Source organism: Nicotiana tomentosiformis, chromosome 5 (assembly GCF_000390325.3).
Source record: "Nicotiana tomentosiformis chromosome 5, ASM39032v3, whole genome shotgun sequence".
Lineage (NCBI taxonomy): Eukaryota > Viridiplantae > Streptophyta > Magnoliopsida > Solanales > Solanaceae > Nicotiana > Nicotiana tomentosiformis.
Genome location: NC_090816.1, coordinates 129,239,071 through 129,311,159, shown reverse-complemented (window position 1 = coordinate 129,311,159; position 72,089 = coordinate 129,239,071). Strand labels below are relative to the sequence as shown.

Sequence of the window (72,089 nt, the reverse complement as noted above, 5' to 3'; positions counted from 1 at the left end):
TTACATTCAAGTGTTGTTAAATTATATTATTGGAACGGGTTGCACGCCGCAACGGATTTTATTTTAAGTTTATATTACTGGAGCGGGTTGCACGCCGCAACGGAATTTAATTAAAAGATTATATTGTTGATCGGGTTGCACGCCGCAACGGATTTTATTTTAAGTTTCTATTATTGGAGCGGGTTGTAAGCCGCAACGAAATTTAATTGAAAGTTTATATTGTTGGATCGGGTTGCACGCCGCAACAGAAATTAATTTGAAGGATTATATTGTTGGAACGGTTTCACGCCGCAACGGAATGATAAAATAAATCGCTATTATTATTGTGACTCCAATTCTGGGATGATATTTAGAAATCGTTATTATTTTGGTTTGTTCATTTAAATTTAGATATTATTCTGGCTGTTGGTTTCTTTACTAATTAATTAAGATGAATTGTTAAAAATAGTTAAAATTATTCTAACGCTCGCTTGCCTAGCAAGTGAAATGTTAGGCGCCATCACGGTCCCGAAGGTGGAAATTTCGGGTCGTGGCAACCAACAAGTTTGAAATTATAAAACGAACTCGCTCGCATTCTCGCAACGCATAAAATAATATCAAAACTAAGAATCACACCCCAAACCAAATTGAATCAATTTATGAACTTCAAGGTCTTCCAACTTACTCCGAACGCACCGAAACATACTTAAACTCCTCGGCATGACACCAAATTTTGCGTGCAAGTCTTAAATCACCATACGGAACTATTCCTAAGCTCGGAATCCTAAACGGACCTCGATAACACCAAAACCTACTCTAAACCGAATTTAAAGAATTTTAAAACCTTCAAGGTGCCAACTATCAATATTAAGCACTGAAATGCTCACGGGTCATCCAAAACCTGATCCGAGCATACGCCCAGGTCCAAAAGCATCATACGAACCTATTGGGACCGTCAAATCCCAGTTCCGAGGTCGTTTACTCAAAACGTTGACCAAAGTCAAATTTAGTCCTTTTTGCCAACCTTAAGGAACCGAATGTTCCGATTTTAACTTGAACCGTTCCAAATCTCATACTAACCATCCCCGCAATTCATAAAACAGTTAAAGCACATACGAGAAGTCTTATTTTGGGGAACGGGGACCTAGAAAGCAAAACGATCGGTCGGATCGTTACAAAAGTACAAAAGTAAAAGTGAACGGATGGAGTACTTATTTATTTTTAAAGGGAGTACAAAATGCAAATTGGACAAATAAAAAAGGAAGAGTAATATATTTAACATTTTCTTGTTCTCGTGGAATAATGGTTTACTTGAAGAAAATGAAAATGAAAATGAAAATGAGAACTCGCAATGTTTTGTAAAGTCAATTACTCGAGCCTCTAACCTATCCTAGAAAAGGGTGACTTTTTCTATAGCAGTCTTTTCAAAAGAGGAAAAGAATAGTACTTAATTTTTACTGCTATCTATTGAAATCTTGCCCGCATCATATGCTTACATGAAATTGGATCAATTAGAAGCATTAATAGACGTTTTATAAAAAGAAAAATAAAAGAGCAGTATTAGGAGATTTAGGATCACGAGCTTAATTTATAGATCCTGCTATATTTAAATCAATAGTTCAAATATGTTGTCATTGTTTCATCATTCGAACTCACATGCTTACGTTTATGTTGTACTAAAAGCAATAAAAGAATCCAAAATTAAACAGGACAAATTCTTTCTTTTTATTTACCCCACCCCCCACAAAAAAAAAAAAAAAACTTTCTCTTTGCCCAAAGGGAGCCCTTTAATATATTTGCTTCACACTGGTCATTATATGACATGTGACAATACATACAAGAAATGAATAATCCATAATTAAACACAATATGATTTTGTGTAAGACGTGATTTATTTTTTTTGCACAAATATTCATTTGAAGAATACCATATATTAATGGACTGACGTAATATTTTTACCGTATATATATTCTCGTAATGATGGTGTGTTTCCAAAATCAAACTTTATTGTTCGGTAGTTTGTTGAAACCCAAAGTTTTTAAATGTGTAATGTATATATCACTCCGAAGTGATGTATACCAGTTCTGGAATGGTATTTAGATATCGTTATTATTTTGGTTTGTTCATTTAAATTCAGGCATTAATCCGGCTGTTGGTTTCTTTACTATTTAAGTAAGATGAATTGTTAAAAATGGTTAAAATTATTCTAAATTTGGCTTGCCTAACAAGTGAAATGTTAGGCGTCATCACGGCCCCGAAGGTGGGAATTTCGGGTCGTGACAAGTTGGTATCAGAGCACTAGGTTACTTAGGTCTCACATGTCACGAGCAAGCTTAGTAGAGTCTGAAGGATCGGTACGGAGACGTCTGTACTTATCTCTGAGAGACTATGAAGTTTAGGAACTATATCACTTCTTTCTTCTTCTGTCGTGCGATTTTATTCTATCATCGATGATTGAATCATTTTATTCTTATTCTCTCGCAGATGGCGAGAACGCATAATACATCTACCGACGGACAGGGGCCGAATCCCCCGGTGGAAACTATGACCAGGGGTAGAGGTCGAGGTCGTGCCAGAGGCAGAGGTAGAGCTTAATCTAGAGCTCGAACAGCAACACCTGTTGTAGAACCTCAGGTTGATTTAGGAGCGGAGGTTCCAGCTCAGACTGTACCTGTTGGACCAGTTCAGGTCCCAGAAGGATTCATAGCTACTCCTGTACTTCGGGATGCTCTAATCCATTTGGTGAGGGTGTGGACTATAATGGTACATTTCCAGTGGCACCAGTCGTATCACACGCTGGGGGAGGAGCACGAACTCCCACTACTCCTGCTTTGGAGCAGATGGCTCCCCAATGTCTTCTAAGGCCCTATTGGGATTGGACAAGTTTACTAAGCTCTTTCTAGTTCACTTCAATGGTACACCTACTGAGGACCCACAGGATTATCTTGACCGTTGCCATGAGGTGCTGTGGAACATGGGAATAGTTGAAAGTAACGGGGTTGATTTTGCTGTGTTTTAGATGATTGGTTCCGCCAAGAGGTGGTGGAGAGATTATGTACTTGCTAGACCAGCGAATTCACATGCACTTACCTGGGAACAGTTCGCACAGCTATTTCTGGAGAAGTTTATTCCTATTACACTGAGAGAGAATACCGCAGGCAGTTTGAGGGTCTCTGGTAGGGTAGTATGACTGTTACCCAGTATGAGACCAGATTTGTGGACTTAGCACGTCATGCCACCGTCTTGCTTCCTACTAAAAAGAAGAGAGTGAGGAAATTCATTGATGGACTCACTTATACTATCAGGCTTCAGATGGCCAAGGAGACGGGGAATGATATTTCCTTCCAGACAGCGGTGAATATTGCTAGGCGGATTGAGTTAGTTCATGATCAAGAGAGAGGGCCACTGTCAGATAAGAGGCCCCGTCATTCTGGTAATTACAGAGGCGCCTCATCTGGATGCAAGGGTACTTATGGTAGGGGCCATCCTCCCAGGCCATTTTATTCAGCACTTCAGGCATCTCACGGTGCTTCAAATAGTCACGGTCTTATTATGCCTTACTCTAGGTAGCCAACATTTAGTGCACATGCAGCTTCTATCAGTGCACCACTGCTCCAGAGTCACTACAATGGTTATCTGGTCCGTTCGGGTCAGCTTCAGCTTGAACAGCCAAAATAGCAAGATGGGTGTTATGAGTGTGGAAACATTGGTCACATCAGGAGATATTGCCCCAGGTTGTCGAGCAACAGATCTCAGCATGATTCTTGTGCCATCATACAGGCACCGGTTACTCTGCCACCCTACCAGCCAACTAGGGGTAGGGGTCAGACAGCTAGAGGTGGAGGCTAGACCATTAGAGGTGGAGACCAGCCAGTTAGAGGTCGTCCCAGAGGCGCGGTTCAGAGTAGTGAGGCCCAGCCCCGATTTTATGCTTTTCTAGCTAGGCTTGAGGCCGAGTCATCCGATGTTGTGATCACAAGTATTGTTCCAGTTTTCCTTAGAGATGATTCAGTTCTATTTGATCCAAGATCTACTTATTCTTATGTGTCCTCCTACTTTGCTTCATATTTGGTTGTGCCTCGTGATTCTCTGAGTGCTTCTGTGTATGTGTCCACACCGGTGGGAGATTTTGTTGTATTATATCATGTCTATCATTCGTGTGTGGTTACTATTGGGAGTCTTGAGACCAGCGTTGATCTCCTACTTCTTGATATAGTATATTTTGATGTTATATTAGGAATGGATTGGCTGTCACCTTATCATGCTATATTGGATTATCACACCAAAATGGTGACCTTAGCCATATTTGGTTACCTCAATTAGAGTGGAAAGGGATTCCTGGTCATTCTACCATCAGGGTTATCTCTTATATGAAGGCTCGGCGTATGGTCGAGAAGGGATGTCTAGCTTATTTGGCTTATATTCACGATTCTAGTGCGGATGTTCCTTCTATGGATTCAGTCCAGTTGTCCGTGAGTTTCCATATATATGTCCTGCAGATTTGCCGGGGATGCCACCCGGCAGAGAAATTGACTTCTGTATTGATTTGGCTATGGGCAGGCAGCCTATTTCTATTCCATCATAATGTATGGCCCCGCCGGAGCTAAAAGAATTAAAGGAGCAGTTATAAGACTTGCTTGATCAGGGATTCATTAAACCTAGTGTCTCACATTGGGGTGCACCAATGTTATTTGTAAAGAAGAAAGGTGGTTCAATGCGGATATGTATAGATTATCGGCAGATGAACAAGGCTACTATCAAGAACAAGTATTAGTTGCCAAGAATTGATGACTTATTCGATCAGCTTCAGGGTGCCAAGGTGTTTTCAAAGATAGATTTGAGGTATCGTTACCATCTTTGAAGATTAGGGCATATGATGTCCCTAAGACAGCTTTTCGGACTCGGTATGGGCATTACAAATTCCTAGTGATATCATTTGGGCTGACAAATGCCCTAGCAACATTTATGGATTTGATGAACCTGGTATTCAAGCCCTATTTGCATTTTTTTGTGGTAGTATTCATTGATGATATCTTGATTTACTCCAGCAGTTGAGAGGAGCATGAGCAGCATCTTCGGATTGTGCTTCAGACTTTGAAGAATAATCAGTTATATGCCAAATTTTCGAAATGTGAATTTTGGTTAGACTCAGTTGCCTTTTTGGGGCATGTAATATCGGCAGAAGGCAAAAAATATAGATCCTAAGAAGATTGAGGCAGTTCAGAATTAGCCTGGACCTATGTAACGACCCGGCCGATCGTTTTGAGTATTACAACCCTGTTTCCCTATTTACTTCTCAAATCGTACTTTACAGTTGTTGTGTGAATTGTCGGGGTAATTGGTTCGGATCTAGTGAGGTTTTGAAGGAATTGGAACACTTAGTTGAAAGGTTTAAAGCTTAAGTTAAAATAGTGACCGGATGCAGACTTATGTATAAACGACCTCGGATTCAAATTTTGATGATTCCAATAGCTCCGTATGGTGATTTTAGACTTAGGAGCGTGTCCGTAAAATTATTTGGAGGTCCATAGTAAAATTCGGCTTGAAATGCCGAAAGATGAATTTTTGGGAAGTTTGACCGGGGGGTTGACTTTTTGATATCGAAGTCAGAATCTAATTCTGGAAATTGAAATAGGTCTGTAATGTGAAATATGACTTGTGCTCAAAATTTGAAGTCATTCCGGATTGATTTGATGTGTTTCGGCACAAGATGTAGAATTTGAAGATTTAAAGTTCATTGATTTTGAATTGAGGAGTAATTCGTCGTTTTGATGTTGTTAGGTGTGATTTGAGGCCTCGAGTAGATCCGTATTATGTTATAGGACTTGTTGATACAATTGGTTGAGATCCCGGGGTCCTCGGGTGAGTTTCGGTCGGTTAACGGATCAAATTTGGACTTAAGGAAATGCTGGAACTGCTGCCTACTAGTGTGATCGCACCTGCGAAGATTTTGGTCGCAGGTGCGAAGCAGCATGTGCGCGAAATCAATCGCAGAAGCAGCCAAGTGTTGAACTGGGCAGTGCTTGCAGATGCGAAGAATTTGCCCGCATGTGCGAGCCCACATGTGCTAAGGGTTAGCACAGAAGCAGAAAAAGGGTGAGGAAGACGGGCAGCGCAGGTGCAGGATTTTATCCACAGGTGCGGAATCGCATCCACCCTTGGCTCTCTGCAGAAGCGGCCTGGCTCGCAAATGCGCCCATTTGTCCGCAGAAGCGAGGGTTGCAGATGCGGAAATCGACTCGGTAGAACCTTAAAATTCGAGGGTTCAACATTTTTACCCATTTTTAAGATTTTGGAGCTCGGGTTGGGCGATTTTGGAGAGAAAAGTTTCCACACAACTTGGGGTAAGTGTTCTTAACTCCCTTGTGATTATATTCCATGAATTAATCTTCATTTTTGGTGTAAGATTATTAAATCTTCAAGAGAAATAGAAGGAAATTTCTATAATGTCACAAAACGAATATTTCAAGTTTGAATAGCGATTTGGAGTCAGATTTGAGTGAAATCGGTATGGTTGAACTTGTAATTGGATGGAATTTTGTGAGTTTCGTCATATTTCGATATGTGGGCCCCACGGGTGATTTTTGGGGCATAATTTCAGATTTTATGGAAAATATTAGCATTTTGATATGGAATTAATTCCTATAAATTGTGTGGACTGAATCAAATTAATTGTGGTAGATTCAAGTCATTCGGGAGTTGATACGTGCATAATGGGATTTTTGGAGCATTGTTTAGCTTGCTCGACTTTGGATTCGGCTTGTTCGAGGTAAGTAACTCTTCTAATCTTGGAGTTGAGGGTATGTACCCTGAATATATGTATTTCGTGAATTGTTGGGAGGTGACACACATGCTAGGTGACGGGCGTGTGGACGTGCACTATAGAAATTGTGACATAATTGTTTCTGTGGGATTTTTTAGTTAAATAATCTCGCATTTTCCAAACAGTTTTATGAGTTAAAGAAATTGAGCTGAAAAGCATATTAAAAATCATGTTGAGGCTATGTGCCAGTATTATTGGGACCCACAGAGGTCATATTGTTGTGAATTATTGGTTATGTTGAAAATTCATACTCAGTCATATTCATTTCATTGCATATCATATCTCAGTCTCTGTTGTTATTTATTGATACATCATATCATCATTTTTGGGTTATTCTCATGACATTGTGAGCCCATGAGAGAGAGACTGAAGAGATTGATGACTGAGGGAGGCCGAGAGACTGATTGTGAGGATATTTTTGGGATCGGGCTGCACGCCGCAGCAGGCTATGTTGGCTTTATATATATTATTACTATTATATGGATCGGGACTTCCCGCCTGCAGAAAGCCTTATTGGCTTATTATTGCACGTGAGTTGGTCGTTCGGATCCTTATATTGTTATTTTATGTGAGTTGGCCGTGCAGCACGTGAGTTGGCCGAGCGGATCCAGAATATTTATATTTGTCTGTGCATCACGTGAGTTGTCCGTGCAGCACATTAGTTGTCTGTGCTTATAGCGCTTGGGTTGTAGGAGCCCCTCATGAGTCTGTACACCCCATGTGACCGCAGTGGACTATAAACAGGGATCGGGCTGCACGCCACATCAGGTATTGAATAGCGCTGAGTGATTAAGTGTGTTGAGAACAGTGAGAGAGAATGCGAGACAATTAAATTGAGTACTCTGAGAGTGTGAGTAAACGAGTGCAACCTCTGAGATACATTGCATTGACATGCACACATGACATATATGCATAGAGATGTGTTTTCCTCATGTTGTACGGTATCATATTATTCATGATTTCTCACACATGTTGACAGATGGGCATAGTGATGCATTTGTTTTACACTGGTTATTTGGGAAAGAAAATGAGATATTTTATTTATTGTTGAAAGGATTTTGGAAAAATTAATGTTCTCAAATTATTCATATTTTTGGTAACTTCGGTATACGATTCGGGTTTTCAGAAGTCATGATTTAGCTGAGCATTTATTCTTGAGCTACTTCTGGTATTACTTGTTTAATATTCTTATGAACTATTGTTGGCTATGGAAGTTGGACTCGGACCTTGGAAGAAGCTCGTCACTGCTTTCAACCTACGGCTAGATTTGTTACTTACTCAGTACATGGGGTCGGTTGTACTGATACTACACGAATGCACATTGCGTGCAGATATTGGCTGTCGTTGTTGTTGTGCTCGATGGTCGCGGGATCTGAAGATATACTTGTGTTCCTGTTGTAGCTGCCTCTTGTTCAGGGTAGCCTTAGATTTATAAAAGCTCTGTTTATGTATTATTGAAACAAACTATATATTTATTTCATTTCCTCTGTGTACATTCTATTCTTAGAAGCTCATGATTTGTACTACCAGTTCTTGGGGATTGTATAAGATCAAGATCTTTATTCACTTAAATTGCTTTAATAATATTTATTGAAATTGGTTAGTTATAAATTGGCTTACCTAACGGGATGGGTTAGGTGCCATCACGACTAGTTGGATTTTGGTTCGTGACAAGGTGGTATTAGAGCTCTAGGTTCATAGGTTCTACATGTCATGAGTAAGTATCTAGTAGAGTCTTACGTATCGGTATGATGACGTCCATACTTATCTTCGAGAGGCTACAAGGCATTTAGGGTATATACTACCCATTTTTCTTTCCTTATCGTGCGAGATTGATTCAGCTTGAGACATAAACTCTTTGAATTCCTTCCACGTATTTGTATGCGCACATGAGCGCTCAGTATTAGATGTGCATCATCGGCTTATTATTCTATGAATGAGGTTCGAGGTGAGTATCCTGTGTTTTGGTGGTGGGCCAGTCTGGAGGACTTGGAGGCCATGGTTAGACCGCAGCTTAAGCTTAGTATCTTCAGTTGTAACCTGTACAATTGGACTCATATGTCCGGTAATAACCCTGCAGTGAAATTTGTGGCTCGATGAGCGGTGAAATGGCGGTATGATGGGTATGATGTGACCGCGGGATGTGTTAAGACGATTTGAACATAACGAGAAGTGTTTCCTTGAAATGTAAAGGAAGGCCATTGGGTGCTTGATTTTTCGTTTTGATTTGATGTACAATATCGAGTGTTAATGTTTTGAAGGATCTTTCACGATTGTTAAATTTTGGGACCAATTTATATTCTCATGTATGGTTAGTGAGTTTGGAATCAGATAGACTAAGTGATTGAATAGTAATTGTGTCTACGAAAAAATATAACAAGATGCCAATTTGAGGCTAAGGAGGTGGGTTATCTCCTGGAGAGTAATCTACGTAGGTATGTTCCTTGTAATATGCGTGGAGGGTTTATTTTCTGCCAGTAGGGCATATGTGTGGAGATTTGAATTCAAATTTTGCTGAGAAAGTCGACCTGAGTATCAAGAGAATGATTGCGATCTTAGCGGATGATTTGGGGTATTTTTATGGTTGGCATTACATGATCTTGAGAAGAATTTTGTGGCACTGACTACGGTATTATGACAGTAATATGGTATGGGTATTGTGAATTATGGAGTGTTTTAATCTATGGCGTTGAGCCAAGTGGGGGAGCCTGCTATCGACAAATCAATTCATGGGTATGTGTCAAATTTTGTTTGGGTCTAAAGTATACTTGGGAATTAGTGATGACTTGCAGAGGTGGAGTTTGAAAATGACTAGAATAAGGAAAATTCCTGGTTACGGATTATATTGCATGGATGAGTATATGAAAAATCGTGGGATGAGTGAGTTGTTATTGGTGAATGATGTAGTGCGCACGAAGTATGAATTTGGTATGTGGTGTTAAAGTAGAGTTACTTCTTTGAGTCTTGTGGTGCTAACGAGGCACGTGTCTTTTGGCCCATTTGGGAAGTGCAATTAGATTTGAGCAAAGTGGGTGACTCCCGATAAAATTCCAGTGGGTTTGAGCATTATATATAGCAATTGAGAATATTTCCGAACTTATGTATGGATAAAAATCTGAGATTTGAGTTTGATGCTGCCTGGACTTGTGGAAATTCTATATGACTATGGATTCTACATTTTTGTGTAAGGAAGGTAAGAAGAGCAATTTCAAATTCACATAATGTATTCTCAAAGTGAGTGTTATAGTTGTGGTATTTTTGAAGGTGCGTAAGAAGAATACAATTGCTTATGGGCCGTATGGCATTGTGGTTCTATGCTAAGGTTTGTTGGGTGAGTTGTGGTTAAAGATCATGGTATGTAAATTATTGGTGACTCAAAGTTGATAATAAGATTCTTCTGCTTTTCACATGATGGCAAGATAGATGTTATGTATTGTACGAAAGCTAGATTTTTATGTACAAGGTGGAAGTACAGTCTTGAAGAGAAGGTAACGAATGTTGGACAACATAGATGGTTTCAAATAACGATATGAATACTATTACTACTTGGTGTTGTATAAGAAAGGGGCGAACTTCAGAAGACGTATTGTATTTTAACTTACGGATGTATAAATTAGTATTGCGGTACTCACATGGTTGATAGACTGCTGATATTCAAATTTTGTCAAGTGGTACGGAAGAAATTTCAAAGTATTTCTCGTGGGATGATCGTGTATGAGAGGGGTGTTAGGCATTCGGGCGGTGGAGATGGAATCAAATATGCTGATTCGCGTGTTCAATGGATTTTTACATTAGGAGTTCCCATAAGCAAATTGTTTATGGTTGTGGACTGTGAAGTTGTGGCCGAAGCTAGCCGGATGATGAAATGTGTTATGATTCAGTCATTATGGATTTTCGGAGGGATTTTTTTATCTATTTGTGGGTAACCCGAGTTGATTTGGGGGTCCATAGGTAGGCCCAATTAAGATGTGTATTCTACACCGAGCCGAAATGGTTGGCTCCATAATGCTATTATTGAGGGATGTGTCATTCGGTTGATGTTGAAAATATTCGTGTTCTCAAATGATCTGTGAGTTACTCCTTTATGCCACAAAGAGTTGTGATTCATTGGTTATGTGCACAGATGGTGCAGTTCTATTTGAGCTTTATAGCAGAATTTAAGTGTAGTGAGTACTTGGGTATTGCATGATCGATAGCGTAATGGTTATGTCCTTTAAGGTTTTATGTGGTATTTTTGTCATTTGCCTCTTTGTCGTTATTAATTTGGAGCAGGGTGGCTCGGAGTATATAACATGAACCTCATGTTAAAATCGGGTGATGGTTCTACGGTGTATGATTAATTTTTCAGCATTTCGTTATGGAGGTACTTGTTAATCTGGCGGGGCAGTTCTCTCATTTGAGTCATTTTCCATGACTGGGTACATTTGAATTGTTGCGTATTAGTGCACGAATGGCACGAGTTGTGGCTCTGAGTTATATTGGTGAGGCATGTCTATGGAACAGTTGTGTTTAGTAATATAAGGTCATTGGACCTAGAATGGGTACTATCAGGTTTGATTTCGGTATATTCGGGAGTATAATATTGAAAGTCGGCTCAGAAATGGATTATGGTTCTGGTTGGGGCGAGAGGGCTCCTTGACTTGTTGATCTGGTAAGTGGTCATGAAATTTCGCGTGTTTCTTTTATCATCAACAATGTACGAAGGTTTTGGGATGAGGTTTGGTTCGATATGGGTTTAGTACTTGTATGTGGTTGGTTTGAAAGTAGTCACTGCGATCAGGAATGGTGCTACAAGCATGCGAGTTGTGTAATATGTTGGTTGATTATATCCGTGGTTATAGTTATATCTCAATACAACTTGTTCAGACTTATACGGTGTGTAAATGTAAGATTTGTGTCTTGAAAGAAATTCTAAAGGTTGGAAATTAAACTCCAAGGTTTATGGGCTAAGGTTAAATTAATGATTTTCAGTTGTATTGTGTAGTCAAGCCTATATGGAAATAGGGTGACGTGGGTTCACCCCCGGGTACGTGTGTGATAAGATGGAACAGTGATTTGATGGCTTGAAAACAACTCTTGGCACGTTCGAGGACAAATGTATGTTAAGTGGGGGAGAATGTAACGACCCGGCCGGTCGTTTTGAGTATTACAACCCTGTTTCCCCATTTACTTATCAAATCGTACTTTACAACAGTTATGTGAATTGCCGGGGTAATTGGTTCGAGTCTAGTGAGGTTTTTGAAGTAATTGGAATACTTAGTTCCAAGGTTTAAAGCTTAAGTTAAAATAGTGACCAGATGCGAATTTATGTGTAAACGACCTCGGATTCAAATTTTGATGATTCCAATAGCTCCGTATGGTGCTTTTGGACTTAGGAGCGTGTCCGGAAAATTATTTGGAGGTCCGTAGTGGAATTTGGCTTGAAATGCCGAAAGATGAAATTTTGGGAAGTTTGACCGGGGAGTTGACTTTTTGATATCGAGGTCGGAATCTGATTCTGGAAATTGGAATAGGTCCGTAATGTGAAATGTTACTTGTGCGCAAAATTTGAAGTCATTACGGATTGATTTGAAGTGTTTCGGCACAAGATGTAGAATTTGAAAGTTCAAAGTTTGTTGATTTTGAATTAAGGAGTAATTCGTCGTTTCGATGTTGTTAGGTGTGATTTGAGGCCTCGAGTAGGTCCGTGTTATGTTATGGGACTTTTTGATACAATTAGTTGAGGTCTCGGGGGTCTCGGGTGAGTTTCGGACGGTTAACGGATCAAATTTGGACTTAAGGAAATGCTGGAACTTCTGCCTACTGATGTGATCGCACCTGCGAAGATTTTGATCGCAGGTGCGAAGCCGCATGTGAGCTAAATCAGTCGCAGAAGCGGACAAGTATGGAACTAGGCAGTGCTCGCAGGTGCGAAGAATTTCCTGCATCTGCGAGGCCGCATCTACGAAGGGTTGGCGCAGAAGCGAAAAAAGGGTGAGGAAGTCGGGCAGCACAGGTGCGGAATTTTATCCCCAGGTGCAGAGTCGCATCCGCGCTTGTCTCTCCACAGAAGTGTCCTGGCTCGCAAATACGCCCATTTGTCCGCAGAAGCGAGGGTCGCAGGTGCGACCCCTTGTCCGCAGATGCAGAAATCGACTTGGCAGAACCTTAAAATTCGAGGGTTCAAAATTTTTACCTATTATTCAGATTTTGGAGCTCGGGTTGGATGATTTTGGAGAGGAAATTTTCAACACAACTTGGAGTAAGTGTTCTTAACTCCCTTGTGATTATATTCCATGAATTAATCTTCATTTTTGGTGTAAGATTATTGAATCTTCAAGAGAAATAGAAGGAAATTTCTATAATGTCACAAAACGAATATTTCAAGTTTGAATACTGATTTGGAGTCGAATTTGAGTGAAATTAGTATGGTTGAACTTGTAATTGGATGGGTTGTCATATTTTGTGAGTTTCGTCAGATTTTGAGACGTGGGCCCCATGGGTAATTTTTGGGGAGTAATTTTGGACTTTATGGAAAAATATTAGCATTTTGATATGGAATTAATTCCTATATATTGTGTGGACTGAATCAAATTAATTGTGGTAGATTCGAGCCGTTCGGGAGTTGATACGCACATAATGGGATTTCTGGAGCATTGTTAAGCTTGCTCGACTTTGGATTCGGCTTGTTCGAGGTAAGTAACTCTTCTTATCTTGGAGTTGTGGGTATGAACCCTGAATATATGTATTTCATGAATTGTTGGGAGGTGACGCACATGCTAGGTGACGGGCGTGTGGGCGTGCACTATAGAAATTGTGACATAATTATTTCTGTGGAATTTTGTAGTTAAATAATCTTGGCATTTTCCATGCGGTTTTATGAGTTAAAGAAATTGAGCTGAAAAGCATATTAAAAATTATGTTGAGGCTATGTGCTAGTATTATTGGGACCTACAGAGCTCATATTGTTGTGAATTTTTGGTTATGTTGAAAATTCATACTCAGTCATATTCATTTCATTGCATATCATATCTCAGTCTCTGTTGTTATTTATTGATACATCATATCATCATTTGTGGGCTATGCTCATGACATTGTGAGCCCATGAGAGAGAGACTGAAGAGATTGATGACTGAGGGAGGCCGAGAGCCTGATTGTGAGGATATTTTTGGGATCGGGATGCACGCCACAACAGACCATGTTGGCTTTATATATATTATTAATATTATATGGATTGGGGCTGCCCGCCTGCAAAAAGCCTTATTGGCTTATTATTGCACGTGAGTTGGCCGTACAGCACGTGAGTTGGTCGTGCGGATCCTTATATTATTATTGCACGTGAGTTGGCCGTGCGCATCCAGATATTTATATTATGGAACGTGAGTTGTTCGTGCTTATAGCGCTTGGGCTGTAGGATCCCCTCATGAGTCTGTATACCCTCAGTGAGCGCAGTCAACTATAAACAGGGATCAGGCTACACGTCGCACCAGGTATTGTATAGGGCTCAGTGATTGAGTATGCTGAGCACAGTGATATAGAATGTGAGACAATGAAATTGAGTACTCTGAGAGTGTGAGTACATGAGTGCAATCTCTGAGATACATTGCATTGATATGCACACATGACATATATGCATAGATATGTGTTTTCCTCATGTTGTACGGTATCACATTATTCATGATTTCTCACACATGTTGACAGATGGGTATAGTGATGCATTTGTTTTACACTGGTTACCTCGGAAAGAAAATGAGATATTTTATTTATTATTGAAAGGATTTGGGAAAAATTAATGTTCTCAAATTATTCATATTTTTGGTAACTTCGATATACGATTCGGGTTTTCATTGATGTACTTGAAAGGCAGAACTATTTTCAGAAGTCATGATTTAGCTGAGCATTTATTCTTGAGATACTTCTGGTATTACTTGTTTTATGATCAGGGCTTCCCGCCTGCAAAAAACCTTATTGGCTTATTATTGTACGTGAGTTGGCCGAGCGGATCTAGATATTTATATTTGTCCGTGCAAAACGTAAGTTGTCCGTGCAGCACATGAGTTATCCGTGCTTATAGCGCTTGGGCTGTAGGAGCCCCTCATAAGTCTGTACACCCCATGTGACCGCAGTCGACTATAAACAGGGATCGGGCTGCACACCGCATCAGGTATTATATAGCGCTGAGTGTTTAAGTGTGCTGAGCACAGTGAGAGAGAATGAGAGACAATTAAATTGAGTACTCTGAGAGTGTGGGTACACGAGTGCAATCTCTGAGATACATTGCATTGACAAACACACATGACATATATGCATAGAGATGTGTTTTCCTCATGTTGTACGGTATCATATTATTCATGATTTCTCACACATGTTGACAGATGGGCATAGTGATGCATTTGTTTTACACTAGTTATCTGGGAAAGAAAATGAGATATTTTATTTATTGTTGAAAGGATTTTGGAAAAATTAATGTTCTCAAATTATTCATATTTTTGGTAACTTCGGTATACGATTCGGGTTTTCATTGATGTACTTGAAAGGCAAAACTATTTTCAGAAGTCATGATTTAGCTGAGAATTTATTCTTGAGTTACTTCTGGTATTACTTGTTTAATATTGTTATGAACTATTGTTTGTATGGAAGTTGGACTCGGACCTTGGTAGAAGCTCGTCACTGCTTTCAACCTACGGCTAGGTTTGTTACTTACTCAGTACATGGGGTCGGTTGTACTGATACTACACTTCTGTACATTGCATACAGATATTGGTTGTCGTTGTTGTTGTTCTCAATGGTTGCGGGATCTGAAGATGTACCTGCGTTCCTGTTGTAGTTGTCTCTTGTTCATGGTAGCCTTAGATTTATAAAAGCTATGTTTATGTATTATTCAAATAGACTGTGTATTTATTTCATTTTCTCTTTGTACACTCTATTCTTAGAAGCACATGATTTATACTACCAGTTCTTGGGGACTGTATAAGATCAGGATCTTTATTCACTTAAATTGCTTTAATAATTATTATTAAAATTGGTTAGTTGGAAATTGGCTTACCTAACGGGATGGGTTAGGTACCATCACGACTAGTTGGATTTTGGGTCGTGAAAACCTACTTCAGCTACAGAGATATGGAGTTTCCTAGGTTTGGCAGGTTATTATCGCCGGTTTATGGAGGGGTTTTCATCCATAGCATCCCTACTGACGAAATTGACCCAGAAGGGTACCCCATTTAGATGGTCAGATGAGTGTGAGTAGGGCTTTCATAATCTCAAAACTACTTTGACTACGGCACCAGTGTTGGTATTGCCCACAAGTTCAGGATCTTATACGATGTACTGTGATTCATCTCGCATTGGGCTTGGTGCACTATTAATGCAAGATGGCAGAGTGATTACATATGCGTCACGGCAGTTGAAAGTTCATGAGAAAAATTACCTTGTTCATAACTTAGAATTGGCACCCATTGTTCATACGCTGAAGATTTGGAGACATTACTTTTACGGTGTCTCGTGTGAGGTATTCACTGATCATCGTAGTCTACAATATCTGTTCAAACAAAAAGATCTAAATTAGAGGCGGAGAAGGTGGTTGGAGATATTGAAAGACTATGATATCACCATTGTGTATCATCGTGGAAAGGCCAATGTGGTAGCCGATGCTTTGAGTAGAAAGGTTGTGAGTATGGGCAGCCTTGCGTATATTCAGGCTGGTGAGAGACCGTTAGTTGCAGATGTTCAGACTTTGGCAAATCAGTTTGAGAGGTTTGATTTTTCAGAGTCTAGTCGGATTCTAGCTTGCACAGACGCTCGGTCTTCCTTGTATGAGCATATCAGAGAGCGACAGTATGACAATCCTCATTTGCATGTCCTTAAGGATACGATGCGGCACGGTGGTGCCAAGCAGGGTGTTGTGGGAGATGATGAAGTTTTGCGGATGTGAGCTATTGAAATCGTCAAAACCTTATTCCGGAGTTGTCTACATAAAAGTCAAACTACGGTCAACGCTTTCAACTTAAGGCTCCAACTTAGAGACCATGTGTCCCATTTCATTTTGAAACTCACCCGAACCAAAACCAAATACCCCCGGTAAATCGCATAATCATAATACAACATAGATGAGGCAATAAATAGGGGATCAGAGCTAACATACTCAAAACCCCCGGCCGGGTCATTACAAATAATAATATGACTCATATCTTCATCATATTTAAAATCAATAATACATTTGTGCATACAAAAATTATCATCTATCCGATAATATGTAATTGTCAAATAATCATCTTTATTAACAACATGGCTAATATCAAAAGTTAGAGAAATTCTACAAGGAAGGTGGTCAAACAAATAACGTATGTATGCCTGATATTGTCAATGAAGCCTAAAGATATCATATCTACAAGTACTTCTAGGGATACATTTAAATAAAGGATTATAAATCCTTTGAATATGCATAATAAAATATGATAAAGAAGCAAAAGAAAAGGGAAGGCAACCCAAAGCAATCATTTTTGTTAACTCATCACGCTCCTTCATTTTATCATATTCAAAAGTCCTCAATACTAGGGTTTAGAATTCCATGATTTTTATCTAAATGAGTGCCACATTCTATAGGATGAGTAATTCTCATATATCTACTAAGTGTCTTAGTCCCCTCTAAATTTCCTCTTGTCTCATATTTAAAATCATCTTTACAAATTTGTATCTAACTCTATCAGAATTCTCTATTTCCTCAAAAACTAATTCCAAACTTTGCTTCTTCTTCTCCGATGACTAGTAGTCGGGACTATAGGTTGTCTACTACTAGTGCCATGACAACCATCCTTGTTACCAACTCCAACACTGATTTCTAATTCATTATCTTCTATAGCGTAATCTTTCTGTAATTGTTCATAATCTATATAATTATCAGATAATATTTCAGAAACATGTGTAAAGTCATTTATATTACTACGAGAAGTTAAAGTAGCACCTCTTTTTCTATTTTTTCTATTACCCCGATTAGCAACTTATTACAAACTCGTTTTGCAACATTAAACTATTGTGAAAATTTAATTACCAATAAACATTAAATATGCAAAAATTAAATATACAAATAAAATATTAAATAAGAGAAAGAGTTGGAACGAGTGAACCAAATTTCGCAATAAATTGAACACTTGATGATTTTTGAAGTCTTAAATTGAATTTCTCAACTCTGATGTTACCAAGAATAAACTTCAATTGTTCAAACTTTAAATAATACCATAAATAAAATTCCAAAAAAATGAGAGCCAAATAATTGATAGCAATTTAGTTGAAGAATGAAAGAATGACAATTAAGAATTTGGGTTTGAGAATTGAGAGATGAGTGGAGAAATGAAGAAGAGGAAAGGGGTCTATTTATAGTTTTTCAAAGTGTTAAATTAATAAATAATAAAAGTGTTATTTAAAAAAAGAAAAAACCAAAGTTAGTTATTCTTGCAATTAAGGCCGTTGGGCAACAATCAAAATTGGAGTTGACCGTTGCCAATAGTCAAACGTCATTAAAAAAAAATTAGTGGTTGAACCGGTGCGGTTAACCGATATCCAAAACGCCATCGGCACATGCCAGTTCAATGGTCAGTTTACCTATGTCCGGCCCATTTACCATCGGACTGGTCCAGTCCGGTCGGAAACTGGTCCGGTACGGTCCGGAATCGGGTAAGCCCGCCCTGATAGACGCCCTTACTTAAAACTCATAAATGTCTAAATTCTGAATGTGTTACTGTATCTTCGGATGTTAATTAAGTGAGGGGTAGCGGGCCATCGCAGGGGTGGGGTGAGGAAGAGGTTCATCAATCTCCCTCCAATAGCTAGCTCGAATCTCAAGTACTAGAGAAAATAGTGCTATAGTATATCAAAAGTAAAAGCAGAACAGAGTTGGGACCACTATTGACCAAGTCTTTGGCCATGCATGGCACGTAATGTTGCAAGATTGAACCATTTATAAAAAAAAAAATCGTAAGCACGTTAAGAGATTACTCCTTTTAAATGTAAAAGTAGTACTAAGTTTTGAGTTTTGAAATCATTTTATTTAGTACTAACTTATCATTTTAGAAGACAAAGGCTTCACATAACTAAACTATAAGTCTATAACGTTCTCCTTTTACTTCCACAAACGAAAAGTAAAAGGCTGCAAATTAAACTAAGTTTGAATGCACCACTACACGTGATATGCTATGGCTTTGATTCTTGTACTAAATGTTATGGAGGGTTAGAAAGTTAGTTTAGCAAATACAAAATGGTGAATGGAATAGAGAAAAAGGCTGATACTGCAGAGTATCTTTATATGCTTGGAGAGGAAAACTAAAGGGTTTAGAATTTTGTTTTTGTATAAAGTCTATAGGAGAAAAGAAATAAGCATTCATGCTATATTCTATCTCCTTTACATCTATTATTGTTTGTATAAACATATGTCAAAGAGGTTTGCCCGATTAATTTAGATTCGCTCCGTGTAGGCCATTAAGGAGGAAGCCCGACTACTTCATATTCGTTTCATGTAGGAACATTAAGGAGGAAGTGCTTCCCACCATGAGTTTTTTTATTTTTCTAGTTCGAATCTTATATCTTTTTGAGTCAAAAGTCTATTAAAAACAGTCTTTCTATCCTACATAAAACAAGGATAAAGTCTGTGTATAACCCACTCTTTCCAAACTTTTACCCGTGAGATTGATTATGATGTTGTTATTGTTGAACTCGATATCTTTAATTAAAAGTGGAGGGTTCCATTAAATTACATTTTTCTTATGTTTTTAACATATGGCACATAAGGTGAAAGTTGTTATGTCTTTTGGGATTCTAATTCCTATAAGAGATATCTTGCACTCGGTACGTTTGTTTTATTCTACTTGAATTCAATTCTCTCCCCCCCCCCCCCCCCCCCAAAAAAAAAGAAAATAGTGAAAAAGAATTTGCTACGTCACTATTTGGTATAGTTATCATAATTTTCACTCCGTTTTGTCTAGTCCGGTAAACTACTAATGATAAAGATTTTTAAAAAAATATAAAGATATACTCTATACACAAATAGAGAAACATTATACACTCTATTGTAACTTTGGTATTGTTTTCAGTGTGGCGTTTTAGTTATTTCCATGTATATCATTTTCTGAAACCCAATGTTATTTTTAGCATTTGTGTAACAATCGAAAAATAAACAGAAAAAAGGATATGACGATGGAATATATTAAAATATTTAATGTTTATCACTACTTCGTCATTTCTTTGACAACTTGAGAAGAATATATCGTCCACCTACTTCTATTTGCACCAAAAAAGACATTACCAAATTTACCAAAGTTATCATAGGAAACACATTGATTTTTTGAGTCATTGTACGAGATGTATTTAAAAGATTGCAATAACATTAACTATAAGTTTGCTTATTTGATTAGATACTCTCAGTTATTCTAAATTAAATGCAATATAACCTCATTGAACGGTAATCGTAGTAGTTACATTCATGTGTCAATCTAATTAATCACAGGAACAACTGTGGGTAGACGATTAGTACTACGTAATGTAGTCTCGGTCGTCCATTCAACATAGCGTTCAGACTCATGTACCTTCTAGAACTAGGGGTATTCGAGCCTCTACTGATTATACGTGATCGTTAGAAATGAGTATTTTATAGCATGAAACTAAAGCAAAGATAAGCATGACAAGAGGTAGAGCCATGCTTTTAACCTTATCAGTTTTGTGTTTTAGAACAAGTGCTAATGACTGAGTTCTAAATGTAATATTGATACATATTTAATAATTTTTTTAATATAAATATATTATTTGAATAAAAGATACTGAGTTCGGCCAACTTCGTAGTTCGACTTCTGACTTCGCCCCTATTGACGAGTTTAAAGTTGTTAGAATGTAAAATATTTATTATATTTTCAAAGAAAAAATTGGGAAAAAAAATCGACCCAACCTATGAATGTAAGTCATATGTGTTTAAGGTTAAATTAATTATTTTGATTTAAGTACCCAATGTTGATAAATTTTTTAGGATAAGACGATATATTCCAGAGAAATTTCAGTACAAGTTTTTCCTCTAGTTTCTAGGATTTAGGATAAAATCTCTACCTAGGTCGTTATAACCATAACTACACACACAAATATATATAAAGGGAGTTCATACACTTTCTTATTTCTTTTTCCAAGTTCTAATATCGTTCAAGTTAAAGAAATGATATCAAATGAATATCCAGTAAGGAAAATGTTTCATATTTCTCGAAGAGCTCCCTAATTCCGAAAGAAATTTCAATAGCTTTTCAAGGAAAAATAAAAGAAAAAGAATAAACACGATTTCAAGTAATTTTCATCCTTCCTATGCTGATATTTATATTTTTGTTTTGTTCGTCATGATTAATAGCATATTTGGTCAAACTTCTAAAATCAGCTTATTTGAAAAGAGTTTTTTTTAAAGTGATTTTCTCAAAAGTATTTTTGGTGAGGAACAGTTCATGTTTGACTAATTAATTTGAAAAACACTTCTGAACAACAATTAGTGTTTGGTTAAACTTTTAAAAAGTACTTCTAAGTCTATTTTTCTCAAAAGTGCTTTTTAAAAAAAGTATTTCTAGGAAGACGCTACTTTTTTCTGATCTCCAGCTTATACTTCTACTCAAAAACACATTTACCTTATTCTAAAAACTTGGCTAAACATTTCAACTTTGAAAAAAAAATATTTTTTTTTACCTTGAAAAAGTTTGGCTAAACGGACTCTAAAGATTAGTATTAATACAAGCATTGCTTTGCAATTATGGATAAAAGAATATAAGATGCAAGGGTTACATATATAAAAAATTAGAAAATAAGTTACCCTATCCATTAATACTGTAGATTATAATATTGGAGACGGATTTAAACAGAGTAGGACAAAGAATATTCATATAGTCAATTTGAGTTTTCCTTGAAACTGAACCATAATTGGTGTTACAACTATTATTTAATAGATTCAAAATCAATATACTTTACCTTAAACTGAAAACAGAAAAACTGAAAACAGAAAATAAATTCAAAAGGACATACTATATTATTCCATATAGAATTTATTTATTACATCATTACTTGCTCATTCAACTCTAGTCAATTACCCTATGACTCACTATTTTGACTGCCCCACCTAAAGATGTGTTAGGAGCCCTTTATCAATTCCCTCATTTCTTTTCTTTTTAAAACAATAATAATCTATTTTAATTTTGATGACATATTTTTCTTATTAGTCCATTTTAAAAAAATGCCATATTTTTATAATTGAAAATAATTAAACTTTAAACTTTTCATTTTACTCATTCCTTAACAAAAAACTTTTATAACAATACAAATATCATAACTCTACAAAGCTTTTATCCATTCCGCTTTTAAGATCACAAATTTCAAAAGTCTTCCTCTTTTCTCCTAAATTCCGTGCCGAGTCAAACTATATCATCAAAATTGGAATGGTAGTACATCTCAGTCACAAATAAATTGAGAATTCCTTCATAAAAACCAAAATATTAATTTGTGCTCTTATAGAAATTTGAAAAATACAACCTTCATTCTATAAATTCATTTTTTGTATAAATTTAAGTTCTATGCACCATTACAATTAAATCATTTATTAAATTATTATAAGTAAATCCCTGCATAAGTTGAAAAATAAATAAATTTTGCAGAAGCGCTAAGTAATATGATACAAAATATAAACTAAATATGCTATCATTGATTAGAATTAAAATTGTTTTCACACTACTCCTATATTATAATAGCCCCACCCGCTATTAATAGTGTCTGCTTTGAGGTTGTGACCGTACGGTTTTAAAACGCGTCACTAGATTTTAAGACATGTTTACTTATATAACCAACATTGCTCCCGTATTTGTTGATATGAGATTCACCAAGGTGTCACATTATAGCTAAAATCCTTGACATATATATATATATATATATATATATATATATATATATATATATATATATATATATATATATATATATATTGCATACATTTTCTTTCCTTTTTGTGTTTATTTATGTTTATTGGTATAGAATCCACAATTCCATAGGTTTCTCTCCCCAAAATCTCTCCTTTACCCTAAACACAAATGTCCATTTCCTACATAAAACCTTCTTCTTCTCTTCTTCTGAATAGTCTCCAAACCCCACATTACTCTCTACACTCCCCTTCTTCCCCTTTTCTCTCTGTTTCTATTAAAGCCCCAAAATGAGAAAAATGCTAATGTTTACATGCAAAAAACTCTAGAAATCTTTTTCTCTTGAAAAAAATTCAATCTTGTAAAGATGGGATTTTGATTAAAGGGTTTTAATAGCAGAGGCTGTTATTGTTATTTTTTGCTTTATTTTCAATTAATGGCTGAAAACAGCAATAATGACTGTGTAGCCTCAAACCTACTTGTTTGTGCAGAAACTAAGACTAGTCTTTACTTTGATAATCTTGATTTTGACCAAAAAAGAGTTCAAGAAAACAATAAAGTTTTGAGCTTTAATAACTATGGCAAATCAGAGGCATTAATGATTGATTTATTGCCAAGTTTAAGTGATGAAAGCTTTGGTTTTATGTTGAAAAGGGAAAAAGATTTTTGTCCTAAAGATGATTATCTTAAGAGATTGAGAACTGGTGACTTGGATTTGAATGTTAGAAGAGAAGCTCTTAATTGGATTTGGAAGGTTATTATTGGCAATTGCTTTTTTTTTTTTCCCTTCTTTTTGTTGATCATAATTTTATGTTAATTCATGATTGCTCATTAGGAAAAAGTTTGAAAAATTTAGGACTTTATTCCATTTTAATCAACTCTATGTTTGCATTAATGCCATCTTATTGTTTTACCCTTTTTGGTTAAATGCTAGTTTTCTCATTGAGTTTCTAGTTCTTTACTGAAAATGGAGTTTTTTTCCTTATATCTGATGTCATTTTCTTCGTTTTTGTATTTTTTTAGGATTTTACTTGAAAATGACATTGATTAGTGGGACATAATTAGGCATACATTGAAAGATTTTAACAGAAAAGAGTAAAATGAAAGCATTTTGATGTTTATGTACACCTTTTATTGTGATTTTTCTGAATTATTATTATTAATTTTGTTTTTTGTTTGTGTGTTGCAGGCTCATGTGCATTATGGATTTGGAGAGCTGAGTTTTTGTTTGTCAATAAATTACCTTGATAGGTTTCTGTCTTTGTATGAATTGCCAGTAAGTTCACTTTATATAATTTGTCTTACACTTTGTTTCCTTATGTTTGAACTTTTCACTATTGGTTGGTTTTCTACATTCTGCTAAATTGCCTTTTTTTTTTTTTTTTTTTTTACCTTGGATTTACAGAGAGGTAAAACTTGGACAATTCAATTGTTAGCTGTTGCTTGTTTATCCATTGCAGTTAAAATGGAAGAGATTAATGTTCCCTTTACTGTTGATTTACAGGTGAATAAAAATATACAATCAAGAACTTGTTTTGTTAATATTTATTTGAGTAGACATTCTTGAATTGGAGTGTTTGTAGTAAATCTTGAGTTTTTTTATTGGAATAGGTTGAGGAGCCTAAGTTTTTATTTGAAGGTAAAACAATACAAAGAATGGAACTTTTGGTATTGAGCACATTGAAATGGAGAATGCAGGCCTATACACCTTGCAAATTCATTGATTATTTTATGAGAAAGATGAATGCTGATGAAATCCAATCAAGGCAATTGATTTCTAGATCAATGCAACTAATATTAAGTACAATAAAAGGTTTTTATTCTCACTACTCTTTTGAGTCTTTTTGGATATGGATGGAATTGAATTCAAATTGTGCCATTTTTTGGTCCTTAAAATCATTTAAGTGTTTGATCCAGTCCTTGGTTGGGAAAATTGAATGCAGGTATTGACTTCTTGGAATTCAGGCCTTCTGAAATTGCTGCAGCAGTAGCAATGTCTGTTTCTTTAGGGGAAAGGCCACAAGCAAAAGACATTGATAAGGCAATGCCTTGCTTCTCCAAACAAGTAGAAAAGGTGAAAGATTTTGTGCGGTGCCCCCATGATATAAAATTTTTGATTCTTGTCCCCTACCCCGGCTTTGGTCTAGTAGGAAAAGCGCAACCCCCGGCTTTCGTCTAGTAGGAAAAGCACAACGCACGATGCATAGGCTAGGACGTCAAAGATTCACGGTTTCGAACTGTGCACCTTAGGTCCCTCGGGATTTCTTAATTAAAAAAAGACCAGCTTGGTGCACTAAGCTCCTGCTATGCGCGGAGTTCGAGGAGGGCCGGACCGCAGGGTTTATTGTACGCATCCTCTTTATTTCTGCAAAAGGTTGTTCACAGGCTCGAACCCGTGACTCGAACCCGTGACCTCGTGCTTACATGTCAACAACTTCCCGGGATTTCTTGATTATCACAACAAATAAAATAAAAAAGCCTCTTGATTCTTGATGCATTAAAAATCATCAACTTGTTTTTATTTATTTATTTTAAGTGGGGTTTCATTTTTTAAATTTTCTGTGATTTTACAGGACAGAGTGATGAAGTGTCTTGAGTTGATTCAAGATTTGACATTGGTTAGTGGGACTAGTGCTACCACTACTGCAGCAGGTACATCAGTACCTCAAAGTCCCAATGGGGTGTTAGAAGCTGCATGTTTGAGCTATAGAAGTGGTGAAGGAACAGTTGGCTCATGTCCAAATTCATCACACAGTAATAGTCCAGATGCTAAAAGGAGGAAACTTGACACAACATCATCTCTTTGAAGTCATGAAACCTTAATTTTTTAATCTTTCTTTTAGTTTTTACAGCTTCACACCCCTTAAGTCCAATCAGTTTTGGCTAAATGGAAGATTTATTGTGGCTTTTAAAAGTCACTTGCAGACAAAAGCAATTGAGAAAAAGAGAGGAAAGGGTGAAAAAATGGGAGGGAGTTGGGAGTGAGGAGAAAGAAGAGGCCCCATGCTTTTAGCATGAAAAGAATTGTCACCAGCTTTTAATAATAATCCTGAGTTGTCAACAACCATAGTAATAGGGGTTGAGGAGAAGGGTTGAGTTTTATTTTACTTGACGACGAGGTCAAGGTTTCGAGTGTTGGAAATAGCTTCTTCCAGAATTATAGGGTAAAGTTGCGTACAATAGACCCTTGTGGTTCGGCTTTTTCGGATCCCGCGCATAGCGGTAGCTTAGTGAACCAGACTTTTCTTTATTTTATTTTACCATTTTTTGGGTTATTATTTTAATTTCAAATGAAAATTTAATATAGAATTAAAAAGGTTTGGGAGGAGGGAGGGAGGCAGGAAAAAAAAGGATAGAGGATTAAGTGGTATAATTAATAGAGGATATTAGATGGTGGTATTGTTTTATTATTTCTATTTTGTAGTGAAATTAAGATGTATCTTCATAGCACTCCATATGCTTATTTCTTGGAGTAACCATGTAGATGAGGTGTTATGGAATAAAACTTCCAAAAAAAGGCTTTGTGCTCTTCATATTTGTTAATAATGGTGCATTGTGTTAGTGCAAAATGGATCTCCATTACTACTTGTTTATTTCGCTTCGGTCATCTTATTATTTAATTTTATTATTGCTTCTTTTTTCATTGTTTTTACACTACCGTATATCGTTTTTATTACTGCTATGCTTATGCTTTTTTTGAGCCGAGAGTTTATTGAAAATAGTCTCTATGTCTCCATAAGTTAGGAGAAGGTCTGTGTATACACTTTTTTCAATCATAACTTCTAAGCTAATCGTATTTACCTAAGGTTCATTTGATAATTAATCCAGCATGATATACTGCTTAAGATAATATGATATTTGGTTGATCGTATAAGAAAAATTATCGTCATAGACTAGTGTAGCATTTGGGTTAGTAGCTGTATTAATTTATGCATGAATTATATATTAATTTATGCGTTATAGTACAGAATGAATATATGTATTGGCAATGTAGCAATTAAACTATTTAAAGATATAATGTTCTTTTAGAGTAAGTAATTCATGTATAACAATATCTTCATTATTAATTATTAGATAACAATCACTTAGTTATTAATCAAATGATAAACAAACTCTACATTATAAAAACTATGCAGTGAATCAAACGATCCTTTATTGTAAATAATAGGGGGGGGGATAAGGAAAGAACAAAATTGGATAAACTTGATATCTTATTCATTTAGTATTTGCAATTTGCTGGCTTGATTAATTTTTATTTGTGTTCGATGGGGTAAAACACTCCCCACTAAAGGATTTATTATTGGCAAACTCAAATTCGAAATCTCCGATTAATAGAGGAAGAATCTCAATCATCCCACATATATCTCTCGATTAATTTTCTATCAAATGTCAATCAAACACATCATAAATTATTACCAAATTTTGTAATAAAAAAGTATATTTTATTTCAAGGACGCATAAACGACGCCGTAACACCGATTTCGTAGAAGAAAATGCGACGTCGTTCACCTGTTTTCTGGTAATGATTACCTTTTTTGTACTTTTTGGGATCTGAATTGGCAATATTGGGCCATGAGCTCTGGCCCCCATCCGTTTAGTTTGACCATATAGCTACGTGTCATCATTGTAACTCACAATCAATAAAATATTATTTTCATTTTTTCTACTTTTCTTTTGGCCAATTACTCTTTACTACTACTTTAATTTTCTTCCACTTTTAAAATCATAAGGCGTTCTAGAAAATTTTCTTATACCCCTTTGAGTTTAAAGAAGAACAAAAATAAAGCAGAGAATTTTACATCCTATCTCACATAACCGACAAATGACATGATCGGTAAAAACTTACCCGTATTATAAATTTATACAAATTTAATAAATTTTCTTATTTGATAATAGATTACGAGTCTTAATCACCTATGCGTTAAATAGAAGAAAACGGAATAAAGGAAATATTAATATTTTCTTTGTGTTTTTTGTTTTGACTTAATCCGGTTCGTAATTTCTTTCTGTTTGTAAATAACACAAGTAATCGATCTGAAAATTATTGATAAATCAAATCAAAGCATTATCAACTTACCACTATTAAGAATTAAGAACATAAAGGGTGTGTTTGGTATAACGAAAAATATTTTTCAAGAAAATATTTTTTTGAAAAATAAGTAGTAATTTTACTCATTTTTTGGTATTTGGTACGTAAATTAAGGAAAATAACTTGTCAACAATATTCATAAATAGTTTAGATACAATAAACATAAAGCCATAAACTTTCGAACCAACAACCTTCCTAACCCATAAATTTGATAAACTTCTAAACCGCTAAACTTTCAAACCTGCAAACTTTCGAATTCGTAAATTCTATAATTTTTAAACCCGCAAACTTCAAAACACATAAACCTCTGAATTCATAACTTAGAAACTCGTAAAAATTTTGAACCCGTAAACCGAAAAAATGAAAAAACCAGCACCGAAAATATTTGTGGGGTGGGGATGGGTGAATGGTGCAGAAAAACAAAAAAATAGAAAACAAAAAATTGAAAATACAATTTTTTATTTGCAGGGTGGGGTGGGGCAAAAAAACGAAAAAAAAAGAAAATTGAAAAATACTGAAAAAAGGTTTTAAAAAATTGGGGGGGGGGGGGGGGGGGGGGGATAACAAGCAAAATAAAGACTGAAATCTAAAAAAAAAAAACTTTTTGGAGAAGGGAGCGGGGTAGGCGAGAGAAGGGAGAGGAGGTTGGGGTTAGATGTGAGAATATGTGGAGTTTTTGGAAAATGTTTTCCTACCTTTTTTTAGGGAAGTCATTTTTTTTTAATTTAAGAAAAATATAATATCTAGGAAAATATTTTTCAAACTATTTTGTACAGCCAAACAGTAAAAAATGAGAAAATATTTTCCGCCGTCGTACCAAACACACCCAAAATGTATTATTGTTTCTTCATAATTTTTAATTTTCAAATTAAAGGTCATAACTTGAACATTGTTTCATTCCCCCTATATATCCCCTTTGGTTACCCCAGATTTGTTGGGGGAAGAGAGAACACTACAACTGAGATCAATGTAATCTATTTTTGTTTAAGGTTTTATTTTATCTTTAGATTGTCGGTTGTGTCATAAACTAATAAGAGAATAAATATTAAAAATAATAGGAATTTGGTAATCGCTCATGATATATGTGCATTGATAATGTAAAATATATTCACATTATCGAACTAAGTTGATTACTCTAACAAATAACTCACCATATTAAACCAGATTAAATCCGTGTGATACACCTTTTGACCACAAAAATTATTGTACACATTGAATTTTTTCGGATTGTATCTAACTCACAACCACTTTTATAGTAATTTGGAAAGTGATGCAATAACATTTTAATTATAATCAGTTCAATTATAATAACTTAAACTCATTGATTATTTATAAACTATTAAAATGTCTAAGAGTAATGTTTAAAAAGGATAGTTCGGTGCATAAAGTATTTCGCGTTCAAGTAAAATTTGGAAAATGGGGTGTGATGTAGACAGTCTAATCTAATACAAGCATTAGTGACTGCTTTTACGACTTAGAACCTGTAATTTATATGTTACACATAGATAACTTTACATAGAATAATGCTTATTTTATAAAAAAATAAAAAAATATGTAATAAATATTATGGAAAATAGGAGATGGAAGAGAGTGAGTATGATGACTGGTCAACATCTTGGTTTGCTCATTTACAACACTGACGAGTGTATATAATATAATATAATATAATAAAGAAAAGGAAAGGATATCTGAAGTATTAGAAACCTTGGGAATGTAATGTGAATGAAATTTTTATAGGTGTTATTGGCAAGTGGCATTATAATGCCTTGGATTGTTCCTTTCCTTCTGTTCATGTTCTCAGATCAATGTATTCATCACACGTGTTGCCTTATACCAAAAACTTTAGTATTGACACAAAATTCATCGAATTTAAATCTATAGATATTTGGCTCGAGAATTTATGGTCAAACCTAAATCCTCCCCTCTTGATTTTGCAGACTTTACTTAGGCTAAACAAACATAAAAGAATTAAGGAGAAATTGGAGAAAATGATAAAGAATTTGTTTTCTTTGATTGAGTTTCAATTCTCACTCCACCTATCCAACTTGTTTGAGATTAAAATATAATTATTGTTAGTGTTATTAATTAAGTCTTGGATCTACAGTCTCTTGCTATATGTTTTCAAGGGGCTGATAAAAACTAATACGTTGCATATCTAATTTGGTGTCCATGGATCTAATACGATCACACTTATTCTGAATGCACTACCCCTAGCCCCTGAAGTCGCAATTTAGCAAAGATAACAAAATTTGAGAGGTGATATGTAATACCTTAACATAGTTCATATACATGACAATTAGACTAGTTCAAGTAGACATTTTACAAAGCGTTTAATATGAACCAATATCCATTAGATTAAATGGAAAACATCTCGTAAACGTAAAAGATTGACGACCTGTCCATCTAAAATAATCTAACAAAGAAGGTATTACTACTTTATTATCCCGGCATATTATTTGTCTTTTAAATCTTTGTACTTTTTAAAAAAACATTTAACTATTTAAATTATAAGAGTATTTATCTAATTTATTTTTTATCTTTCTTAAATGATTTAATTAATTAACATTCCATTAATTGAAACATTTAAAATGAATCATTAGAACTCCTAATGTATGACCGAAAGCATCGTATTGTCAGATTGCACACTCACTCAGAAAGACCACAGGTGAGATAATGTTATCTATAAGTAAACAAAACATAGGAATACCTTTAGCATAGATAAAGACAAAGATGAGTAAAATTAATTAATACTATAGTAGAATGCAAGAGTTTTGACTGAGCAAAAACAGCTAAGCATGGTCAAGATACTCAAAATGGATTATTTAACAAAAAAGAAACACTTTTGTACACAATGATGAGTTTTAACCACTTCTGCTGTAGGATCACGTAAATATTTAGCAAACAAATATTTATATGACAATGGTCATCCAAAACTGTGGTCGGAAACTCGAGAAGTATAAGGTCTCATGTACAGATTTTACCAACAACAATAATAACATATTCATTGTATTTTAATAAATGAGTTCTGAGAAAAATAATGTGTACGCAATGTTATCCCAGTGGCGAAATCAGAATTTTCATAAAGGAATGTCAAAATATAAATAATTAGATATATCGAAAAGTCAAAGAGAATCAACATATAATTAGATATATCAAAATAGTGTAATTTTTCAGCGAAGGAGTTTCGCTTGACATCCCTTGCTTCAATGCGGCTCCGTCACTTACCCCTACCTCGAACAGATAAAGAGACTGTTTCTGATAGGCCCTCAACTCAAGTTCAGATTTTATTAGAGTAAAAATATTACTCTTAGGTGATCTCTTCTTATTTATTTAAATTTTGATGGACAAAGATTTCCGATACGTATGTTGGTTGAAAATATTAGGTATTTACATAATTAGTCGAGATGTGCGTAAGTTGGCCGAGATAACATAATTATTAAAGGGGTTCCTAGGAAGAACCCAAAGACAAGTACCTTGAAATCGCAAATATCCCCTTCTTTCCATATGCCTCCCATCTTGTTGAGTGTTGAAAGGAGAAAAATACTTCTTGTTGAATGGTCAGTTTGAATGTCAAACTAACTTCAATCTTGTTATGATTACTACAAGCTTAGAATTGCTAACTTTTTGTATTTCGTTGAAGGAAATAGTTTTTAAATGGATATATTCATTAATGTGAAGAATATAATATCAAAAAAATGCCATGTCAACTTCATGGATTGGTAATGGAGTTGATCAACTAATTAGTAAGAAATTATAACTTTGAATCTCGGTTTCATTTATGGTCGGTACATAAAATGTGAGTTGAGGTTATAATTTAAAGCATAAGTAACGAATTGACTAAGTATTTATTATATAACAGTTTGAAGATGGATAAAATCAATGTTAATTGTGAAAATATTGCAGATGAGAAAATAATATGTGGAAATATAGGTAAATTTAGTGATTTTGGGTAATTTACTAACGATTAAATAATGAACATAAGGCAAACTCTGTAGGAAAATTTGATCAATCAATGAGACCTTGCCTATAACAACAACTATGCTTGATTTCTGAATATTAAGTTAAGGTCGACTATATGAATCTATATTAAGCAACTGTTTTAATTAGGGCAAATATTACTTTTAATTCGCAACCGAAACTATTTAGTAGCCGCAAAAGTGTATATAAAATTTATATATTTTTTATATATAACATACAGAAATATATATATATATATATATATATATATATATATATATATATTTCGACTATTAGTTTTAGAACGGCTATATAATGTCATTTCCCTTTTCAATTAAACCATCTTAGGCAAATTACGATACTATGTGTTTTGACTTTTGAGGATTCATCATATATCGAGTAATTTTATTATATACGTCAATCTACTGCAATCATTTTTCTTTATCTGAACTTGAAATCGGAATCTTGACATTGTCTAGCAGATAAAAGAAAAAATACAGTCGGATTTCGTTATAAAAATATCGATATATGACAATCATTCACTAAAAAAGTTAATTTTTTTATGGAATCGATTTTATTTTATGTTATAAAATATGTTCTCTATAATAATCTAATATTTTGCTATAACAACAAAAAAAAATTTGTTATAAAGGAGACGGTTATAAAAAGGTTTGATTGTATTTTGTCGTTCTATTGGTGGTCCCTCTCTCATTTATTGGATCAAAAATCTCAACAACAAATTCCATCACTGCAAAGTCTTGGTTAGGTTGTTGGAAAATTTAACAACTGCTATACATACAGATATAGATAGGACATAGTCCTTAGTCCTTTTTCTCTTCGCTGTAGCAACTCAGCCATCACCTCAATTTTGTACTATCAATATGATTTTTTGATGACAATTATCACTTTTTTAACACATTATCCAAGAACAAGGACTTTTCTATGAGATGGGTTAAAGGTTTTGTTCAGATATTCAGAAGCTCTTTTAGTATTATTTTGGATTTATTTGTGTATATGCATATTCTGAGTCTAATAAAAGATGGTTTTTTTTGTTTAAATGTATGGATTTGAGGACAGAGTTTTAAAAAGAAAGTAAGTACTTATATGTTTAATAATATAACTGCACAAGAAGTTTAACTTTATGTTAGTGGGAATATGGCAGGATTTGTAACAATTGGGAATTTAGTTTGGTTTTCTATTATGGAAAGTTTTAAGTGCCTTGTAACAAAAGTACAAATGAGTATCTAAAAAATATATTAATTAGTTGTCAGGGTAACATATGCTGGTTTTTGACCAGTCCTATTATTTATTTATTTATTTATTTATTTTTAAACCTTGGTTGCTAAATGGGGGGAGACTTAGGACCAGTAAAAAGTAACATCTCGGGGACTTGACGAATGTCCATCTCCATGGTGATGTTTGTGAATTTAAAATTTAGTTCCTTCGGGAACATTCGATAAAAAAAATTATTTAAAATTTGAATTCCGTTGAATTATTGTGTGTTTAATTAGTAATTTTTACGTACAATAATAATTATGTCTTAATCCCAAACAAATTGAGGTAGATTATATGGATCTTCACTTTTTTCTTTAGATTGATGATTGATACATAATATTAAACGAGATCAAATACATAATTTATATCAACGTTACTAGATTCGGTCGAATTTATAATTGACACCGGTAACAAGAACTTCACTCTTCTACGGCTTATTAGGACCAGTACAAAGTAACATCTTGAGACTTGAATGCCCATCTCAATCGCAAGAACAATTGTACTCTCTTCTTGTCCTTCAACTACCCTATTTCTTTCTTTTTTTCCTCCGGAGAAAGTAGCGGTTGGTATGTTGCGGGAGAACTCATATGAAAAAGTAAAAATTTATATAACCAAATTCAATTTATTTGGGACTAAAATGTAATTGTTATTTATATGTGGCGAGAGAGGGGAAGAAGGAGAAAGGAAACATAAAAACATATCCAAACATGGTGCATGCACCAAGTCATGCTAAGTTTATGTTAGTTAAGTTATAAATTGTGATCAAAGTGCATTGTTAAGTAACCAATAAAGTGGTAAAATCATATATCACATATTTATTATTTTGGTCTAAACTGGTGTATTCAACGAGCTATTATAATTTTTTAATCAATCCCCTTCAAGATTGATTTATGAGACATGAGAGAGGGCCAAAATACTTTAATCTCTTATGTTTTGCAAATGCGAAATGAGATTCTCTCTTGACGAGAATGAAACATCTCTCATATAAAAGGTAAAATTTAGGAGGTGGCAATTTGAGCTCAACCCCATTTAATCCGCCCAACCCGTTCAAGGTTGGCTCGTCATTAACTTGCCAATTTGTTAAATTTAGCCCATCTTGATGTGACGACCCGATAGGTCATTTATATTTTTAACCTTAAATTTTATATTTGAAAATCTCGATTATCTACGTTTAACCTTACTCGATTTACGTGCGCGGACCGTATCCTTTTTCCAGAAGGGTTTTATGTGAAAAATTGACGAAAATGTGAAATTGTGCCTTAAAACTCATTTGAGTTGATTTCGGTCAACATTTTGAGCAAACGAATCCGGATTAGTGTTTTGACAGTCCCGGTGGGTCCGTATTGTAATTTAGGACATGAGCGTATGCCCGAAAACGAATTCAAAAGTCCCTAACTCGAATTATCGCAATTTATTGAAAACTAGAGGTTAAAAGTTTAAAGAATTAATAAGTTTGATCGAAGTTTGACTTGTTGCTACCGGGTTTGAATTTTTTGTTCTGAAACTTGGTATACGTTCATTACTGTATTTATGACTTGTCTAAAAAATTTGGCACAAAACGAAGTTGATTTGACGTGATTCGGACGTCCAGTTGTCAAGATGAAAATTCTTAAGTTCTTTGGAAAATTAATTCGCTTTGGTATTCAATTAGTAGTTCTAGGTGTTATTTTGGTGTTTTGATCGTGCGAGCGAGATCGTATGATATTTTTGGACTTGCGTGCATGTTTGGTTTGGTGCCCCAAGGGCTCGGGTGAGTTTCAGATTGGTTTCGGAGTGGTTTGGACTTAGGAAAAATAGCTGGTGAAAATCTGATTCTGGTGCAGTCTTTGATCTCGCAATTGCGAGGTCAATGTTCGCATTTGCGAAATTTCAAATCTCTGTGAGGTTTGCATTTGCGAACCACTTCCTCGCATTTGGGAAGAATGACTAGGTCAGCAAGGGATCGCATTTGGTATCAAAAAGTCGCATTTGCGGAGGGCCAAAGTTCGCATTTGCGAACAAATCATCGCAAATGCGATGATAGCAGAGATGGAGCTCCTTCACATTTGCGAAGTATGTCTCGCATCTGCGGGGTTCGGAATTGCGAACTCTAGGTCGCAATTACGACATATGTGCATGGTAAAAAGCTGAGATAGACGGGATTTTAGCTCATTCTCTCAAATTCTCAACCCTAAACACCCTAAAGGCGATTTTTCCAAGAGATTTTCTTTCTCAATTCGTTGGTACGTGACTCTAACCTGCTTTTTTTTAATTACCCACAACATTTCATAAGATTTCAACCTTAAATCTAAGATTTTCATGTTTGAAATTGGGGATTTGGGTAGAATTAGGAATTTTTGTAAAATTAGAATTTAGACCTCGAATTAAGGTCGGATTTCGAAACAAATCGCATAATCGGGCTCGAGGGTGAATGGGTGATCGGGTTTTGGTCCGAACCTCGGGTTTTGACCAAGCGCGCCCGAGGTTGACTTTTTCAATAATGATCTAAATTGAACCTCTTTCATTAGTGAGTAGTTTCTAAAGCTTAATTTGAATCGTTTGGTTTGGAGGCTTGTTCGAAAGGCAAGGCCGTGATTAAATTTTGAGTGGATTGCGGGGCGAGGTAAGTATTGGGTTTAACCTTGATTTGAGAAAATTAAGAACCTTTGAGCTACGTGTTATGTGAATTTCATGTGTAGTGGCGTATATGCGAGGTGGCGAGTGTATATACGCCGCCAAAATACTCGTTCCATGTTTTCTGTATTTCATTAAAATTTTCATTCCATGTCTTAATTGTTACATGCTTTAAATGCTTCCCGTGCCTTTACTTGTTACTTGTCAATTATTATTCTAGTGTTAAAAATGTTAGATTCTCCCATGCTTTCATGATTGACTGTTACTTGCCTTAATTGACTTGCGCCCTTTAATTGTCATTTACTTGACTTGTCTTGCTGCTTAATATTAATTATAGTGAATTCCCAATTTGGCACGAGACTTCCTTTCTCGTTCTACTCCATATTCGTTAATCGTAGAGATTCTTGTGATTTAAGTTGTTAAATTGCTTGCATTTATTGATTTATTTATATTAATATGGTGGGATCGTATTGCGCACCGCAACATGTGAAATAAGGGTGGGTTGATATGGTAAAATAAGAGTGAATTTATATCACTACAAAAAAAACAGCGTTTAGCGACGGAATTTTGCGACAAGAGATATTCCATAGCTAAATAACGATGGATTAGCGACGAAATTTGTAGTTTGTCGCCAAATAAGCTACAAGATAATTCGTATCAAATATAGCGGCGGATTAGCGATAAAAATTTATATTTGTCGCTAAAATTGGCGCTAAATATTAGCGCCTTTATTTTACCTATAAAATTAGCGACGAAAGTTGGGCGACAAAAATTATTAAAACTTAGCGACGAATTTAACGTCAAAAAATCCGTCGCAAAATTCATTTTACTTATCAAGGCATTCGAAAGTTATCTGCGACAAAATATTATGTCGCTAATTTCCTAAAATAAAATTTTATTAATTATTATTAGCGACATAATTTCGGTCCGTCACTATTCCGTTTCTAAATTTCCGTCCCAAAAATGAAATTACCCTAGGTAAAAGACATTCCAACCATTAGGGCACAAACACCCTAATTTCTTCCGTCTTTTCTTGCTCTTTCTTCTCTTCCTCTTCTTCGAAGGCAGAAATGCTTGGTCCTTAATATTTTTCAGTCACGGTCCTCAACAAACGCTGAGGACCGTTTTTTTTATCTAGTGGCGGGCTGTTTTTTCATTTTTTTCAAAGGGGTTTTGTTTTCAGAGGTATGGGCTTGTTTTCTTCTGATCTTTGACAAATTAAGTGTTCACATTAAGTGTCAAATCTTTGACAATTTCGTTACTTTTCTTGTGTTAAAAAGTGATTTTTTATACCTATCTTACCGTGGTAGGAAGTTATTACTTACATATCTGAAAAATAGAAGAAAACTTTTGAAATTGCAATTTTTTTGCTGCGGAAATCTGAAATTCGAAGTCGTGTGTTTGTAGAATTCTGAAATTTGGAGTCGTGCGTTGATTTTAGGGATTGTATGTCCTTGATAAGGTAAGCTTCTTTGTTATTTCATCCTGTCTTGTGCTTTATTTTGGTATTTTCTTTTCAAAGTTTCTCCATCTTTATTCTAGATTTTCTCTATTCTTTGTTATTATTTTTTCCCCTTAGAACACTATTTTTCTTATTAAAGAGAACTGTTGGTAATTTTATTTGCTTTCAATGAGCTTAAAATTCTGCAGAAATAGCCATGTCTGCCTGTAATTTTGTGCGTTGGAAAAATTTGTTGCGTTGGAAAAATTTTGTGCACCAATGTCAAGTACATGGGTTTTTTCTTATGTATTCTTGAGTGTTAATGGTCCAATTAATGGTCTTTTTAGTCCATAACTCTCAATATTTTCAAGAATAAATCATGTTAGAATTAGTAGAATTTTGTCAACTAGCCAAAGTGTTAATTGATTATTTCCATGATTGTTCCAAGCTCAAAATTTATGAACTAGAGGTTCACAGTTCTTCTCTAATTTTTGGACCATGTTCTCTAGAATGTTTAAGCTTCTCTGGATTGTTAGTGCTTCGTTTGGTCTACATTGCCATCTCACTAGGATGTAGGACCTCACAATCTTCTCCCATGTAGCAATGATATCTGCAAATCTGTAGTGCTGGATGCGTAAGTTCACTGCAAACTTTATAAAGAACAAGATCATTTTTTTAATTTGAGATAGTTAAGAAGGATAAAATTTCTAACTTGATTGTCTTGCCCATATGAGACCAACTATTGTTAGATTTCCCTCCCCAAAATGTATTCCCCTTTCCTAGGAGAACTGCTTTTGAGCTCCTCTGACTTTGACCTTGGTGTTTGTTATTGTTAGAAAAAATTGGGATGGAATTATTAGTAGGATGCATAGGACTTTCTGAAGTGGGATTACTGTAGTCATGGCGAGTTATATTTATGTAACCGTTTTTTAAATAGAAATCCTATACTCTTCCTCTTTATACATTCTGAAATCTGCTTCTCCCCATATATAAGTTTCAGGCAAATGTTTCACACTTGTTTAGCTTCATGTGCTAGGCTACCCTTTATAGTAAGTATGCAACATTGGAACTTATTATTTTTATAAGTCTATGGGATGCAATGCTAGGTGAATATATTGTTCAGTCTTCATATAATCTTTATCTTTTTGAATATGTTGTTCTCTGGATTTGTATTCTCTGAAATGATCATTAAGGTTCCCTTTATTGAGGTTCAAAGGTAATACTTACTAGCCTTTTTCTAAGGTTCCCTTTATTGAGGTTCAAAGGTAATACTTACTAGCCTTTTTCTTTCAGCAGTATACTGATGGTATACTGTATTGTTATTTTTGAATCTTTACCTTTTTGAATATGTTGTTCTACTGGAATGTGCTTGAGGCAATCTAGTTTGAACTCTCCTTGAGCCACATCTACTTCATCTTCTGAATCTAGCTGTAGAATTGAACTAATAAATCAGAATACTACTCTAATTAGTCACAATCTGATTATGATGAATCAGAATCTAGCTCTGTAGACTAGCATGAGCTGTGCGTTTTAAAGGGGTTGATTTTCTTAGTGTTTTAACAGTATGCATATCAGTTTTGAGCATTTGCTTTTGTTGCTCTATCTTCTTAATTGAATAACTTTTGTATAGGCTGTTAAAAAGGGTCGAGATCCACACCAAGTGAGTTGCATTTGCACGTCCATACACATGGTAATGATAGAAAATTTTTTATTTTTGAGAAATCCCGAATCGTACATGTAAGATAACTTTTTGAATAATTTTATTGCCTTTACTTTCATATATTTTTTTCATTTTATAAATTGAATGCTCAATATTATTTAGTCTTTTTATTTCACTAATTATTAACTCTTCTACAGAAAAAATATTAGGAGATATTATAACAACAAACATAAACTCAATCTGATATTGATCAGTGTAAAACATATTATCAAGCCGCGGGAGGAGAAAAGAAAAGAAGAGTATATGGTCTTGGATCTCAAGCAAAATGCTACTACGAGCCAAATCTTCATGGCTCTTTTGGATCTGATGCTACATCATCAGCAATACCTCCAAATTCTCAATCAACACCGACAGGGAATCTGGATGAGTTAGTGATGCTTTTGATTCCTGCATTGACAGATCATATAGTTCCAGTAATCATTGAGCGGGTACGCGAATTAGTTTCCTTACCCTCACATCAGCCAAATACTGATCTTACCAACCACCCATTAGATGTGGCACCTACAGTTCCTACATCTTCTACTGCTGCTAACATTGATGAGGTTCATGCATTGGGTTCTGATGATGACCGTAACTCTCCAGCCTCACATACTTAGCCTACTTTGTTTGGACTTTATTGTTGGTCCTTGTGAATTTTTTGTACTTAACGATACTATTATATGCATTATGCTATATATTTTGGACCTTGTTGAATATATTGTTAATTTATATTAATATCAGTGACTTTTTATTAAGTGTATTTAATAGCTTTTATGTAATATGCTTGAACATAGTACATTTAAAATAATAAATAAAAAGAATTTTAAAAAATCAGCAATATATTAAAATAAATTAGCGACAGATACTTTCCGTAACTAAAATCATCGCGTAAAATTAAATCTTGCGACGAATTGGGGACAAAAGATTTTTGTTACAAAAAGCAGGGAGAATTAGCTATAGCACGTCTAGCGATGGACGATTTCATCACTATAAGAACAAACGACGAATTTTGTTATGTATTGCAGCGACGAAAGGCGTCAAAATAGCGACAAAAACAAACAATATAGCGACGGTTATTTCCCTCGCTAATTTTTGCTACAGATATATGTCGTCGCTAATCCGTCGCTAATTCTGCGACGGTTGGTATTTTTCGTCGCTATAAGCCTAGCTACGAGCATTTTAGGGACAAACTTGAATCCGTCGCTAAATAACTGTAGAGATGAAAAATATTGATTTAGCGACGGAAAGCGGCCGTCGCTAAATGCTTTTTTTTCGGTAGTGTATTGATATGGTGGGATCGGGTTGCACGTCGCAACAGGTGAAATAAGGGTGATTACGATTTTGATTCTAACTATATGGTGGGATCAGATTGCGCGCCGCAACATATATTTACTCCCATATATATATATATATATATAGTGGAATAAAGGAGGATAGTATTGTACGGTGGGATCGGGTTGCGCGCCGCAACAGTTTATGTGTTTCTATTCCTTATTGTTTTGTGTTGGCTTTGGTACTTTCATATGAGAATCTAACGATTTGTATTTCTGGCATTTACTGGTTTTCTTCGAAGATTGAGTTATTTTCATGAGTTAACTGCTTTATTTTGTTTCCGTATTTTCCGTTTCTGTCATTATTTTATATTGCGTACAAGTTATATTGTAAGTGACCCGTCTTAGCCTCGTCACTAATTCGTCGAGGTTAGCCTCGACACTTACAGAGTACATGAGGTCGGTTGTACTCATACTACACTCTACACTTCTTGTGCAAATTTTGAAGTCGGTCCCAGCGGCGGTTAGTAGATTGCTCGGGTTGACTGTTAGTGTGGAGTCTTGAGGTACATTTGCTCGGCGCTCGTTGCCCTGAAGTCCCCTTCTCCTTTATCTTAGCTGTGTATTTTTCTTTTAGACAACTTTACTTTTATTCATACCTTTATCTGTAGTATTCTAGTAGCTCGTGCACTTGTGACACCAGATCCGGGGTTGTATTAGATATTTCAGTTATGTTTTTTCGTACTTTACTTCAGAATTTATTTCAATTATTTCGGTTTATTTATTATTATTTAATTTGAACTATTAAAAATGGATAAACTATACTAACGTTAGCTTGCCTAACAAGTGAAATATTATGCGCCATCACGGTCCCGAGGGTGGAATTTTCGGGTCGTGACACTTGACCCAGCCTATCTCAGCCTATTTAAAGTTAGGCTTATTTTTAGCCCATGATCCATGGGTGACTTTGCTAAAATATCTTAAAGATAATTTTTTGGTTTGATATGTTATATATGGCTGTAACAAAAGAAAAAAAAAAGTCTTATTTGATACTTAAATAATTCATAAGAAAATAACACACATTAATTAAAACTTAAAAAAAAAAAGTTGGGCGAGTTGGGCTATGACCCAAATTTTAGATAAAAATAGTACGTGCTAGTCAGTTTTTGGACTGATAATTCAAAATAGCCACCGTTTGCAAAGTCATTGAAAAATAGTCACTATTTTGCTGCAACACGGACCGGTCCAGCATAATATACTGGAGATTGGTACACCTATGTATGAACTTCCAGCATATTATGCTGGAACTCTAACACGCTGAAAATTCCAACATAATATACTGGAGATTGGAGCACCTGTGTATAAACTTCCAGCATATTATGCTGGAGTTCCATTTTAAACAGTGTTTTCGTTCAGATTTATCTTTACATGAAAAGTGGCTAAATTTCGATTTGTTTTGAAACTGTGACTATTTTTCAATTACCACTTGTAAATCTGGCTATTTTTGAATTTCTCCCAAATTTTAGCCCATTTTGAACAAGTCCAAGTAACTTTTGAATGGGTCAATGACCTGCCCATCTATTATCTCGCCCAAAATCAGTTCAACCAATGAAATTGAATATCATGGTTTTGAACCGAACAAAACTTTTAAGGGCTTAAAATAACCGTAAACCTAAATGGTGGTAATATATTTTTAACTGAAGAAGTGAGAATTGTTTACCACGAAGAGAGAGTGGTAGTCTACAATGCACTTGCTAGTGGTAACACACTCATATTTTATATTTTAATTTTTTAATCAGTACATACTACTCTTTACTTTGATCTTTTATGAAGCATAGTAGAATTAGGTGGGAAGAACAATATCTAAAGGTGGCTTTATTATTTGAATTTTTCTTCTGTAACTGAGATATTGACAATGAATGCTTCCAACAATGCACAATTAAAACAAGAACATGCTCTTTTCACTTACTCAAAGGGCAATCAGTGACCAAAAGGACCACAAACAGCCGCGCGATATTAAACATAGAGCTGAGATTCACCTACAAGAATCCAAACTCAAAAATCATCTGCAAACACTAGATATCATAATCTGCAAAATGATAAAGATACTTGACAAAATATAAATAAACTCAGGCATGTTATATAGCAGGATAATTTATCTGCTACATTTCCTTTGTTGTCACCAGTATCTTAAATGTACCTCATACATACTTCAATCAATTATGCATAATTTATTATAATATACGTCGATGTAACACTCGTATTAACGAAATCTACTGAATGGAGAAAGTGGTGGATTTCTTAGGTGTAGAATGAACTTCAAATGGTTCAGAGGGCCGAATTTCTTCAATCAGAAGAAAAATGACATTGTTTGTTTTGAAGCAGCATTTAAACTGCCAAATAATGATTCACAACAAAGTATTTATAGCTTGTTCTATCAACACAAATTCACTCCAATTTGGTGGCATACTATGCGACGCACTGGCGGAGCCACCTTATGTTATGGGGGTGTCAATTGACATTCCTTCGCCGGAAAACTTCATTATTTAACAAGGTCAAAAATTTATTTTTATGTATATATACTATATATTGACTCTTCTTATTTTCTCAATTTGTTTTACTTTTTTTATATTTTGACACTACTTAATAAAAAATTTGGCTGCACCAGCGCCTTCGTCCTGCATATGTCTTAGAAAGACCTTCACCGCAATATGTGCATCGTGGCACTTTTTCTAGATTAATTGAAACACACATTCTTCGAAAATTATATTTGAATTTGTTACTTAGAAAAAAAATATTTTTGATTTTGTTACTTATAAAAATATTATATTTGAATTTCTAGTCACACTATCTGTTGTGACATGTCAAACGTTCAGCTTGCTGTGAAAGAGAAATGGTAATCTTAAGCAACGGTAACCATTCTCTTGTACTTTCAATTGGTATCATAGTAGGTCTCACATATTTACTCTTTTGCTTAACAACTAGTGAGAATAGATCATGTCAAACTAAGCAACTGTTGGGACACTATTTCAAGAAAGGACATCTTACGTAAGGGCGCCATATTTCAATGGACAATACTTCTCTTATTGGAAAGTTCGCATGGAAATATATGCGAAGTTCTATGACGTCAAAGTGTGACATGTTATCAAAAATGGAAACTACCCACTTCCAACAGCAAAATCTGACAAGAAGGCTGAAGGACAATCATCCACTGATCTAGAAGATATAAATGACTACTCTAATGAGCAAACAACAGTTATTCAAGGTAATGCCAAGGCACAAAATTTGTTATATAATGCCATAAGTGGAGAAGAATATGAGAAAATTTTAAGCTGGACACAACCAAGAAAATGTGGGACAATCTGGAAGTTACCTATGAAGGAACAAGCAAAGTAAAAGAAACAAGGATAAATCTATTGGTTCATGACTTTGAACTCTTTCAGATGAAAGAGGGTGAATCTATTGAGGAAATATTTGCACGATTCAACAAAATCATTGGGAATCTAAAAGCTTTTAGTAGACCATACTCCAGTGGTGAACAAGTTCGAAAAATCCTAAGAAGTCTGCCTACTACATGGCAAACAAAAATAGTTGCACTTGAATCTCACGACCTGGACAAACTATCATATGATGAATTGTGTGTAGACCTTATAGCTTTTGAGAAAACACATCTAAAAAAATGTGGTTAGGAAGAAAAGAAGAAAAATGTTGCTTTCAAAGCCACAACTGAAAGATCTAAGAATGACAATGATGATGACGCAGAGACACTTGAAGAAGAAATTGCCATGATCTCGAGAAATACGTGGATTGATGAGAAGATATAGAAACACAAAAAGGGGAAGAATGTCATCCATAAGAACCAGACAATACAATGAACAAGACAAAAATAATAAAAAATATTTTGAATATGGAAGGTATGACCATGTTCAAGCTGAATGCCCGGATCTCAAAAGAAAAGTCTCTAGAGGTTTCAATTAAAATAAATCCTCCGGAAGCTGGAGCGATGAAGACAACTCAGGACATGAATAAATAGAAAATTTGTGTTTCATGACTATTTTGGAAAATGAAACGAACAAATACTCTGGTTGCTGGACTGATGAAGATATATCATACGATGACAGTAAGGAAGAAATTGAAAGTTGCGTCATGACACGAGGTGAAACAAGTGAGGTAAGATCCTATAACTCTGATAGATGTAATGAATTGTAGGATATTCTTGATCTTACCCTAAAAGAGTCTCAAAAGAATGCTAAATGAATTATAGAGACTCAATAGGGAAAAGAAAGACTGGGAACTCAAAGTTGCAGTCTGTAAAATCGAAAGAGATATTTTTATACTGCGAACCAATATAAAAATCCGGGATGTCATTTAATTTATGCACTTTTCATTCTGTCTTTAATTTCATCTTGCCTCTATTTTCGATCGACTACTTGATAAACTAGTCAACTACTCAATTATAAAAAGGAAAAACGACAATTCTCACCCTCCTCGTGTACTTTCAATTACAACATGCAACTATTTGTCATTTGGTGGATGTTTTTTCACATTTCTTAAGAAGAGCTCATGCGCATAACAGATATTGCAAGTAATAACGAGGATATATTCTATTGCAACATAGAAACACAAATAAATAGAATATTATGTGCGTGAAAATGTGTTTTGTACTTCATAACCTACTACATTTTATCTTAAAGCTTAAAAAAGAAGAAGAGATGCCGTAGATTCAAGTCTCATCGCTCCCCTTTATCTTTCACATACTAAACCCATGTAAAGAAATCATATATACTCACATATGAGAAGGGGCGTAAGCACCTTATCTCAAGCTGTGTCACATTACACCGTTTCGTCAATTTTTTTTTTTTTTTTATATATATATATATATAGATAATAAGAAAAATAAAAATATTGGGTATAAACCGCCATTACTTGCCTTAAAAAATTGTCACAAGTTAAAATTTTAAATTATGGCGGTCGTCATAGCGGTTTTAAAATACCGTCGCAAAATAGTTCATGGCAAATATAACTGTGGCATTTTTAAAACCGTCACAATTCATTTTGTGGGAGTCAAAAATTGCCACAAATTTACAAAAAAAAAAAAAAAAAATCACAAAATAAGCAATTTCTTGTAATGTATATGTTGATCCCAATTACAAAATTTTTTGCGTACGCCGGTGCACGCGAGATGTGTTGATATACTTTCAAAAACTTATGTTGTTACATTAAGTGGTCACACACAATTCAAAGATGCTATTTTGCTACTTCTTTGGTAGATGTTACCAGAATATAGCAGAACTAGATGATTCATATAGCCAACATAACTAGTTTAGAGTTGAGAGGGCATAGTTGATTGATTTTTGCTTTTAATCAAAAAATTACTAGAAGTGTTACCGTCAACATTTTGAATAGTCATGAACTTATTCCACTAAGCTAGTGTCCTAGCAAACATCTCAGCTCGGCTCAACTAATTCATAGCCCTTGGTATATGCAACATCTTATATATTTCAAACCATATATATGATCTCAAACATATTTTGTCACATTAAAGGGCGGGAATTTTCTAATCCAATTGGGCCTATAAATTCTATTCTTTCGTCTCTAGCTTGATTGTCTGAAAAATCAAACATCTCCTTCACATTTAACTTGTAGACATTCTTCCTCATCTTTAACATTTTCCACCAATTGTCAAAATATTATCTTATAGTTATTAGATAAAATAGAGTGTAAATTGTCGTGTTTACTTGTGAACAACCCATAATCAACAAAGAAAACGCCGAAAATAAAAAATATTTGAGATTTAATTCATACTATTAAATTATTTCAATACACCCAAGCATTGTTTCAAGGTTGCTATCATCTGCAAAGATAAATAAAGGTATAATCAAGTTTTGTTCTATTAAACTATTTCAAATTTGGTTCATGTAATTAATTAGCAAGTCAAAGTCTAAAACAAGCAAATGATTCTTCCTATATTATACTCTATTTTTTGCTCACATTATCCATAAGAAAATGCATTGGAAGCGGACCTAGAATTTTAACGCGATAGGAGTACTATAGTGTCTTCTTTTTTGGGACTTTATACAAATAGCCGGTCATATCCACTGTTTACTTTTTTTAGACATAACATAGATTATAAATTTATTATACATAATTACACATATATAATACATAAATTATGTATACATTATACCTCCACCGGCTATTTTTAGTTTAAGTTGTTAGGTGGGCGGATATTTGGGTTAATTCTTCTAAATATATTTTCTAGGAAATTTGAGCAAACTGCTCAACCACTACTTCTTAAAGACTTTTAGTGTTCAAGGTGCCAAGTTATTAATACAATTATTTTCAAGATATTCACACATATATACTGTTAGAAAAATAATGGGATGAAATAATCTGGCTTCGGTGGTGTAATCACTGTCCTTAAGTAATTTAAGCTTCTCACTTTGTTATTGTAGGGATAATAGCAGAATTCCTCTAGAATTTTACAAAGCCTCTGAAATTCGAGTTTCAACCGTTAACTCGAATTTTCCACAAGAATAGAATATATGTGAGTTGTAGAAAATAAGTAGAAGAGAAAGAGATGGAAATTTTCAGATGATTTCGTTTTGTAGATAATATGAGTATTTATAATACCTCTAGGAGTCTGTTGGAATAAACATACTCATCTTTTCATAACATGCACCTTTAAAAACCAATAGTCACCTTTTTAAATTTAAAAAAGAAAGCTGTTAAAAAACGTTTTCTAAATTTAATTTAAAATGTTTTCAATTAATTAATAAATAATAGGTGACTAAAATATTAAGGGGAAAGTGCACATTTAGCTAGTTATAAGACATGTATTTATTTTTAAGCAACTGTTTAAAATATCTTTAGTCTTTAGCCACTGTTTTAATAAACTTTTATCCGTCCGAACGAAAATACCCTTCTGCTCATAAAGTTCAGGACCAAGTGTCCTTAACTTATGAGCTTGTTACTGTAAGTTTAGGACTAGCTATCCTTAATTTATGAATTTGTAAGTCTAAGTTAAGGATTACCCCGTGTTTTGATCTTAATTCCCCCTTTAATTATCTTTGCGTATTTTCTACCTGAAAATTTCTTTTTTGTTTGTATGATTTCCCTCATTCCCAGCTATTGAGCTTCATCTCCATTAGCGTTCAACTTGCAAATTTATTTGAGCTCAAGATGTTACCTACCACAATTGAGTTGTCAGCACAGTCAATGCTGGGCATTGAAAAAGAGGAACAAGTGGCAATGGAATATTGGCATATCAGGACTTGACAGAGGGTCTGGGAAGGAAAAGAGATAGAAGAAAGGGTAACATCGCATTTTCATATTAATTTTAATATATTAGTAGCTATATGCCGGATAAAAAGTAAATATCATTTTAAAAAATGACTATCACACATAATTTTTACAAATATTAATTCCGGACTACTTAATAGGCCCAAAGCCCAATTAGCCCAAGTATAGTGCTCAATCTTTACTATTAATAAAATAGTCAAATTTCTAATTTTCCTCTTAAACATCTTTTAAAATAGTAAAATTATATAAGACAAAAAAGTGGGAACAAAACAACATCTTCTCTAATACTCCCATCAAATACTAACTAATCTAATATATATAAAATTTTTGCCGAAGTTTAATATCTGAAATTACAAGTAGGTCCGCCTAAATTTGAAGCCAACGGTGGTACCCCATATGATAAGAAACTTTATCTCTGGAACTTTTGTTAGAGCCACTCTTTCCCTTTGCATGCCTAGGATTGCTACCTAAAACTGCCTCCAATTTTCCCCCACCAAAATATTTTGGAACAAAAAGAAGAAAGAAGAAAAAAAGATAAGGACAAAACATCAGAAGAAGAAAAACAAGTTATACTTTGGCTAGCATGTTGAAGCATAGAATAACATGCAATTCACAATGCTTACCTTATCTTTTGCCTTACTTTCCCAGCCATAATAACATCTCAATTAGAACTGCTGTCAGCTTTCACTCTTCCTCCTCCACCACTGCTCGGAAATCGAGAGCCGGACGGTCACTGGCAGCCGTATTTAGCCGTGCAAGGAGGAGAGTTATATACGATAATGATGACGACGAAGAAGAAGATGATCAAGAATATGGACACAATACAGAAATAGCAATGTTAGAGTTTTATAGTCAATCGGTGAGAAATGAAGCTCTTCTTGTGAAAGCTGTTGTGAATGAGGAAGAAGTGGAAGTTTTAATATTCAAAGGTTTTTCTTCTTGTTTGAGTTATGGGACTTGTCCAGATCCATCAAAGAGTGTGCTTCCAGCTAGGGCAGTGATAAAATGTATAGACAGAATAAAAGGACCTTTTGATCCTTCTAACATTGAATATTTCGAGAAAGGATTAACTGTGGAGGACATCAAGGCTAGGGTTCTCCCAATGGCAAATTAGGTATATTCGTAAAAGCGGATCCAGAATTTGAATTTTACGGGTTCAATATTTAAAGTTTTTAGCATTGAATTCATTATATTATAAAGTTATGGGGTTTATATCTGAGTTAGTACTATTTATTATAATTTTCGTAGTTTTTTACCTATACTATTATGTTCCGCGTCGAAAATACTGTACTGAATTCAGATGAACCCCGGACCATTACATTAGCTTGCCCCCTGCTGCCTAGGGAAAGTTCAAATTCAATTTGCAGTTTTTGTATGCCTAAATTTGACACTAACATATACTATATATTTTAAAGTAACCTTATTGCATTTTGGATATATGTAGTTTATCATACCTTTAGAGATTTTATCTTTGTTCTATTAGGATTTTCTTTTTCTTGTTGCACTCTGTTGTCTACACTTATGAAAAGTTGCATCATGTTGCCATCTAGGCACTTTCTCATCTAAAAATTCTAAGAAATATGCTAGTTGATTGTATATAAACTAGCTGTTATAAGATAAAATTAACATTTATGTACTCGAGGCATTTTTCAAAGCTGTAAAACTCTGTGAAATCCTACAAAGTATACTAAAATTGAATAATGTCAGGGATGCAGTAGATGTGCCCTATATCCATTCTCATATTTGATGATTTGTACATATTTTTGTGAACGTTATTTGATATAAAAATATATGGCATTTGATATTCTTTTATCATAGTTATTATTAATTGCTTGATTAATTGAATAAGGTCCTTGATTAAATTTCGAGACTTCTCATCGTGATAGAGATCATGATAATATGAGTAAAGTCTCTTACAATTTAATCTAAATTTTATTCTTGATAGTAGGATTATTAATTTGGACATTAGTAATCCGGTTAGATCAATATTTATGTGATCGTCTTTATGGGATAAATATTAGTTGATTTCATTTACTAAATTGCATAGATAGATGATGCATATAGAGATATGATCATTGAACCAACTCATTGGATAATTCCTAATGGTTAGAATTACCATAAACTGTCAATAGGATATTCTCTTGAAGAATGTGATGTAAGAGTTTCCTTTGACATGAGATCGTCATAGTAATTGACAAGTTATTTATTGTGCTTTGATACTAGACACCTATGGCCCTAGGGCGATAGTTGAAAGGATATTGGGTATGATTAAATGCTTGTAGAATTAGTGATTGATCAAGATGGAATCTGTCAACTCTTGGTAATGAGTTTAAGCTCCATGTTATCATGAATTATAAACGACCAAACTAAGACCTTGTCCAAGGCAATTGAATGAAAGAAGAAACGAGTTTCTTAGGTCATTCAATGGTCGATTATATTTAACATGAACACATAGTTGGTTGTCATGACCCAAAATCCAACTAGCTGTGATGACACCTAACCTCACCCGCTAGGTAAGCCAAATAATAACAATTCGATTCAATTAATATTTAACTGACTCTAATACACTCCCCAAGGTCTGATAGTACAAATCATGAGCTTCTAAGATTAGAATTTTAAAAAATTGGTGTGAAATAAAAATACGTTATCTGTCTAAAATATACATGAACAGATTAAAAAAATTCTCAAGCTACCATGAACAAGAGGCAGCAATGACTGAAATACAGGTACATCTTCAGATCCAGCTCCCGCCGTACGCGGCAACATCAGCATCAGAAATCTGCACGCAAGGTGCATAATTATAGTATGAGTACATCCGACCCCATCTACTCAATAAATAATAAACCTAACCTTAGGTTGAAAGTAGTGACGAGCTTATACCAAGGTCAGAGTCCACACCAATAACCAATAACATCTCATAACAATAAAATTTAAAGCAGCACAAGTAATAATTCAATAATAACATGCTCAGCTCGTATACAGTTATGGAAAATAAAGATTTTCTTTTCAAGTTTAATAGTAAAACTCAAATCTTTTACCGAAAGTCACTAAAATATAAGTAAGTCTGAGATCTGTGATTTTTCTCAAAAGCTTTAACGACAGATAAGAAATTTCATTATCAGATGACATGAGAAAAAATACTTCTCTATGCTCACATATCAAGTATGCATGTCTAATGCAATGCATCACAGTGATAAACTCGTGTACTCACACTCTCAGAGTACTCAATCACTCAGTACTGTATATGGCCAATCTAGCCCAGGGAAGATCCATCCCATATATATACATAATAGGTGACATTCAGTCACTCAGTACTGTACAGGGCCAATCCAGCCCAGGAAACTTCATCCCAAATATAATGATTCAGGCAAGATCCATGTCCAGGGAAAGTATAAATAAATAAGTCAACTCTATGCCTTGGGAAGTCCATCCCAAATATAAAGAAATAAGGCAACTCCATGCCCTCAGAAGTCCATCCCAAATATAATATTATCTGCGCTCACTGTGGGGGGGGTGCAGACTCCGGAGGGGCTCCTTCAGCCCAAGCGCTATAATAAGCCAATCTGGCCTGCTGCGGCGTACAACCCCGATCCACATAATAATAAAGCCTATAAGGCCTGCTGTGACGTGCAACCCCGATCCATCAATTATATATATATATATATATATATATATATATATATATATATATATAGGGCTTGCTGCGGCATGTAGCTCGATCCCATAAATATCCTCACACGTGGATGAATATGACTGAGTATGAAATTAAGATTTAAACAAATAATTTAATAGCAATACGACCTCTGTGAATCTCAATAATACAGGCATTAAGCCTCAGCATGATTCTCAGCTCAATTTCCTTAACACATGAAAGTGCATGGATAATGCCAAGATTATTTGACTATAAAATTCCACGAAATCAATTACGTCACAATTTATAAGATGCATGCCCATACGCCCGTCACCTAGCATGTACCTCACCTCTAAATAAATAACATAACATGTATATTCGGGGTTTATACCCTCAACTCCAAGTTTAGAAATGTTACTTACCTCGAACAAGCTGAATCCAATACCGAGCAAGCTAAACAATGCTCCAAAAATTTTAGTCCGCGCGTATCAACCTCCAAACACCTTCCTATCTCCTCAATTCAAGCCAAACGATTCGTATCTATTCAAACCACGTACAAATTAATCACAATATACTCCAATGCTTACAATTTATAATTTATAAAAATTCTCAACTCCACTTGAAAAGTCGACAGTGGGGTCCACGTCTTAGAATCTGATAAAACTCACAAAATTCGACAACCCATTCAACTACGAGTGCAACCATACTAATTTTACTCAAATCCGACTTTGAATCGGTATTTAAAACACGAAAATTCATTTTGTGGAATTATAGAAATTTTCTCCGATTTCTCTTGAAGATTCAATAATCATATGCCAAAAATGAAGATTAATTCATGAAATATAATCACAAGTGAGCCAAGAAAACTTACCCCAAGTTGTGTGGTAAAATTCCTCTCAAAAGTCGCACAAATCAAGCTTCGAAATTCGAAAAATGAGTGAAAATATCGAACTCTCGAACTTAAAGGGTTCTGCCTAGCATTTCCGCATTTGCGGTCGCATTGTCGCACCTGCGACCTCCGCTTCTGCGGACGAATTGTGCTTCTGTGCACGCCCCTGAAGGCTAGCCCTTTCGCTTCTCCGATCAAAACCACCGTATCTGCGGTCACGCTTCTGCGCGTTTTTCCGCATCTGCGTCTCCTGCCCAAAAGTGCCCAGTCCGCTTCTGCGATGAGCTGCTCTCTTCTGCGGAGTCGCTTCTGCGACCAAGCTTCCGCAGAAGTTGTTGCACCAGCAACTCAAAAACTCCAGCAGCTTTAACAAGGCTTCAATCGATCCGAACCCTGTCCGAAATTCATCCGAGCCACTCGGGACCTTGTCCGAATATACCAGTAAGTCCCGTAACATAACACGGACTTACTCGAGGTCTCAAATTATATCAAACAACGTCGAAATTACAAATTGCACCTCGAATCAAACTTATATATTTTCCAAATTTTCAAATTCTATATCTTGTGCAGAAACGTATCAAATCCATCCGGAATGACTTTGAATTTTGCACACGAGTCATAAATGATATAATGGAGCTATTAAAATTTTTAGAACTGGATTCCAACCCCGATATCAATAAAGTCAACTCCCGGTCAAACTTTCAAATCTTAAATTTCCAACTTTCGCCATTTCAAGCCAAAATCGACTACGGACTTCCAAATAAATATTCGGTCATACTCTTAAGTCCAAAATCACCATACGGAGATATTGAAACCATGAAAACTTTATTACGGAGTTGTTTGCACAAAAGTCAAACTCCGGTCAACCCTTTTCATTTAAGCTTCCAACATAAAATTTATTCTTTCAAACTAATCCCGTAATACCTGAAACATCAAAACCGATGATTCACACAAGTCATAATACATCATATGAAGCTATTCAAGACTTCAAATAGTTGAAAGGAGCGTAAATATTCAAAATGACAAGTCGGGTCGTTATATTCTCCCCCACTTAAACATACTTTCGTCTTCGAACGTGCCAAGATTTGTTCCTAAGCCTTCAAATCACTGTGCCACCTTACCATGAACCTACCCGGGGGTGATACCACATCACCCTTTTCCATATAGGCCTAACAACACAATATAATTGAAAATCATTAATTTATCTTTAGCCCATAAACCTTGGACCCCAATTTCTAACATCTGAAATTTTTTTCAAGACCTGAATCTCATATCTACACATTGTATAAGTCTGAACAATCTATATTAAGCCCTAACTATAACCCCAGATGTAATCACATAACATACTATACAACTCGCATACTCGCAGCACCATTTTCGATCACAGTAACTACTCAAAACCAACCCGGTACTAGTATTAAATCCCATATCAAACAAAACCTCATTCCCAAAACAATCGTACACTGCCGATAATGAAAGAAACACGCGGAATCTCATAATCACTTATCAGATCAACAAGTCATGGAGCTCTCTCACCCCAACCAGAACCATAATCACTTTCTAAGCCGATTTTTGATATTATCCTCCCAAATATACCGTAATCAAACCAAATAGTACCCATTCTAGGTCCAATGACCTTATATTATCAAACATAACTATTCCACAGATATGCCATACCAATATAACTCAAGCCACAAACTATGCAATCCGTGCACCCAAAAATAGGAAATGTCTCAAAGAAGAGAATCGTTTCGCAAGTTCAACAAGCACCACTACAACCACAATGATATGAGCTCATCATACATAGTAGCACCAAGACACATGAATTTAATAACGGTAACCGGCTCTTAGAGAGATCATATTAACATCAATCACACGGACAACTCACGTGCTATAGTATCAATATCTGGATCCGCACGGACAACTCACTTGTCAAAAATATAAATGTTTGGATCCGCACGGATAACCCACTAGTGGGATTCTACTGGGTTGTTGTTATTTCCTGGCATAGTCACATGCCTCCAATTCAAGCATATCATACAGGAGCAATCAAACAAGTACACATGTATATGATAATTGAAATAAGACTCTTATGCTCCTGGACTAGTATAAATAACACGCCATAGAGTAGGTATGTGCAAAGTGTGCTATCACAATTCAAATCGGCAAGTTAACGCATAAATAGTAACTACCAATTTTATTCAGGGAATTAGCCTCTTTGTAACCTCAAGTATAGCCCAGATAGTTCTCAACAAAGGTATGAATACGAGAAACATTATAACTTTATGCTTAACAGTCAACTTTAGGCATATCATAGCCTAAGCATTCTTCCGAGTATGAATACTTGCCCTGATGCCCGCATATGGGCTCAAACCTCACATATATACGCACTCATAGCACGCAGCTATCCCAAATAATTAACGCAACTAGTGCCTCCACTGAGTTTAAATAAAATAATCACCTCAAACAGGCCTCAACCGTGAACCAATATGCTCTTGAGAACCCCCAGTCTCCAAATTCATAGAACACATGAACCACCGTAACTGGTCCTAACTCCAGCACTCAAATGACTATCACGTATTTCATGCACGATCATCCCCCGAGGAATACTTCTATAATTCTTCCGTGCCCCATAGCAAAAATTCGAATATCAACAGTCGATCAACCAGGTGAGTACCGCAATACCAACAAAATATCCGTAAGTCAAAACAGATTGCACCTTCTGAAATGCGCACCCATCTCAGGAAATATCAAGTAGTAATAGTATTCATCTAATCATATGAAACCGCCCATGTTGTCTAAGAACTCATGACCATCCCTTCAAAACTGAACAGTCACCTTGTACTTGCAAATCTCAATCTCACTCTATGCGCCGCCTATATTAGGCCATTACATGAAAACATAAAAATCTCATTACCAACTTTAAGTCACAAGCACACTACATACCCAATTGGACATGAACCTTTCACATGATCCCATCCAATAGAAATCACAATACACCACATGCGCCTCACACCAGTAGGAAATATCCATCTCAATCTGTGGTAGAAACTGTAAAAAATACTTTGAAATCCGTTTGCACATAACCAAGCTATCAGAACTGAATTTCTCTAACTCGACCAAGCCACACAGGTTGCCAAATCCGAGAGTATTGCTACAAAACACCCGTAAAGCCTCACCTCATCATAAGAACCAAAAGAATCGAGCATACCATTACCATACTGATCCAGCTTGTTGCCTATTTGTCCTATTTTCTCCGAGTTTCTTTTGATTTACCCTCAAGTTGACACTTCTCCTTGTCAGAACACCACGATTCTTACTCAAAGCTCACCACCAGAGATCCTAGCATAAACCACACTGCCCTAAGGCCCACAAGCTGTTGTATTCCCTCTTAAGCACCACAGAAGTACCCTAACCGAGACACCCACTCTAAAAGGACCTTATGTGAATTTAAAATTATTCTTTTTACCTTTATTATACTGAAATATAGAATCTATAGTCATACAGAATTACCACAAGTCCCGGCATCGTCCAGTATAAATAATCGATTCTAGCGATATACAAATTCTGAAAAAATTTCAATTGACACATATACATTTTGAATCCATTAGAACCCTTTCGAAAGTTACTCACTCTACTCAAATCTAAATTGCACCGCCCAAACGGGCCAAAAGACACATGCCTAATTAGCGCAACACTCAAAGAAGTAACCCTGATTTAACACCACCGATCAAGTTCATACCCCGTGCGCACTACATCCTTCACAAATAACATCCTTACTCGAGTCATCCACGATCTCAACCTCTGCAATTCATAACTAATCCACAAGTATGCCTCGAGCCAAAACCAATACAACACATAATCGTGCAATCAAATCGTAGATAGCATACTCCCTCACTTGGCTCAAAGCCATAAATCAAAATACTCGGTAACTCACAATACCCCTACTCTATTACTTTCATAATATTACAGTGAGATTCAACTAAATTCTTCACAAGCTCATGTAACACAACCCGTATAGTACCTCAATTCATTTGCTAAGCCCGTCTTCATTCTCGTGACAGTTAGGTCGACTTCCTCGACCATTTTAAATTCAAATCTCAACACATAGAACATGCTAGTAGAAATGAAATTCTCCACACAACATTATAAGGATCACACATTTGTAAATTACCCTGCAGGAGATAATCCACCTGCTTAGCCTCAAATTGGTATCTTGTTATACCCTTTCGCAGCCACCATTACTACGCAATCACTTAATCTTCCTGAGTCCGAACTCATTAACGAGACATGAGAATTTAGTTTGTCCCACAATTTAACAACGTGAAAGATCCTTCAACACACTCATAACTCGAGACTTATACATCAAATCAATACGGAAATCAAGCACCCATTGGACCTTTTTTACATCTCGAGAAACTCTTCTCGTCACATTCAAATCATCTGAACACATATCGTACTCATCATTTAGTTAATCCACCGCTCGTCGAGCCACAATTTTCACTCATAGGGACACTACCGGACATATGAGTCCGAATGTATAAGTTCTCACAACTAAAACTACCGAGTCTAAGTTGCGGTCTAAACCTGGCCTCAAGTCTTCCAGACTGGCCCTTCACCAAAATTCAGAAAACACATCTCGTACCTCGTTCATAGAATCACAAGTTGTCAATGCACAACTGATACCGAGCGTTCACATACGCGTACGAGTGAGTGGAATGAATTCAAAGAGGTACGCTTCAAGTCGAATCAATGTCGCATGATAAGGAAAGAACGATGGGAAGTTTACCCTAAAATGTCCTGTAGCATTTCGAAGATAAGTATGGACGTCATCATACCAATTCGCAAGACTCTACTTGACACTTGCTCATGAATTGTAGAACTTATGAACCTGTCACGACCCAAAATACCCACCTTCAGACCATGATGGCGCCTAACATTTTACTTGCTAGGCAAGCCAACGTTAGAATAATATTATCCATTTTAAAACAATTTTTAAATTTATTAATAACAAAGAATTAAATGCGGAAGTAAAGTCTGAAATGTAGTGAATAATCCATAAAATAACGATGTTTAAATAGCATCCCAGAATTGGTGTCACAAGTGCACGAGCTTCTAGAATAATACAAATAAAGATTTGAATAAAATAACGTTGTCTGGAAATAAACACACAACTAAAGAAAAGAAGACGGGGACTTCAGAACTACGGACGCCGTGCAGCTATACCTCAAGTCTCCTCTGGTAGCTAAAATCCGAGAAAGTCTATGGTACGCCGCTGGGACCAACTTCGAAATCTGCACAAGAAGTGCAGAGAGTAGTATCAGTACAACCGACCCCATGTACTGGTAAGTGCTGAGCCTAACCTCGACGAAGTAGTGACGAGGCTAAGGCAGGTCACTCATATTAACCTGTACGCAATAATAGTAACAACAACAATAATAGAAATAAATCAAGTAACTCATTTTTAATAGTTGAAGCCAACTCAGCAGTCATAACCAATTATTCTTTCAACCAATTTCCGTTGCAGCGTGCAACCCGTTCCCACAATATATTCATTTTCAACCCTCCAATATATTTATTTTAATCAAGTATATATATAGACTTTTAAATAAGTCTATTGCGGCATGCAATCCGATCCCCCAATATAGACTTTTAAATAAGTCTGTTGCGGCGCGCAATCCGATCCCCCAATATGGACTTTTAAATAAGTCTGTTGCGGCGTGCAATCCGATCCCCCAATATAGACTTTTAAATAAGTCTGCTGCGGTGTGCAATTTGATTCCCCAATATAGACTTTTAAATAAGTCTATTTTGGCGTGCAATCCGATCCCCCAATATAGACTTTTAAATAAGTCTGTTGCGGCGTACAATCAGATCCCCAATATACATATATTCCTTTTCATTTCCGTTGCGGCGTGCAACCTGTTCCCCCAATATAACTTTAAACAACTCATAAATATAATAAAAATTACTCCAATAAATACCATGTCCAATGAGAAACTATTAATCATCAAGGTACACAATAACTATAATTTATTTATGAACAAACAATGGCAATTAACAATTAATTATGAAAATCTTGGAGAAAATAAGCAATTTATTATTTAATATGTTAAATGTCAAGTAACAATTAAGACACATAATTCAAGTAGTATGTAGCAATTATTGTAGGAATTTCAGAATTTATATTTGACAAAGAATAGGAGAGAAACAATTATGTTAACAATTAGTTCGTGTATTAAAACAAATTTATGATTTTCAAATAATTATGCAAACAATTAATTTGACGACGTATAGACAATAGTCACCTCGCCTATATGTCGTTCACATGCATTTCACATAACAATAATTTAAGGGTTCCATTCCCTCAAGTCAAGGTTAACCACGACACTTACCTCGCTTTGCAAATTCCAATAAATTATTCGACCACAGCTTTTCCTTTTGAATTTGTCTCCAAAAGCGTCAAATCTATTCACAAACAATTCGATATACTCAATACGAATTATAAAAATTAATTCTATATGAATTTACTAATTTTCCGGATAAAAATCTAAAATTTATTTTAATATTCGACAGTGGGACCTACATCTCAAATTCCGGAAAAACTCACGAAATTCGAACATCTTTTCTGCTACGAGTTCAACCATAAAAAAATTATCCAATTCCGATGTCAAATGGACCTTCAAATCTTAAATTTTTATTTTTGGAAGATTTTATAAAAATCTGATTTTTCTTCCATAAATTCACGGATTCATGATGTAAATGAGTATGGAATCATAAAATATAATCAATATAGGATAAGGAACACTTACCCCAATTTTTCTCGTGAAAATCGCCCAAGAATTGCCTTACCCGAGCTCAAAAATGAAAAATGGTTGAAAATGGAGCGAATCCCATTTTCCAGAACTTAAGTTCTGTTTCTCGAACTTTTACCCTTCACGAATGCTACCAGTGCCTCGCGTTCGCGAAGCACAATTTTGTGCTGTTCAATTTTACCCTTCGCGAACGCGAGGGCTACCTCACGAACGCGAAGCTTGCCTGGCTTGGCCTTCGCGAACGCAAAGGCAAATTTTCCTGACCAGCCCTTTTCCCTTCGCGAACGCGAAGCTTTTCACCTCGACCCTTCGCGAACGCGTGTCCTTAGTCGCGAACGTGAAGCACAAAATGTGCCTGTCTAAGTTTCCTCTTCGCGAACGCGGGACACCCCTCGCGAACGCGAAGAAGGAAACCAAAAGCAGATTTCTGCAATTTTCTCAAGTCCAACAATGATCCGTTAACCACCCGAAATCAACCCGAGCCCTTGGGTTTCCAAACCAAACATGCACCTAAGTCCTAAAACATCATACGAACTTACTCGCGCAATCAAATCACCAAAATAACACCTAGAACTACGAATCGGACACCAAATCAAAGAAAATTTTCAAGAAAACTTTAAAACTTATATTTTCACAATCGAACGTCCGAATCATGTCAAATCAACTCCGTTTCTCACCAAATTCGACAGACAAGTCATAAATATTATAGTTGACCTGTACCGGGCTTCGGAACCAAAATACGGACCCGGTGTCAACAAGACCAAACATCGGTCAATTCTTAAAATCATTAAGCTTTCAAACTTTTAATTTTTCATCAAAATATCATATCTCTGGCTAGGGACCTCAGAATTCGATTCCGGGAATATGCCCAAGTCCCAAATCACGATACAGACCTACCGGAAGTATCAAAATACTGATCCGTGTCCGTTTGCTCAAAATGTTGACCAAAGTCAACTCAATTGAGTTTTAAAGCTCTATTTCACATTTTAATCCATTTTTCTCATAAAAACTTTCCGGAAAATTATACAGACTGCAAACGCAAGTCGAGGAGTGATAAATAGTATTTTTCGAGGTCTTAGGACACATAATTAATTATTAAATTTAAAGATGACACTTTGGGTCATCACATTCTCCACCTCTAAAACACACGTTCGTCCTCGAACGGAGTTAGAAAAAGTAACTGAGCTGGAGAAAAGGTATGGATATTTACTCTGCATGTCCGACTCGGACTCCCAGGTAGAGGCCTCTACCGGGTGACCTCTCCATTGCACTCAAACTGAAGGATAACTCTTAGACCTCAACTGGCGGACCTGCCGGGCTAGAATAGCCACCGGCTCCTCCTCATAAGTCAAATCTTTGTCCAATTGGACTGAGCTGAAGTCTAACATATGGGACGGATCACCATGATATTTTCGGAGCATAGACACATGGAACACCGGATGAACCGCTGATAAACTAGGTGGTAATGCAAGCCTGTAGGCTACTTCACCCACCCTTTCAAGAATTTCAAAGGGTCCGATATACCTAGGGCTCAACTTGCCCTTCTTTCCGAACCTCATTACACCTTTCATAGGTGAAACCTAGAGCAATATTCTTTCTCCAACCATGAATGCAATATCACGAACTTTACGGCCGGCATAACTCTTTTTCCTAGATTGAGCTGTGCGAAGTCGATCCTGAATAATCTTGACCTTATCCAAGGCATCCTGTACCAAATTGGTACCCAACAACCGAGCCTCTCCTGGTTCAAACCAGCCAACTGGCGAAAGACATCGCCTTTCGTATAATGCCTCATATGGATCTATTTGAATGCTCGACTGGTAGCTATTATTATAAGCAAACTCCGCAAGTGGTAGGAATTGATCCCAAGAACTTCCAAAATCTATAACACAAGCGCGAAGCATATCTTTCAATATCTAAATGGTGCGCTCTGACTGTCCGTCTGTCTGTGAATGAAATGCTGTACTCAACTCAACCCGCGTGCTTAACTTATGCTGTACAGCCCTCCAGAAGTGTGAGGTAAACTTCGTAATAGACACGGGCACACCGTGAAGGCGGACAATCTCATGAATGTAAATTTCAGCTAACCTTTCTGAAGAATAGGTAACTGCCACTGGAATGAAATGTGCTGACTTGGTCAACCTGTCCACAATGACCCAAACTGCGTCAAATTTTCTCTGAGTCAGTGGGAGTCCAACAACGAAATCCATAGTGATACGCTCCCATTTCCACTCAGGAATTTCTAACTTCTGAAGCAAACCACCAGGTCTCTGATGCTCATACTTAACTTGTAAACAATTCAGACACCGAACTACATATACAACTATATCCTTTTTCATTCTCCTCCACCAATAATGTTGCCGCAAATTTTGATACATTTTGGCAGTACCTGGATGAATAGAATACCTGAAACTGTGTGCCTCTTCAAGAATTAATTCACGAAGCCCGTCAACATTAGGCATACAAATACGACCCTGCATTCGCAAAACTCCATCTTTCCCTACAGCAACCTGTTTGGCATCACCATGCCGCACTGTGTCCTTAAGGAGAAGTAAATGAGGATCATCATACTGCCTCTCTCTGATGCACTCATATAAAGAAGACCGAGCGACTGTGCAAGCTAGAACCCGACTAGGTTCTGAAACATCTAACCTCACGAACTGATTAGCCAAAGTCTGAACATATGCATCTAACAGCCTCTCACCAACTGGAATATACACAAGGCTGCCCATACTCACAGCCTTTCTACTCAAAGCATCGACCGCCACATTGGCCTTTCCGGGGTGATACAAAATGGTGATATCATAGTCTTTCAACAATTTCAACCATCTTCTCTACCTCAAATTAAGATCTTTTTGTTTGAACAGATATTGAAGGCTACGATGATCGGTAAATACCTCACATGAGACACTGTAGAGGTAATGCCTCCAAATCTTCAGCGCGTGAGCAATGGCTGCCAGTTCTAAGCCATGAACCGGATAATTCTTCTCGTGAACTTTCAACTGTCGCAACGCATATGCAATCACCTTGCCATATTGCAATAATACTGTACCAAGCCCAATGTGAGATGCGTCACAATATACCGTATACGATCCTGAACCTGTGGGTAATACCAACACTGGCGCCGTAGTCAAAGCAGACTTGAGCTTCTAAAAGCTTTATTCATACTCGTCTGACCATCTAAATGGGACACCCTTCTGGGTCAGTCTGGTCAATGGGCTTGCTATAGATGAAAACCCTTCCACGAACAGACGATAATAACCTGCCAAACCCAGGAAACTCTGAATCTCCGTAACTGCAGGAGGTCTAGGCCAATTCTGAACAGCCTCAATCTTCTTAGGATCCACCTTTATGCCTTCTGCCGATACAACATGCCCCAAAAAGGCAACCGAGTCTAACCAAAATTCACATTTTGAAAATTTGGCATATAACTGATTATTCTTCAAAGTCTGAAGCACACTCCGAAGATGCTGCTCATGCTTCTTTTGACTGCTGGAGTAAATCAAGATATCATCAATGAATACAACCACAAAAGAATCCAAATAGGTCTTGAACACCCGATTCATCAAATCCATAAATGCTACCGGGGCATTTGTCAACCCAAATGACATCACTAGGAATTTGTAATGCCCATACCGAGTCCAAAAAGCTGTCTTAGGGACATCAGATACCCTAATCTTCAATTGATGGTAACTAGACCTTACATCCATCTTCGAAAATACCTTGGCACCCTAAATCTGATCAAATAAGTCATCAATTCTTGGCAGCGGATATTTGTTTTTTATAGTGGCCTTGTTCAACTGTCGATAGACTATACACATCCGCATAGAGCCATCTTTCTTCTTTATAAATAGTACTGGTGCACCCCAGGGCGAGACACTTGGTCTAATGAATCCCTAATCAAGCAAGCATTGTAACTGCTCCTTCAATTCTTTCAACTCCGGCGGGTCCATACGGTATGGTGGAATAGAAATGGGCTTAGTGTCATGAGCCAAATCAATACAGAAGTCAATATCTCTGTCGGGTGGCATCCCTGGCAAATCTGCAGGAAATAATTTTGGAAATTCACGAACAAGTGATACTGAGTCCATAGAAGGAATATCCGTACTAGGATCACGAATATAATCCAAATAGGCTAGACACCCTTTCTCGACCATATGCCGAGCTTTCATATAAGATATAACCCTGCTGGCAGAATGACCAGGAGTTCCTTTCCACTCTAACCGAGGTAACCCGGACATGGATAGGGTCACTGTCTTGGCATGACAATCCAATATAGCATGATAAGGTGACAGCCAATCCATACCCAATATGATATCAAAATCTACCATATCAAGAAGTAGAAGATCCACACTAGTCTCAAGACTACCAATAGTAATCACACACGAACGATAGACATGATCTATTATAACAGAGTCCACCACCGGTGTAGATACACATATAGAAGCACTCAGAGAATCACAAGGCACAACCAAATAGGAAGAAAAATAGGAGGACATATAGGAATAAGTAGATCCTGGATCAAATAGAACTGAAGCATCTCTATGGCAAACTGGAATAATACTTGTGATCACAACATCAGATGACTCGGCCTCAAGCCTAGCTGGAAAAGCATAAAATATGGGCTGAGCCCCACCACTTTGAACTGCGTCCCTGGGACAACCTCTAACTGGCTGTCCTCCACCTCTAACGGCCTGACCTTCACCTCTAATAGCCTGACCTCTACCTCTAGCTGCCTGACCCCTGCCTCTAGCTGGCTAAGCAGGCGGTGAATCAACCGGTGCCAGTATGACGGCACGAGAATCCTGCCGAGATCTGTTACTCGCCAACCTAGGGCAATACCTCTTGATGTGACCAACGTTCCCACACTCATAACACCCATCCTGACGATGTGGCTGCTGAAGCTGAAGCTGACCCGAATGGGCCGGATAACCACTGTAGTAACTTTGGAGTGGTGGTGCACTGATAGGAGCTGAATGTGCACTAAATGCTGGCTGCCCAGAGTAAGGAATAATAGAACCGTGACTCCCTGAAGCACTGTGTGATGCATGAAGTGCTGAATGAAATGGTCTGGAAGGATGACCCCTACCAAAATTACCCCTGCCTCCAGACGAGGCACAACTAAAACCACCAAACTGACGAGGCCTCTTATCAGGCCTCTGCCCTCACTCCTATGCAAGAACCATCTCGATCCTCCTCGCGACATTAGCAGCCGCCTGAAAAAAATATCACTTCCGGTCTCCTTGGCCATCTGAAGCCTGATAGGGTGAGTGAGTCCCTCAATAAACCTCCTCACTCTCTCTCCCTCAGTAGGTAGTAAAATGAGAGCATGACGAGCTAAATTCACAAAACGAGACTCATACTGAGTAACAGTTATACTGCCCTACTGTAGACACTCCAATTGCTTGCGGTAATCCTTTCTCAGTGTGATAGGAAGGAACTTCTCCAAAAATAGCTGAGAGAACTGCTCCCAGGTAAGCACAGGCGATCCAACTGGTCTGGCCAAGAATACTTACCTCAAGTCGTATGGTGAAATTCCTCTCAAAAGTCGCCCAAATCGAGCTTCGAAATCCGAAAAATGGGTGAAAATATCGAACTCTCGAACTTAAAGGGTTCTGCCCAGCGTTTCCGCATTTCCGGTCGCATTGTCACACCTGCGACCTCCGCTTCTGCGGACGAATTGTGCTTCTGCGCACACCTCTGAAGGCCAGCCCTTTCGCTTCTGCGATCAAAACCACTGTATCTGCGGTCACGCTTCTGCGCGCCTTTTTTCGCATCTACGTCTCCTGCCCAATAGTGCCCAGTCCGCTTCTGTGATGGGCTGCTCGCTTCTGCGACCAAGCTTCCGCAGAAGCTGTTACACCAGCAACTCAAAAATTCTAACAACTTTAACAAGGCTTCAATCGATCCGAACCCCGTCCGAAACTCACCCGAGCTACTCGGGACCTTGTCCGAATATACCAATAAGTCCCGTAACATAAAACAAACATACTCGAGGTCTCAAATTACATCAAACAATGTCGAAATTACAAATTGCACCTCGAATCGAACTTGTAAATTTTCCAAATTTCTAAATTCTATATCTTATGCGGAAACGTATCAAATCCATCCGGAATGACTTCAAATTTTGCACACGAGTCATAAATGACATAATGGACCTGTTCGAATTTCTAGAACTAGATTCCGACCCCGATATCAATAAAGTCAATGCCCGGTCAAACTTTCAAATCTTAAATTTCCAACTTCCGCCATTTCAATTCAAACTCGACTAAGGACTTCCAAATTTATATCCTGACACACTCCTAAGTTCAAAATTACCATACGGAGCTATTGGAACCATCAAAACTTCATTCCGGAATCGTTTGCATAAAAGTTAAACTCCGGTCAATCCTTTTCATTTAAGTTTCAAACAAATTTATTCTTCCGAACTAATCTCGTAACACCTGAAACATCAAAATCGACAATCTACACACGTCATAATACATGATATGAAGCTATTCAAGACTTCAAATAGTTGAAAGGAGCGTAAATATTCAAAATGACAAGTCGGGTCGTTACAACCTATTAGGATTTGACAGTTGAACTATATCCTAGGGTGACCCAGAGCTATAAGGAATTACTACATTATTCTTCTACTGGTTCTTGAGAGTAAATTGTATAGTTCATTCTATCCGGTCATTAAGTAGTGTTGGTATAGTGATATGATCAATTTACTACCGACTTAGTATTGAACCTATGGGGTCGTACACTAACGAGTGTTCTGATCTTTGCTAAAGGATTCATTATTTGATAATTAAATTAAAGAATTTAATTAGTCAAATAAATTAAATTATTAGTCCAAATGAAATATTATTATATTCTTTGCTAGCACAAAGAATATATTAATATTGTGAACAAATTAAAGTTTTCTATTTAGAATAGAAAATTAAATTATTTCTTTGGTTGAAATATATATATATATATATATATATATATATATATATATATATATATATAAATAAAATATCCAATTTGGAATTGGATTGTAAATCCCATAAGAGATGTTAACATGAAATCTATTTGTTATGGGATTTGAACTTTTCTATTAGCAAAATATTAATTAATGACTTATAAGGAAAATCCAATATTGAATTGGATTTGACATTACTACAATCCAACTTTAACGTTGGACTTCATGGAAAGTCCATGTAAACTTCGGCAGACTCACACCATCCTAAGAATGGGTTTCCGATTTTTCTTTAGAAAAATTTCATAAAGTTTATTTTTGGAATTAAACTTTTACCCTAAATAACTCATTACCTCAACAAAATAGGAAAAGGGTTTATAGGTGATACTATATAAAGGGTGATGGAAAATTAAAGTATAAAGGATTTATGAGTCCCGCTTACCTCAACAAGAAAATCACTTTCTGAAAGTGAGAGTGCAAATATAAAGCCAAGAGAGAAAATACAATTACAAGAAAAGTATTTTCTTGTTCTTCTATCTTTGAGTTGAGATTTTTGAGAAAAGTTTCAACGCAATATTTTATTCAATTTGTTCACGGGTTTCATTGATCAAAGAGTGGATAGCAAAGTTTAGTCTCGGTGTGGATACGCATAGAGTCTTCGCACTATCGAATAAAGTTTTGAAATGATACTCTCTTCATCAGGTACGTCTTAGATCCGATCTTTGACATGTAAATAAATTTTAAATACAAAAAAATCTGCCTAGGATTGTTATTGTCTTTCGCTGCGTGTTACGAACATCTATATGCAATCCTATAGTGGTATCAGAGTCATGGTTTCTCGTGTCTAAACTTTATTTACGAAATATTTTAAGATTATATTTGAAGAGTTCAAACCATAATACATGTGTCTTGTGCAATAGTCAAATTGTTTGAATGCATATAGATTGATATTATTTTATTGTGAATAAAATATGTAAACATATAAGTTAAACTATTGAGATATTTCGTAACTTAAGTTTGAAATTTTGTATTGGATACGACGATAATCTATAATAGGTTATTGGATTCTATTGTTATTTTAATTGTTATTAGTTCATGAGATGTTAATTAATAATGATATTCTGGCATGAAATATTTTATGTGATATATGTAATATATAAGATAAACATGTAAGAAGTATGTTGAATTTCGTTTTTATGTTACGTGCTTGTTTGTTATATAATTTTGAATTATATTTTTACATGTGATGTAAATTAATTTAGGACTAAGCATGTAGACAACTTGAACTAAATTCACATGCTATAAAAGATTTTATCTTCATATTATTAAAAGTTATTTTAGTAACAATTCCCTCTTACTAAAATTTGCGTTCTTAATTAATAAAATATAAGATATTTTATTGTAAAGTTATCTATCAAAATAAATAATTTTATTTATTTCTTATTTATAAGGAGCGGCCTCACAACCAGGAGACTTATAGTTCGAGAATATGTTAAAATTATTTATTGCATTATATACATGAATTGGAAGAATTATTTAATTTTATACTAGATCCATGAACCGCAACATATGACCCATGACATCCTAGAATCCTGGTGCAGATGTGAAATCCAACAGAGGTGGCTCTGCCACAGGCACCTCACCTTGTTCCTCAATAATAAGATTCTCTACTGGACCCACTGGCGGCATAACTGGAGTAGTCCAAGGACGTTCTCGCCCCTACCACGGGCTGGATCCCTCCCTCGGCCTCTAGCAACTGGGGGAGTAGCTCTTCCCTGGTCTGTAACCTCATTAGAGCGCGTTCTCACCATCTGTGAAAGAATAAGAGAAGAATATTTAGTACTACATTAATTGCACGATGGAATATGAAGAAAGGTAGTTTCCTAACACCCTATAGCCTCTCGAAGATAAGTACAGACGTCTCCGTACCGATCCGCAAGACTCTATTAGGTCTGCTCATAACTTGTGAGACCTACGTGAACCTAGTGCTCTGATACCATGTTGTCACGACCCAATTTCACCTATAGGTCGTGATGGCGCCCAACACTACAGCTAGGCAAGCCAATAAATAAATTAAACATATATCAATTATTTTTAGAATAATTTTCTAAATAATTTTATCATTTTACTAGCAATATTCAAGAAATTAGAAAAGACACCGATTAATTTAAATCCAAGAAAATAATACAAATTCCAAATTCTACCAATGTGTGTGCCAAGACCTGGTGTCACAAGTATATGAGCATCTAGTAGATTATACAAAATCCCAAATACTGTCTGAAATAAAAATAGACAGAATGAAAATACAAGGAGAGGCACTGGTAACTATAGAACGGCCCAGCAAGGCAGCTCACCACTACGCCTCTCGATAACGTGGATGTACGATGATAGGTCCTCCACTAGTATCTGCCTCAGATCCTGCATAAAAAATACAGCAAGTGTAGTATGAGTACGTTAACAACATGTACCTAGTAAGTATCAAGCCTAATCTCGAAGTGGTAGAGACGAGATGACCGACTTTGACACTCACTAAGAGTCAATAATAATAAATAAAATAAAAATATCAATATCAATATCTAGATCGACATGATTTATAGAATTTTACAATGATTTTTTTTAACCAGCAGAAATAATTAAAATTTCTTCAAATGCAACAATTCTCAATATATTAATTAAATTCCTTCAATTCCAATAAATTTTTAATTTATCATTTAGCCTCATTTACAGGAATAACAATAATTCCTTAACAAACAGAGATAATTAATTCTTTAAATTTGAAAGATTTTTAATTTATCAATTAGCTTCACAAGCTGCAATAAACTATCAAAGTATCGTGTAATTATTATTATTAGACACGATTTCTGCCGAGATCGTACGGCCCGATCCAGAGTGTCGTGTACACTTTCGAGGGACACTATCCTGACGAGGCGTTCGGCCCGCTCCACAAGAAAGGAGGACATTTTCTTATGTACCTCTGGAAGGAGAGTATATTCATTATAAGATAAATTCGGGACGATAAACAATTTTTTTTAATAATTAATCAATTTAAACAGAAAATTAAGCATATATATATATATATATATATATATATATATATATATATATATATATATATATATATATATATATATATATATATATATATATATATATATATGTATATATCAATTAATTTTATTTAAGTAAAGAATACAACTTGCACAAGTAATTCATGCTTTTGAGTCCTAAACTACTCGGACTTTAGCATTAATAGTAGCTACGCACAGACTCTCGTTACCTCGTGCGTACGTAACCCCACTATTAGCAACAACTATTACTTTGATTACCTATGGGGTAATTTTCCCCTCACAAGATTAGACAAGAGACTTACCTAAATTTGCTCCAATTTAATCCACTAGAAGACCTTTTCCACGATTATCCAACTCTGTCTGGCTCGAATCTATCCAAAATAATTCGATACAATCACTAAAAATTATAAGAATCAATTCCATAGGAAAATACTACATTTTACAATATAAATCCAAAATTAACTCAAAATATAGCCTGTGGGGCCCATGTCTCAGAATCCGGCAAAAGTTACAAAATATGAACGCCCACTCAACCATGAGTCTACCCATACCAAAATTATTAAATTCCGATAATAATTAGGCCCTCAAATCCTCAAATTTATCCAAGAGGGGTTTTCAAACTTTTCCAACTTAATTCACCAATTAAATAATAAAAACAGTGATGGATTCAGGTAATTTAACCAATATTGAGTTAAGAACACTTACCCAGTTATTTTCTCTGAAACTCTCCCAAAATCGCCTAAATTCGAGCTCCAAAACGTTAAAAATGGAAAATGGAACTTAAACTCTCTGCCTAGTGATTTCTTCTACGCGATCGCGAACTTCCTCACGCGATCGCGTAGCACAAATTTTAATGCCCAGAAAATAACCCTACGCGATCACAAACAATGCCAAGTGATCGCGACGTTCAAACTTTCAGGCCCACGCGATCGTAAACTATTTCACGCGATCACGAAGCACAAACGCGTGGCCTTCCCTACTGCTCCACTTACTCTACGCGAACGCGACCTCCTCCACGCAGTCGCGAATACCAAATTCCCACGCCTACGCGATCGCAGCCCTATTTATGCGATCGCGAAGAGCAAAAACATCACTGCCTCAAACAAGCCTACGCGATAACAGACTATCTCACACGATCCCGTAGAACAAAGTCACCATTGCCCAATTTAAACTACGCGATCGCAGACCAACTTACGCGATCGCGTATAAGGAAATCAGAAGAAAAATACCAGCAGCTATCAGCAGTCTCCCAAAAGCCAAAAGTGATCCGTTAGCTGTCTAAAACTCACCCGAGCCCCTCGGGACCTCAACTAATTATACCAATAAGTCCCAAAACATCACACGAACTTAGTCAAACCCTCAAATCACACCAAACAACGCTAAAACCACGAATCATCCTCCAATTCAAGCTTAATGAAACTTAAGATTTTCAACTTCTACATTCGGTACTGAAACCTATCAAATTAAGTCTGATTGACCTCAAATTTTGCACATAAGTCATAAATGACATGACAGAGCTATGAAAATTTTCGGAACTGGATTCCGACCCCGATATCAAAAATTCAATTCCCTGGTCAAACTTCCAAACTTAAATTCTTATTTTAGCCATTTCAAGCCTAATTTAACTACGGACTTCCAAACAAAATTTCGAACACGCTCCTAAGTCCAAAATCACCATACGGAGATATTGGAACTGTCAAATCCCGATTCCAGGGTCATTTTCTCAAAAATATTGACCGAAGTCAAACTTAGCATTCTAAGGCCAACTTAAGGAACCAAGTGTTCTGATTTCAACCCGAGCACTCCCAAATCCCGAACCAACCATCCCCGCAAGTCATAATTTATTATAAGCACATATAGGGAGTTTTATTTAGGGAAACAAGGTTCTAAAAGTCAAAATGACCAGTTGGGTCATTACATTCTCCACCTTTTAAACAAACGTTCGTCCTCGAACTGGTTTAGAATTGTACCTGGAGTGCTGAATAAGTGTGAATATCTGCTCCGCATGGTTTCCTCGTCCTCCCAAGTCACTTTCTCGATTGGTTGGCTCCTCCACTGGACTTTTACTATAGAAATTTTCTTGGACCTCAACTGGCAAACATGTTTATCAATAATGGCCACTGGTTCTTCTTCATAGCCCAAACTATTATCTAGTTGAACTGTGCTGAAGTCTAACATGTGTGATAGGTCGGCATGATACTTTCGGAGCATCGATACATGGAAAACCGGATGAACTCCCGATAGACTGGGAGGCAATGCAAGCTCATAAGCAACCTCCCCAACTCGTCTCAACACCTCAAATGGGCCTATAAACCTTGGGCTCAATTTCCCCCTTTTCTCAAATCTCATGATTCCCTTTATCGGCGAAACTTTCAAGAGAACATTTTTACCTACCATAAAATATAAGTCACGCGCTTTCTGATCCGCGTAACTCTTCTGTCTGGATTGTGTTGTACGAAGTCGGTCCTGAATCAACTTTATCTTTTCCAAGGCATCTTTTACCAAATCAGTACCATATAACTTAGACTCGCCGGCCTCAAACCATCCGATAGACGAACGACATCGCCGACCATATAAAGCCTCAAATGGAGCCATCTCGATGCTGGATTGGTAACCGTTATTATAAGCAAACTCGGCCAAAGCCAAGAAACAATCCCAATGACCTCCAAAGTCAACCGCACATGCCCTGAGCATATCCTCCAGAATCTGAATTGTCTGCTCTGACTGCCCGTCGGTCTGTGGATGAAAGGTTGTGCTGAGCTCTACACGGGTCCCCAATTCACTCTATACTGCTATCCAGAAATGTAAAGTAAACTGAGGGACTCTATCTGATATGATAGTAATTGGCACACCGTGCAACCAAACTATCTCATTAATATAAATCTGGGCCAACTTCTCTGAAGTATACGTAGTCACAACCGGAATGAAATGTGATGACTTGGCCAACCTGTCAACAATCACCCAAACTGCATCGAATTTCCGCAAGGTCCGCGGCAACCCAACTACAAAGTCCATAGTGATGCGTTCCCATTTCCACTCCGGTATAGTCATCTGCTGAAGTAGGCCACCTGGCCTATGGTGCTCATATTTAACTTGCTGACAATTTAGACACCTAGCCACATACTCAACTATGTCCTTTTTCATTCATCTCCACCAATAATGCTGTCTCAAATCACGATACATCTTCATAGCACCTAGATGAATAAAATACCAAGAACTGTGTGCTTCCTCTAGGATCTTTTTCCTCAGTCAATCCACATTAGGAACACATAGATGATCCTGGAGTCGTAGAACACCATCCGCTCCAATAGTAACTTCCTTGGCACCACCCCATAGTACTGTTTCTCGAAGAACCATTAAGTGTGGATCATCATACTGGCGAGCCTTGATCTGTT

The 72,089-nt window shown here is 36.1% G+C and overlaps 2 protein-coding genes and 1 long non-coding RNA gene across 3 annotated transcripts; all 3 read left to right on the top strand.

The window, feature by feature from the left end:
- Positions 1–22,802: 22,802 nt before the first annotated feature.
- Positions 22,803–26,294, top strand: LOC104093868 (cyclin-D4-1-like). Its single transcript, XM_009599700.4, has 6 exons — positions 22,803–23,452; positions 23,888–23,974; positions 24,104–24,202; positions 24,310–24,511; positions 24,642–24,772; positions 25,272–26,294. The coding sequence occupies exons 1-6, from the start codon at positions 23,135–23,137 to the stop codon at positions 25,503–25,505; spliced, it is 1,071 nt and encodes a 356-aa protein (XP_009597995.1). The 5' UTR covers positions 22,803–23,134; the 3' UTR covers positions 25,506–26,294.
- Positions 26,295–36,620: 10,326 nt separating this feature from the next.
- On the top strand, positions 36,621–39,532 carry LOC104093867 (uncharacterized). The gene is made up of 4 exons (XR_011408018.1): positions 36,621–36,817; positions 37,040–37,094; positions 38,704–38,810; positions 38,931–39,532. It is a non-coding gene; the product is annotated as an uncharacterized lncRNA (long non-coding RNA).
- Positions 39,533–47,722: 8,190 nt separating this feature from the next.
- On the top strand, positions 47,723–48,584 carry LOC104093866 (uncharacterized). The gene has a single exon (XM_009599699.4). It carries the CDS (start codon positions 47,929–47,931, stop codon positions 48,457–48,459), a length of 531 nt encoding a protein of 176 aa, XP_009597994.1. The 5' UTR covers positions 47,723–47,928; the 3' UTR covers positions 48,460–48,584.
- The last annotated feature ends 23,505 nt before the right edge of the window (positions 48,585–72,089 follow it).

Excerpts from the sequence above, each read along its gene's own strand:
- LOC104093866 (XM_009599699.4), top strand. The coding sequence starts at position 47,929 with ATGTTGAAGCATAGAATAACATGCAATTCACAATGCTTACCTTATCTT.
- LOC104093868 (XM_009599700.4), top strand. The coding sequence starts at position 23,135 with ATGGCTGAAAACAGCAATAATGACTGTGTAGCCTCAAACCTACTTGTT. Across the intron at positions 23,453-23,887 it reads CTCTTAATTGGATTTGGAAG|GCTCATGTGCATTATGGATT; the intron begins GTTATTATTGGC and ends TGTGTGTTGCAG. Across the intron at positions 24,203-24,309 it reads CCTTTACTGTTGATTTACAG|GTTGAGGAGCCTAAGTTTTT; the intron begins GTGAATAAAAAT and ends TTATTGGAATAG.